We start from the raw sequence: 72,089 nt of genomic DNA on the forward strand, positions 1-72,089 counted from the left end.
CATTTTTAGCCTCCCAAAAGAGACGGTTCCTCGAATCTCTCCCGTTTCCTACTTTTTCTCCTAACTCCTTGGTATCCGAATACCAATTATATCCTAAATAGCAATCCTATTACAATTCAACGTCTTCAGCTCTTGTTTTCCTTTGGAGTGACCACATTGCTTTCCCAGTTTGTAGCCAGCTACTTCACTCAATTTTTGAAACTTTCCACGTGAGAATAATCCTGCGAATCCGACTTTGAGGGTTGGAGTTAGGCGTGGGCACGCCTAACTGTCAGCAATGTTTTAAAACCCGGACCGTCAATTGAACTGGTGAAATGAAAAGGTCGAGATTCAATCGGTCGGATCGATTCGACCCCGATTCAATTAATTTAAAAAAAAATAATTTATATAAATATATATATGCACAAAATAAGACATGCAATGGACTAATTTAAAACTTTATATAATGAAAAGTTTACTATTTTTGAATAACTTTGATTTTCAAAAATAAATTTTTTAAATTATAAGTTGAAACAAATAAATTTTATCTCAATTAAAATTAATATGTCTACCAAAAAATCCTAACTCCAACCCAAAAATATCACAATATTTTGAAATTTTACAAAATTCATGTCTCTGAGAATTTAGACATTGTGAACTTAAATTTTAATTTACGTTTTTGAGATTTAGAGATTGCAATTTATAAAGGAAGTTTGGAGTTTGAAAAAAGTCAAAAGAATCGAAAATAGAAATGCAAACTTGATAAAAAATAAAAAATGAGATAAAAGTGAGTGGTTGTGGCATTAAATAATTTGGGTTAAAGAAAAATAATTCTTTTTTTACTTTTTTCAATTTAATGGACAAAAATAAAATTAAAAAATGGAAGAAAATACCAATACATTAAAACTAAAGAGATTTGATTAAAAAGGGAGTGACAAAAGAAAAGATGAGAGAGAGATAGAGAGAGAGTGTGTGTGTTGAAAATTAAAAAGAAAGAGTTATGAGAGAATGAGATTTTGTAAAAAAAAATGAAAAAAAGAAATATGAGTGTTTGTTTTATATAAATAAGTTATCAAAAAAAACTAATAAGATATGATGATGCAATGGTTACTACATTGGTCTTCTATTACAAAGGTCTTGAGTTTGAATCTTGACAGCTGCATTTTGCAAAACTTTAAAATAAAAAAAAGGAAACTTGAAAATCAGAAACCACCGCTTCAATCCCATTCAACAATTTTTCACGGGTTGACCGGTTTTCTGACAAAGTCAACTCTAGCATAGAATCGGACCGGTGCCATATCCGGTTCGCAGTTCAACCAGTTGAACCGGCCGGTCCGGTCCAGTTTTCAAAACACTGACTATCAGGAAGTCTTCTGGAATGCTGATTTTCAGCACTTTTTCAAACCACTTCCTGCAATTAATATTAAACACCAAACCTGAGTAGAATCCCCCAAATAGTGCAATATTTAGTCAAAATAATTATGCAATATTAGCAAAATATCTCACTAAAATGTACCCGTGCTGTCCTTCAACTTCTCTTAGATTCAAGGCATATGATACAATAACCATTTCTTGACCCAGCAACAGCTTATCCTTGATATTAGGATATTCATCGATCGTTAATCAATAATTTAGTAAAGAAAATTTTTTAAATTGGGGTATTTTTTTTTCAAGACTAATATCCGATTACCATCCAAACTTTAGTTTGGTAAATTAAATATTCATAATTGAATTTTGACTAGAACTAGTAATTTAATAATATCCGAAATGCAAAATTTCTTTGTAGTAAAGCAAAAAAAATTAATTTTTTCTAGAAAATTATTACACCAAAACTAGATCCCATATGCTTTCCCTACCAAATTCAATAAATTTAGCTTAAAAAAGCATGATATACTAAAAAAAAGAAAGAAAAATAGCATTAGTACTATAAATCATCTGTCATTATTATTACTCACTAACTTCCATTATAAGTGAACTAATCAATAATCAGAGCAACAATATGTAAAATACTAAAGAGTTGAAGTACTACAATACTAGTCAATAGTAGTCTCTTGTTATTACGAATTAGTAGATATTGTATAAGGATTTAATACTGTATAATAATAATATGCAAATTATGTAACAGTAAAATACATATAATATTATATTATGAGAATTTCAATAATTAGGCCTATAATCTAGAATTTAAGAATTTAATTTTAATATCTATTTTCGAAATATATTACCAAATATTGTACATTGGATATTCCTTGGTTTTATCGATTTCTATTGGACTGAAATCTAAAATCCAATTTAAATTTGATCAGTTGATTTTTCTATTTTGTTCAAAATTTGAACACTCATAACTCTGATACTATTTGTCTCATGTAGTACTACCAAATTCGAAAACTTAAGTTAGGAGATATATTAGCTCAACATTTTCCTAAAGCAATGCAAAAACATAAAATTGAACGAATACCTACAAGGTTTAGAGGTTAAATAAAGAAAGTTTTAAAGAACTTAGAAGCTTGTATTGCAAATGAATCTAATTGTTACAAATGGAGGGGGCTTCGCCTGTTTGTAAGCATCCCAACAAGTATCTAGAGGATTTCAAAATATTTATACATTTGCTCTATACAATTGAACCTCTAGAAGGTTTTACACTATTCTAGTTCCTAATGCCTCTTATGTTCAAGGTCTAAGCCTCTATACAACCTTTAAAATTGGTCTAGAGGAATCCAAAAAATTCTTGAACCTCTATATACTCTTACTAAAACCTCTATGTGTTCTACCAAAACCTTTATAGCCTTTCTTTCCTAGTTCCCTAGAAACACCAAAAAGCCTATAGGACCTAATTTTTTCTAGCAAGCCTCAGAGGGTAGTACATGTTTAGTACTTCAATAGGGTAGGACTAAGGATGTAATCAAACTGAGCTACTCGAGAGCAGCTCGCGAGTAGCTCGGTGAAAAGCTTGACTTGCACTCGGTCGAGCTTGCTCTCGAGTAGCTCGGTGAAAAGCTTGACTCGCACTCGGTCAAAAGCTCGAGTAGCTCGTTAATATATCAAGCCGAGTTCGAGTATTAATTTGTCAAGCTCGATGGCTCGTTGAGCCTTAACGAGCACAAATTAATTAATTAAAATGATATATTTAGTTATTACAATTTTACTCTTTTAGGCTTGGAATTGTCTAAATTACCAAAATGTTGGCTATAACTTTAAAATATTTAAAGGTCATATAGTCATTTCACAAGGAAAAAAATAATTTAAAAGGTAAAAAACAAAATTGGCTTTTCCTAATTCCTTTTTCCTCCTCAATCGATCCCTAATTTCTTCCTAGACTACTACTGAGATACTCTCTCCTAACTCCTCCTTCTTGTCTGAACTTCTGGGAGTCCAGGTCTTCAACAAGATTGGAAGCTCGATTTTTGCTTGCTGCCACTCATCTGTACGATTGCATCTTACTACACAGTCTATACCAGTACAATTTTACCACACAGCATTGTTGTTGTTATATTTGCTGAGAGGGTTGCTTCATTTCTTTTGATCTACCATGGCCCATCAGCCATTGCTACATTTTCTCTCCATAGCTTTTTTCGTCAATTGGAAACAGGTATTGAGCTAATTATTTGCTATCATTTGCATCCCTTCAAACATTTTCTAAATTTCTTCAAACCGTAAGTTCTGAAATTGGGGCTTTTATTTCATTATTTGTAGAGGTTGGGGGTTTGAATCGTTTGATAGCTTAAGGGGAAGATGAAAAAAGAACATAGGCCAGATGACACTTCGAAAACTGGTTCGGCATCCATCGCAAGAACAGGACTAAGATGTAAGTCATATTCCTCTATTCCTCTGTAGTTGCATAGTAATTTATTTTGAATGTGGTGTTATTGACTGTCACGACTGAGCTTTAGCACATATTTATGCTACGGAGGCTACATCATTATGCAAATTAAACCAACAAATGATGGGTCATTCATTGACCTTGAAGGCAAGAATTGCATTTTTTATTTACTCCAAATAAAATTGCATCTGTTTTGAAGGTGGGGTAGAATCTTTTATAAAGAGTATCACAGATCAGGACGATAGGCCAAATGGAAAAGCTATTAGGATGGTGATTAATAATTTAATTTAAAGATCTGTCTCATTTCTGCCCCTCTTTATTTCATCTTTGACAAAAATTCCATAACCATTATGCACTTTTGACGAAGGTAAAGTGGGGTTCTTAGCCATACTTTTGTTTGTGGTCCTCCTGGTCTCTAAATTTTGTGGGCCAATTCAATTGTTGGATTTAGAACTTATAAAGTCAATCATCGACCTTGTAAATTTTCAATGGAGAAAATCCTATCAGTCGAATTTTGTGCATTCAATCTTGAGATTAATGAAGAAATGCGTGAAGATTGACTAACTGGGATTATAGCCTAAGATATCAATATAACATTGCTGGAATTTGATGATGTTAAACCTTTTCAGATCAATAAAGTTTCATACTTTTGAGTTTCATTTAATAGACAACTTTTAATATATGTACCTCAAGTGCATACTGTTATATAACTGCAATTTGAAAACAACGAAACTAATTGATACTAGGAATTTTATCATGAGTTGAAGTTAGCCACTTAATACTATTTGATAGCAGATATCTAAAGTCCAATAAATCATAATTACCCTTGAGTACCAATGTATTTCTCTCTTTACTAGTGAAAAGTTCTACAAGAGTTTTCTAAAAATTATTGTGTTCTTTCCTGCTACCACAACCACCTTTGTCTACAGTTATTGTTCTCATCATAGTGTAGGTAATAGTTGATCCTGAAGTACTTCTATCTGCTAAAATAACATCCGCTAACTAAGTTTTCTTTACTTATATATTCTGGTTTAGAGACATTGAAGTTTTTTGATGTTCTCTGCCATAATGGCACCGTTTAGCTTCTGATACTTATTTTTGCAATCTGAAATTCTCAATCATGGTTGAGAACATTATTCCCTTTTCTTTATCCTTTAGGCTCACTTGTAATAGAATCTCAAGATTATTTTGTGATCCCATCACTTTCACAATTCTTTTTCTATAATAGCCTTGTCTATCAATCCACCTAAGGTATCTTCATTGCCACGACCATATACGTCAACTGGTGATTCTACCACTCCATTATAATTAGATGACCTTGTTTTTGTGAGGAATGAAGAGACGAATCAGATGATAAATCAAGATGTTCAGGAATCAGATCAAGGTGCTCATGTGAAATCATCTACTCCAGTTCAAGAAGCTGTGGAAGTGACAAATAATCAACAAACAAAGCTGAAACTGCAAGGGGAGAAGAATTTCGAATTCCAAAAAGAAGCAAGACATCCAAGGCTTGGGATGACTACAAGGAATTCAATGAAAATGGAATTTACTGTGCAATTTGCCTTCATTGTAACAAGAAAATATCACGAGATAAAAGTAAACAAACATGTTTGTGAAGGCATTGGAACTCATGTTTGGCTAGAAAAACAAAGATGAGACAAGCTGCCTAACAAACAAAAATCAATTTCCAGTCATTTGATTCAACTTTTCCAAATGTTCTAGCCTTGCATTCGTGTAAATTTGACATGGAAAAAATGCGGGAGATAGCTACTCATTGGATTTTAATACATGAGCATCCGTTTCCCATATTAGAGGAAGAAGGGTTCAATATGATGATGAAACGTGGGATTCCCGAATAGACAAAAATCTCACGAGTGATAGGAAAAAATGATTGCACAGCAGTTTATGAGGTGGAGAAGAAGAAAATCACGAACCTTTTGAGACAAGTCAGCAAATTAAGCCTCACAACTGATTTGTGGAAGGCAAAAAATCAGAAAATAGAGTACATGATTATCACTGGCCACTGGATTGATGCAAGTTAGAAGTTGCAAAAGAGGGTACTTAATTTCATTCACATTCCACCACCACGAAGAGGGGTTGAAATTTCTATAGCAATTTTTGATTGTGTTAAGGAGTGGGGTGTTGACAACAAGATATATTCGATTTCAGTTATTATGTATCAAATAATGATGTAGCTGTGCGACTTTTGAAGAATGACTTAGTAAGATCGAGAAAGTTAGTATGTGGAGGAAAATTGTTTCATGTATGTTGTTGTACTCACATCTTGAACCTCATGGTTCAAGATGGCCTCTGTGAGATTGAAGACATCATAGAAAATATTAGAGATAGTGTGAAATTTGTGGGCAGGTCTGATGTTCAGACTCTCGTATTTGCTGAAATTGCACAGCAACTACAAATATCTGTAAAATCTCTAATCCATGATTATAGGACTAGGTGGAACTCAACATATGAGATGCTCAATTGTGCTATCAAGTTCAAGGAAGTTTTTCCACCCTACCAAGATAGAGAGCCACGCTATGATTGTTGTCCATCTGATGAGAAAGGGGAGAAAGTTGAAAAAGTCTATGGTATATTGGAGACTTTCTGGACTATCATTCATATAATCTCCGACAGTGAATATCCGACAAGCAATTTATTTCTTTGGGAGATTGTTAAGGTGAAGAGACTTCTAGATTCAAAAGTGAATGATGATGATGACTTCATACGAGCAATGATGCGAAGAATGAAAAATAAATTTGACAAATATTGAGGTTAATGCAACCTATTGATGGCAGTTGCTGCAATTTCGGATCCAAGGCAGAAAATGCGCGTTTTTGAGTTTGCCTTCCCAAAAATATATTCAGCTCTTGAGTGTCAAGAAAATATCACCAAAGTCCAAAAAGCTCTATTTGAAATGTATGAAAATATGTCTCAGCGGCTGCTAGTTCAAGTGGATCTGCAATTGAGTCCCAGCCTGGTGCATCTCAAGGGAATCAAACTCTTGATTGGGATGATGACTTTGATGAATATTGTGAAAAAGTAACCTCGTCAAACAATCGCAGCCGGCTCAAAATCATTTGATTGCTTAGAGTAGTGGAAAGTCAACAGTATCTCATACCCGATATTGTCTCAAATAACCTGTGATACCTTGGCCATTCCTATAACTATAGTAGCATCCGAGGCAACCTTTAGTGCTGGCACGAGAGTCATTAATCCCTATCGAGCTGCGCTGGCTCCGGAAACAGTTCAAGTCCTTATGTGTGGTGGCGATTGGTGTAGATGTTTTCATGGGATCAAGAAGAAATCAAAAGTGAGTTTTATATGCTTAAATTTCACTATTCATTACTATGATATTGATTTTCTATTTTTTTGATCTTTTAAGTTATGTCTATTCTTTTTTGGTATATGCAGCAGCCAAAGAGTACCAAAATAATTGAGCTGTCGCAAGTTTGATATCCAGCTTTGGGTGTAGTTAGGTGATTCAGGTCTATCATTTCTAAATTTCTACTTGTTTATTCATTCAATTTTGTTTTAATGTGTGCCTTTAGTTGAAAAAATATTTAAATGTCTTGGTGATAGGAGTTGATCATGGTTAGATGGCTGGATTGGATGGCTGCTTTACGGGTGCATTTCTTGCTGCTGCCTTTGTTTTTGCTCATTTGCTGCTTTATCTATGTAGTTGTTTTAGTGTTAGCTTGGTGCTAAGATATTGTCTTGTGTAGACTTGCAAGTTGTAGGTTGCTATAGTAGTAAATTACTCTTGTTTTAGGCAGTTTGTTGCCACTTCCGTTCTTGAAATTGTTTTGATGGTGGCTTGCTGCTAAGATATTGTCTTGTGTAAAATTTGCAAGTTGTAGGCAATTGTAGTAGTAAATTACTCTTGTTTTTTGCAATTATTTTGATGCTAGCTATTTGGCTGTTAAATGTTAATGTAATCATCAGTGATCATTGATCAAACATGCTCAATTTATAACTTCAACTTTCTAGTTTCTACAACTGTTTTCCTAATTTCTTTTTTGCATAATAGGATATGGACCTTTCTTGTGATGAATTGCAAATGTTCCAAGTTCCAACTTATTTCAATTACTAATAGCTTGTTCTAAATCAACAAATTGGGCTTGCATCAATCTACTTTGCATGAAGAGTTATATTCTGCAATTCTGGAAGTGGACAAGGACTTCTAGTTCAAGTCAAGTACTCGAGCTCGAGTCAGACTCACAACAAATCGAGTCGATCTCGAGTTTCGAACAATTTTTGAGTTTCGAGTGTGAACCCCATTTCTACGACTCACTCGAGCTCGAGCTCGAGTTCGAGCAATATATCTCTACTGTCGAATCGAGCTCGAGTATAGCAATACTCGCACTCGACTCGACTCGATTACATCCCTAGGTAGGACACATGTGGATCGTGTTACAAGGATATATTGGCACTTGGTCTTGAGTTAGATCTACATCCGACAACAACGTGACTCTTTAGTAGTTTTATGTTCTCTAATTAGTTTCTCTATTTTATTATTTCTATTTTCTTTTATGTTTATACTAACTATTTGCATATAAATAGGTCTTAGTTAGGGTTACTCTAATACATTCTTATTAGGCATTGACAAATTTTAACAATATTTATTGTTATTTTAGTTTAGATATCTTAAGTGCACTCAAGGTGTACCTTGATTTTTTTGAATTATTTTATCGAAAGTTGATCTAGTGTTGCTTTTTTATAATCATTTTCATATTTATCAATCCAAGAGCAGGTTTCTCTTGGTATGATAGCTACTTTTCCTGTGGGTAATTCTTACCCTATTGATAGATTTAAGGATTTTCTTATGAAAATTGAATTGCACGTCGAATCATAAGAACCAAATTGTGTGCAGCCAATGAATTTTTCGAGGTTCGTATGGAACATAGGTATAAAATTTTTAACGAGATTTTGTGATAGTTAGTCTCCAAAGACTATGAGAGATGTGTATGTGATAGATATGTAGTTAGAAGATTTATTCTTGATGAAACTATTGCTTGTGCTATCTTTCTATGCTCTCATAGTTATCAAATCTATGAGTATAGATCCCTGATTTTTTAAAACAAATAGCAAATCCAAGCAAATGCACTACCAATTTATGTTATAAAACTAAACCTTGTAGAAAAAAAGCATGAGCTGAAGAAGGAAGAATTCATCTATGAGACTAATGGTAATAAGGCCAAAATTGATCTGGATTCTTCAAACATTGTTGTCAGACTTAGACCGAACTGGTCGATTGGACCAATCGAATAGATAACCGGCCAAGCAATCAGTTCAAGTTTGACCAAATACTTGAGATATAATAAACTCAGTCTAACCCGGTCAAAATCGGGTTGGACTGGTGAACTCGTAGAACCATAGTTATTAAACCTGACTTGGAACTCAACTCAGAAGAGGGACCGAGTCATCGGGTTAGTGGTTCAACCGGAGATCAACTGGTTGAACTGTCGGGTCCTAAAAATAATCTAATTAAATATTTATATTACTAATAATTAAAATTATATAAAAAAGTAAAAATATAAATTATTTTTGTGAAATTTAGACAACAACTCTACTGAACTTCAATTGTTCAAACTTCAAAGTTGCATTACATCATCTTAAAACATTATAGCACATAATTACATATGCCAAAAGTTCCAAATGGTTTCATCCATTAACAAAAAAACCAGTGTTCCAAATGGTTTAATCCATTTTTCCCCTTGTTACAGGTTGAGATTCTGAATTTGAAGTATTTTGTGTTGCACTTGTAGGCGTTTCTCCAACAGAATCCATCTAAAAAATGCAAATACAAGCAAGTATTCAATGGATAAAAAAGATGCACCAAATGTAGCAAGAAAATTTGGCCCAAGAATTGCATAAGGTAATCATTTAATAAGCTCAACTTTTTCTAAAAAGTAATCATACCAGCAAAAATTAGCATAAGGTAATCATCTAAAAAACATTCATCCACTATTACCAGCAAAAACTACTTGCAAAATTGTCTTCATCTATTTTGCAACACTTGTAAGAGGGAGGTATTAAAACCATTTTTTTGGTTAAATATACCTCTCATATATATAGCTTTCCTTCGGTTTTCTTGTGAAGCATTTCTCATTTTGTTTACATGAATTAAGGCAGCCTAGAACGGGAAACTACAACCATCATTCCAAAATTTACCTAAATTGAAATTTTGGTATAAAGGAATGAAAGATAAAAAAAAAAAATTTAAAGCCTATAAAATTTGATGAATCTAGCATTCAGGTATCATCTTTTAGATTAGTACCCAATACAAAAATTGCAAATCTTGATTTGAGTAAATGAAAGATGGTTATAGCTTGACTAATTCTCAGAATTTAGCTTTCTTATACTAGAAATGCTCGTGTTTCTAAAGAAACCTTATCCACAAGCATGTTTCAACTATTGTTACTAAAAATGTTCCTGACAGACATTTTCACAAACACCTAATTGGTTCAAAAGAATAATCCAGTTGAGTAGAAACATCTAAAGTTATGAACTCAGGAATAATTCAACAACCAACAAAAAAAAAGAATCACATAAATATAAGCTGAAATTAAATAGAGAAAATTATAACTTATGCATAAAAGATGTGAGAACAAAAGCTGCAAAATTAATTCTTGCCAAAGTTGATAAGACTTAAGAGAATGAGAAAGGCAAAAGATTAAGAAAGAATTTTGAAGTCTATGTTTGCAAACTTGAAAATGGTGAAAAAATTAAGCATTAGATGGAGAAGAGAAGTTAGAGCAATTTTATTTGAGTCTCTGCGGCTCTGCGTTCACAAGAGAGGAATTTGCGTCTTGTGTCTGCGGCTCTATCCTAATTTTGCTTGAGATCAATGGTCAAGACAAGATAAATTGCTTAAATTTAAAGAGTCAATTTGACTCATTTGACTTATTTTTTCCTAACTCACCGAGTTTTATTCCTCTGGGTCTTCAGTTTTGCTATTCAACCGTGGGTTTTAACGGTTCCTAGCGGGTTACTTCATTGTCTGGTCAGATTACAAATCCGGCCCGGTCTAATGGCCAAGTCACCGGTTCGATTGCCGGGTCGGGTCGGATTTATAACTATGGGTAGAACCATTTAAACTCTGAGGCCCTGTTTGGCATTTGAGTTTTTTGCCAAATTTGTCTACTACAAGTTTTTAAAAAGTTTTAATTACAGTAATCTCAAAAAATTTTTTAAAGTTTTTAAACTATACACCTCAATATATTCAAAAAGTCACACACTTCAAAAATTTTTAAAAAAACTTCTACAATAAACTACAGTAAAATTTTAGACAAACACCCAAAAAACTCACTTGCCATACGGGGCCTCAGTTTATTTCCCATCCCTTTTTTATAAATTGACTAGTTGACCTAGAAAAATCAGTTCCTAATCCTATTTCATTCCCGTTTTGCTCACTGCCGAACAAAACAACTTCTCCTCTTTCGTTGCTATTTCATAACCCCAAGTCTTCTACCACTGCTGCTCTCTAACATTCAATTGCTTGCTGCCACTTCTCAACAGGGCTACCGCTACTCCTCTGGTGCATTTTCAAACTTCAAGCTCCTTCATACTCCAGTAGCTACTAGTTCCATCAGGTTTCAAGATTAAGTCTTCAAGCTCAAACCTCAAGGCTCAAGCAAATTTTTCCAATTGGTAATTCATATCCTAATCTTGGAAGCACCTTACTGTTCTCCTTTTTTATTGGACATATAAAAGAAAAAGCTCACTATATATTATGCTTGTAACCATTCCTAACTTTCAATGGCCGAATAGTTTTATATTGAAGATTGTTTAAAATTTTCCCACCCACTCCCTCTACTAGTAGTTGTGGACCGATTGAATGGTAAGTGTATGGGTGGGCATGGTTATAGCTTTGAATGTAAATTTCTCCACTTCTGGTCTGGTTGGTTGTGTGTGACTACTAGTAGTTGTGGACCGATTGAATGGTAAGTGTATGGGTGGGCATGGTTATAGCTTTGAATGTAAATTTCTCCACTTCTGGTCTGGTTGGTTGTGTGTGACTGTGTGTGACCGGTGATTGGAACCATAGTAGTAGTAGATGGCTTTCACCTCATTATAAAAGTAGTGAAATTACAGTAGTACACTACCTGAGGAACTGGTACTTTGTGTGTTAAAATAAGAACAATCTTAAGAAAATAAGAGCAAATGATACTGGTTAGTAAAATCACTACTGATGTGAATATAGTTGAAGCATTGGTTGGTAAAATCACCAATAGTTGGAGCATTTGTTGCAGTTGTTTATTTTGGACTGAAAGATTTTTGTTTGATAGAAAAATAAATAGTCAATAGTCAATAAGAAATTTAGAATTTTAGTTACGGTTTTTGATATACTTAGCTGCTGTAGAATCTTTTCATGTTCATCTTTTAAGTTTCTCAAAGTTTTTTGAAAGATTGTGTCCCATAATGTTGAAGTTATTTGATGCGTTTGATGGGCTTACCTTCTATTAATTGTGATGCTTGGTGTGGAATTTCCATGGCTTCTGAATTGGATGCACGTTTGTACCTATAGTGAATTTGCAAATTGGATGTTTTTTTTAACAAAATCAAGCATTGATGTTGATTGGCTATAGAAGCAGTGTAGTAAGCTCAGGTCTTGGAGCACTATATTAGACTTTATATTTGGATGCTCTCGAGTACTTTATCCTTGTTGCCATTTGGTATATCCTTTAGGAGCACTATGTTAAACTTTATATTTGTTGCCGTTTGGTATATTTGGAGCACTATTGTTAGACTTGATAAATTATGAAATTAGAGATAATGATGATGAAAATGACGATAAAGCATGGTTTAGATAGTTCTAAAATATGTCATTTCAAAGTATTATGAATGAACTTGTTACTTTATTTGGATTGATATTTATCAAGGATTGAATATGTACGAAATTTTTATTTTGGAAATTTTGTGAGTTTGGATGAATTTGGTGAATTGGATATGGATTTGGATCATTGGATTCTTTGTAATATTTTGTAAATTTCATTTTGCAGAAAAAAAATTGTATGTATATGACGTATTTATGACGTCATCCGGTTCGACTTCCAATTGAACCCGATCGACCTCATTGATCCCTGACCCCTGAATTCGGCTGAATAGATGCTCGGTTTGAGTCTAAAAGCATAATTTTCAAATATAGAATTAGATTATCCGACGGTGCAATTTGATTATATGAATGGAGTATTGCTAGTGTACCTACTCATAAACCAATATTGTGCAAGAATGTCTTTAGGCTAGATATTTTCTAAGTAGTTTTCCTATTATATTGTGTCTTTTTTCTTATACATTTTTACTAAAATGTATGCCTTAAATAAGCCTTTATTTGAATTTTTCTAATGCATTCTTAACAAACTTTGACATATTTTAACAACATTAAAGTTTAGAAAATGAATTTTTCTTCATGAATTTATCTATGCTATTACTTTCAGTGATGATGATTGGTGGGAAAATCGATTTCTTTGTCAATAGGAATTTGAAATCAATAATGTCAAAGAAAAAGATAATTTTCTCCCTGAAATATATATATATATATATGTCTTTTGAAATGAGTCAAAGCAATAACCAGATAAAGGCTCTTGCAACTATATTTGACTTAACACATCCAATTATATAAGGTTCTATTTGGATGACTTGTTTTAGAAAAACAGTTTGTTTAAAATACTATCTACTATCTACAATCATACTCTAAATGCCCATAAATGTTATAATAACAAAAAAAAGTACATTAAATAAGATACTAATGGCAGAGGTACTGGTAGTTAGTGGCGGAGATTGTCGATGGTGGGTGGTAGGTGATGAGGGATTGGGAAGGTGAGATTTTGAAAAAAGTAAAGATATTTTGAGTGTTTCAGACAAACACTAGCATGTTTTCTATAAACTACTATTGCAAACTACTGTAAAGTTTTAGACAAATATTTAGAAAATACACCATCCAAATCGACCCTAAATCTTTTACAAGATAACCTAAAAAACTTTCTTACTCTCTACCTTTTATTACTTTACACTACTTTCTTTATGTAGAAAAATGTTATAATACCAAAAAAAAGTACATTAAATAAGATACTAATAGCAGAGGTACTGGTAGTCAGTGGCAGAGATTGTGATGGTGGGTGGTAGGTGATGAGGGATTGGGAAGGTGAGATTTTGAAAAAAGTAAAGATATTTTGTGTGTTTTAGACAAACACTAGCATCTTTTCTATAAACAACTATTGCAAAATACACCATCCAAATCGACCCAAAATCTTTTACAAGATAACCTAAAAAACTTTCTTACTCTCAACCTTTTATTACTTTACACTACTTTCTTTATGTAGAAAAAGGTTGTTTAATATTTCTCAAAGTCTTTTTGGATTTTCTCAATTTTAACTATATTAAAATGGATGAAGGATAAATTAGTTTAAAAAGAAGGCTAAAATACATGGAGCCCCTATGGTATTGTCAAAAAGCATAGAGCCCCATATGTTTAAAAACTCTTCACATAACCACTTAATAGTTTTAACTAGAATGGAATTTGATCTTTAGTTGGCTGTATGAACTATAAGTGGCATAAAACTTTATGAGATTAAGGAAAAACATAGTCAATTAAGGGATTTAATGCCACTTTTAGAAGGAAAAAAATCTTTGTTGAAGAAACTGTAAATTAAGGGGTCAAACAACAATTTTGAAAGGAGGGGTATCTTCCCTATCCAAAGTAAGAAGAAAAATCTAGGAAAAAAAAAAACCCTCTCTTCCTTCTCACCGCTACCACCCCCACTAGCCATTATCCTTATTCCTCTCCTTTCCTTCCATTCTCCTCCACCGCCATTGCCTAGCCATCCCCTCCTCCTCTTTTTCCTTTCCCAAACTAACTGCTCTCTCTTCCTCTTTTTCCCCTCCTTCTCCCTTTTCTTCTCCCATCTTCCCTCTTTGACCCCTCTCCCGCTTCTCTCTTTTTGGTCTCCTCCCCCTTTCTTCTTGCCAACATGGCATTAGAGACCACTATCCTTATTCCTTTCCTTCCCTTCCATCCTCCTCTACCACCACTAGCTAGCCACCTCCTGCTCTTATTCCCATTCCCTAAACTACCCTCCCCTCTTCCTCCTTTTTCTCTCACTCTCCCTCCTTCTCTCCCCTCTTCCCTCTCTACCCTCTCTCTTACTCCTCCCTTTTCGGCCTCCTTCTCTCTCCTTCTCGTCAGTGACCAAATTTGATCTCGCGGTGGTGAAGACCATATAGTTTAGATGAACTCTTATTTTGATAAATAGCAAACAATGATGTGAAATACTAATGGTTCAATTAAGTAATTTATTAGATGAAGTAAACTCAAACTTGGAACTCATGAAGTACAATATTCTAAATGGTCCAAAGAAAATGTTGTCAAAGTGTAAACATGATTGGAAAAGAAGTTAGCATACAATCAAGTTGAACTAAAGCTTTGGATGCATGTTTAGCCATCCCAAAATCATAGTAAAGCAATACCCAAAAATGTGGTACCAAATGAGTAAGAAATAATATTTGTATCAAGCAAGATGAAGAAAGCTTTTATTCAAGTGTTTTATCCAAGAAGGCAACTTAAAAGGAGATAAACAAAGCCCAATTATCAATGAATCTAATGAAGTAAATTCAAGCATAAATATCATGAAAATTATCAATTAGATGAAATGAAAGGACATTTGAAAGATTCGTGACGATTTGAAGTTGATTCCAAGGAAGATAAAGTCCAAAAAATTGGATTGGCAAAGTGAAATGTAATCAAGAAACAATGAAAAATAGGATGGGTAGAAAAGACGCATTTTAGTAGAGGTGGCAATTTTCAACACAATCTGAAAACACGATACGAACCTAACATGAAATTAATGAGTTTGAATTGAACTTTCATGGGTTTGGATCGAAGTTGGCTCAGACCTAAAAAAATATCAGGTTGAATCCAGGTCAACCATGGGTTGACTCGGTTAACTCATTTATGAATTAAAAATAATTAATAAATATAAAAAAATTTATTAACTATTTTCTATTTTTCTTAAATAAATCCTAATTTCTAAAATATCTAACCTTATCCAATCATTTTCACTTTTCACTTCACTTCTCACTTTCACAACCCTAATTTTTTCTCTTTCTCTTCAGTCTTTGTGTTGCACTTCCAACTTCACTACTCACTATTCACTAGCACTAGCAAAGCTGGCCAGCAAGGAAAAAATCGACTGGTAGCTATTCTTCTCAATGGTTAATGGCATGCTGGTGGCACTTCTTCTCCAAGCTTAGCTTCTACCCTTGAAATCGGACTGACTAGTGAGCCGAAAGACACTTCCAACCCTCTCTTCACTCTAGACGAATTTAGAGAATCAGATTCATAAATATTATTGAACAAACTGAGAAGGTATTCAATTATTTATGTGTTTTTCATCTTTTTTTTTTCAGTGATTATGAGTTGCATAGATGAACTGATGAAGTCATAGCAAACATCATTATACTCTAATTGCTTAAGCTAAACATTCTTGATTTCCTTCACCTACATGCATTTTGTGAAAATCATATAAAATTGGACAGGAAAATGGAAATTTGTTTTGCTAGAGATTTTGAAGAGGCTTTTTGGAATAATAAATAACAAAAGACTCCAGATTTTTGTTCCATGGTTCATGATTGTTTACAGACATACTCACGTACTATGTGATTCAATATTTGCCTTCTTAATTTGTTGGGCTGTACATGGCCTTGTGTGAATAAGATTTGTAAAGATGGATTCTGATTTGCTACTGTAATAAGAGAAATTTTAACTTGAATTGACAATGACATGTATATCTATTTGTTGGTTACCAGGTGGGTGAAAGTAATACAAATCCAAATCCAGTTGAGATGGATGATGATAGTGGTAGTGACAACAACATTGAAGAGACAATGGAAATGAGCCAGTCTCAACGTCCTAACCCTGCTCTTAAAGGGAAAAAAAAGGAAGCTAACTTCTGAAGTTTGGGCTTACTTTATAATCCTGACTCCAAAACCAAATGAGGAATTGAAGTGCGAATGCAAAAAATATAAGCGTATCTACTTTGTAGAGAGTAAAAATGGGATAGGTAACCTCCTTTGACATATAAAAAAAGTCAACAAATGACAACTAAAGACATTGGTCAATATTTACTTACTGCTGATCGAGGAGCTTTGTCCACAAGAAATTCTCAGTTTAGTCAAGAGAAATTTAGAGATTTAATAATGCATGCAATCATCAGACATAAGTTGACATTTTCATTTGTCGAATATGAGGGAGTTAGAAATGTTTGCTCATATTTGGAACCACAAGTTAAACATGTCACTTGAAACACCGCTAAGGCATATATAAAAAAATTTCATGCTAAAGAAGTTGATAGGTTTCGAGCTATACTACAATTATGTTCGAGTCGAATTTCTTTGACTTTTGATGCATGGAGCTCCATGGTTACTGTACTTGAGTTTGATCGTACATTTTGTTGATAATAATTGGATGCTGCAAAAAAAATTTCTAAATTTTTCTTATATGCCTCCTCCTCATAATGGAGTTGCTCTAGCAAAAAAAATTTATAGTTTGGCTAGTGATTATGGCATTGAAAAGAAATTGTTCACCATCACTTTGGATAATGCTTCTACAAATGTTTCTTGTGTCCAAATACTTTAGAATCAGCTTAGGTCGAAAGGTGCTTTGGTGCATGATGGCATTTTATTTCATGTGAGGTGTTGTGCTCATATTCTAAATCTGATTGTGCAAGATGGTTTGAAAGAAATTGATGTCTCAGTGGATAGAATAAGGGAATATGTGAAATATGTGAAGGGTTTCCAAGTGAGAAAAGTAATGTTTACTCAATGCATAGCACAAACATCCCTTGATTGTAAAAAGGCCTAGTTCAAGATGTCCCAACTAGGTGGAATTCCACTTATAAGATGCTTTCAAGTGCTCTTTATTACCTTCTTGCCTTTTGTCACTTACAATTACGTGATTCCAATTTTTAATGCTGTCCATCTTTAGAGGAGTGGGAAAGAGTTGAAAAGATTTGCAGTTTTTTAGACATTTTTTATGATGTATCCACGGCCTTCTCAGGATCTAAGTACCTGACTGCTAACTTGTACTTTCCTCAAGTTTTTGTGATTCAATTAAAGTTGTTTGAGGAGTGTAGCAGTTCTAATGGCTTTATGAAAAAAATTGCTGAACAGATGTTTGTGAAACTTGACAAATATTGGTCTGAGTTCAATATTTTGTTAGCCATTGCTATGGTATTTGATCCTAGATACAAATTTCAGCTTCTTGAGTTTAGTTATATGGTCTAGGGTTTGCAGAACTAACAAAGGTCAGGGATGCACCTTTTAGTCTCTTCAATGAATATGTTAGAGTTAGTAAGACATCTCAGCCATCATCATCCTATTCTCGAGGTAGCAATGACATGAATGAGACCTCTTTTGATGCAGCAGAAGTACAAGGAAAACAATCAGTGAATGTTTTCAAGGTGTGATGATAATATTTTTTAGTTTTATTGACTTATTAATTTATATACTCCCTTGTGATTTTCAAAATGTTCTACCCTCATTTTCATGTCTAATATCTCTCTCTCTTTCAATTTCATGTTCAATAGGAATTGGATGAATTTGATAATTTTGAGTTTATGAGTGATGCACAAAAAACTCAATTGGAAACGTATCTAGAAGAGCCAAGAAGTAAAAAAAAAAAAAAATCTGAGATTCATGTTCTTGACTATTGGAAGGCTCAACTATATCAATTTCCAGATCTAGCAAAATTGGCTAGAGATACCTTATGTATCAAATGTTACATCAGAATCTGCTTTTAGCCTTGGTGGTAGGATTCTAGACCAATTCCGTAGTTCATTGTCACCACCAATAGTTGAAACTTTAGTACATACTAAAAACTGGTTGTTTGGCGAGAAAGGTAAAAGCATTCAATTGATGTTTTATAATATCTACTTTGTTTCTTTAGTATTTATAATCATTTTATTTTTCTTATCTTGTTAATGTGGAGATGACAGATTTGAGGCTGGAGGATATAACTCAAGATATCATGTATTTGAACATATCAAAAGATGATGTCCAATTTGTTGAAGATCCAAACTCTAATGTGGTCAAGCTCTAAGTCATTGACTTTGGTGAGTTAAAAGTTATACCATAATATATTTTATTGTACCTATATGTATTACCATTAATACTTTGATGTCTACATTGCAGGGTACTTAAAAATTGCCTGCATCCCTTGATTTAGTGAAGTTTGGAAGTTAGAACAGGAGTATCAGTTGACTATTTCAGCTTGGAACCTGGACCAATGATTATGTTTCAGTTTTATGTCTATTTTGTTGCTATTTAGTGTTTATGACTTGTAGCCATCGGGATTTGATGATGAATTAATGATATTGGGACTTATTATTATTTAATGTCTTTTTAGTTTTCATGGCTTGTAGCCATTTGGATTTGATGATGATATTGGGAGTTCAGACTTGTGATTACTGATTATCAGCTTATGTTATGTCTTTTTATGTCCTAGTTATTTGGATTTGGATTATGTTTGGTGATTGCCTTTTGCGTATGATTGCTCATTTGCTTGAATGGATTTCTAAATTCCGATGGGCAATTGACATTGCTGATTATTGGAGGTTATTAGTCAGATTAGTAGTATCCGTTCTTACAATCCGCCCTACTTTACAGTAAACCGCAAAAGGATTGGAAGGAGGGAAAATTTTCAACAAAAATCCGTGGATGCATGTACAGGGAATAGACCGGATTATAAGGCTGTATTGTATCAAACAACTGTGTCTCAAAATCCGGTCAATATATTTGGTCTAATGACCATAATTTGGCTATGGATTGTGGTTGGGCTACTGCTTCAATAAGGAAACCACGAACGTATTCGATATTCTCACTTTCTTCCTTGAAAATATGATAGGCAGTCATGAAACATAAGCGTCCTCAATTATATATACTTAAATTGAAACTTAGAATATAGGTAATATCTATTGCACGAAGTCAATTTTTAAGAATTCGAATAATTGATTAACTCTTACCATTATTTACTAATTCAAAATACAACAAAATATAAAATATTAAGGATTAAGGACAAATGATTTTTTGTTAGAAAAACATGAAGTTGCAAATTAGTAGTCTCCTTTAATGGATAAACCAACAGAAGTTTCGAATCCAACTTATCATTAATTTGGTAGGTTGAAACAGGTCAAGTTCGGGTAACCCACGAACATTGTGATTCGTGTTAAAGTCAAGAGACCTAACCTGATAAAATAAACGGGTCATGTTCGGGTTGGCGAGTTGTCTGGAATACTCGTGTCTCAACCCGATCCGCCAACCTGTGACCCGACTTGATTTCCACCCTTACATTTTAGTATTTTACCTATAACATGAGCTACAGATGGTCAATTGAGATGGTTCTTGAAACGTTATAAAGTTAAGAGGAAGGGCTACAATTATTATACATATATCAAAGTTTAGTTCTCATGTTTGCCTACCTACAAATCTAAATTACGGAAGTACTTTTTGTGGCTACAATTTGAACTAGTCATTTGACCAGTCATGGGTAATTTGGTCATAACGCATTCTCCAGATTACCAAACAACTTGATTCTTGATTCATGGGAAAATTAACATATTTGACTATAGCTTTTGTGTTTTGCATAAAAGTTGATTCAATGTTCTCAATTGGGATATTCAAGTTGCAACTTGGCAAACCTGATTGTAGTAAGTACAATAGCAGTAGACTTGTATTAGCGTTAGGATGTCCGAACCAAAGGAAGCTACATCCGAGTCACCGTCCAAACCCCCTAATGGCTAGTTTGTAACAACTATTTTTTTGATACTTGTCATATGCTTATACTATAATTTGTTTGAAATAATTTTTGATTTGGGTGATATTAGTTTTGAATTTGAAAAAATTGTGAACAACCTAATTCATCCCCCCGCCCCAAATCAAGTTGTTTTTGGACATAACAGGTGGTATTGGAGAGAAAGAATGTGGAGGAAGAAAAGGGGGAAAAGGGGTGGCAGTGGAGTAGTAGAATTGTTGGAGATGGAAGGGAGTGGTGATTGGCATTGGTGAAGAAAAAAAGGCATTAGTGGAAGAAATAAAATTGAAAAAATAAAAAGGAAATAAAATGGTTTTTTGAATAAACAAAATGAAGAAATGATTTTTTAATAAAAAAGAGAAAACAAGAAAAAAAATATAATGCATAAAATAAAATATAATCTTGTTGATAACGGTGGATATGATCTTTTCGTGTTAATTTGAACTATGAGATGGTTATGTAGCAGTTTTTTAAATAATAAGGGAGTTTTGTGTATATCATTAGGTTTCATGTATTTTATCCAAAAAGGATTAATTCAAAACACACACATACATATACATACACACATGCATGCATATATGTGTGTGTGTGTGTTTGAATTTCATATTGGTGCAAATTTGTAACTTTGGGAGTGCTAAACTGACATGTTAACATTTTGAGCCTAGATAGATCACTTAAATTCCACAGTGATAAGCTCAAGATTCCAAGACATGGAAAAGGCACGTTTGACATGATTCTCCCTAATTTCACATGTGTATTAAGTAGCCGCGACACTGCTCCGTGTGCCATACATATGTTCCTCTCTCACTTAATCCCCAAGCAAACCAAACTCGTACCCCTCCTGTATACAAATTGACATCATGTACAAGTAAAGAAACATGAAATCTGCATAAAGATTAGAGCATAAAAGCAGGAAAAGAGTCCACACTATCATTTTCACATTTGTTAGCAATACTTTCATTTACATTTTTAATCATTTAAGACGCGAAATGCATCTCTAATTCCATTTAACTTACAATATAAAGAAATAAATAGCTTTAATTGTGATAAAAAGTAACAATATGTACATCTTCTAAAATTGTTAGAATTGTTAAAAGATCAATATATAATTGTTAGAACTTAATAAAATTGTTATTCAACACATATGAAAATTTCATAAAAAAAATTTCATTGAGCATGTTGTTAACTGATCTGTGATGTTTATTTCAGAACTCAAAACATAATGCCATAGTAATTTTTTTTTTTGTCAAAATTGCTGTTTGAATTGTGAGTTTTTCACAAAATTTTTTGAGATATTCACATATTTTTAATTATTTTTACACCTCACAAAATTTACTTTACTATCTTATATTTTTCTACAAAAAAAATCCCAAAAACTCTAATCCAAATGGGTCTTACTTCTCTCAAGTCACGTCAATTATCATCACATTGACTTGAGAGGAGTAATCGCGTTTGATGCGGCATTAAAATTTTAGTAGCAAATTTTCAAAAGAATTCAACTACACTAAACTAGTTCTCTATTGATTATTTTAATTGATAAGAGATTTTGATTTTGATTATTTATTTTTTGTGACATTCTCGTTTCCTTTTATATTTAGATTATAGATTTTTTTATCAATCATCAATAAAGTTAAAATTTATAATCAACCAAAAATTAGTTTTTGCTAATCATACGATAATTAGATTATATAAAATCTAAAATTTTAATTTTGAATAATCAATTTTTTCATTTGCTTTTATATTTAGATTACAGATTTTTTTGCCAATCATAAAAAAAAACTAAAATTTATAATCAATCAAAAAATAACTTTTGCTGATTATATATAATCTAAAGCAAAATTGAGAGAGGTTAAAATTCGGGAGTTGGGCCATTTTTTAATTTGTATGTTGGTAAGAGACTTTTAGGGTAATAAGATACTCCTTTCCAAAAAAAGTACAACAACAAAAGTGAAGGAAAATAAAAAAGAAAAAGAAAAGAATTCAAAAGAAGAGAGAAAGAGAGAAAAAAAGGCTGAGGAAAGGTCCGTGAGGACAAAAGAATCAAAGAGTCGGCGCCCTTTGTCTACGCCGACCAATTATCACATCGTTTCCCCTACCTCTCAAATCTCCTCCTTTTTCAACCCTTTTCTTTCCATCTATACTACTTTCTCTTTTCAATTTCTTTTCTTTTCCTTACTTATTAAGCTTTTTATTTATTTATAGTTAGCCCTTTAGTTTGATGGTTAACCTCTTTGATTCTTTGGTTTTTGCCTAATCGGTCTAATTTTCTTCCGTTTTAATATATTTTTTCCACTAATCGGAAGAAGATACCCGATTTTGCTTGTTTTTAGTTCTAGGGTTTTTCTTTCAACCCAGAAAATTTCTTTTTTTTTTAACTGGTTTTTTCGAGTTGGGGAAAAGAAATGGGAGGAGGGGCAATTGCTGAGCCGAGTCAGTCTCAAAGTGACAGAACTGCTGCGAATTATAATAGTAGTAATGCTGTGGATGTCAAAGATGGTAAAAAGAAAAAGCGTCGATCCAGAAGAACCAAGCAGAATTCTTCGATTCCAGGTTATTTTCTTTTTTTTTTCTTTTTATAATTTTTGTTTATGGTTTTGTTGTAATTATGCATAATTTTTACTTTGCTGTTCTTGGGAATTTTGAATGCTTTAGATAATTCTATTATGGGGTTTTTTTAAGTGGTTGCTTTACTGTTCTTTTCTTTTAAGGGCTTTAATTTTTCCTTTTTCGATAGGGCTATGAGTATTAGAAAGTTGTTCTTTGAGTACTCGTAGATTCTTAAAGTTTGAATCTTTCTGAAAAATTTTATGCTCTGCTGTATTAAACATAGGAAATCGATAGTCTTGGTAAAAAATTATTTTCAAAACTGCCAAGTTTTGAATTTTGGTTAATGTCTTCAAATCAGTTTTTTTTTCCCTTTTTATATTGGCTCTTTTTGTTAGTAAATGTTGTTCTGTTTAGTGAAGTAATGCTGCTTCTGTTTTTTCCTTCTTTGGGAAAGTCAGTGAAGGGTGAAAAGGGCATGCTAAAATGGTTAATTGATGAAGAGTGTGCAATTGTTAGTTATTTGTTGTGTAGGGAATAATTAAAGGTATTCATGCTCAGTTTTGTACAAATTCTATTACTCAATGTACAGAGAATAGTGTTTTTATTGTACATAGTTCAGTGACAATTGACAATCCTGGCACGCTTTTTCACAAATTTGTGGTTTCTCTTTTTGTATTATATATTAGGAATGTTTTGTTCAGAAAAGTGACTTTTTGCAAAATTTCTTATCTTGAAGCAGCCAGTAGTGGTTCAGTGAACAATGAGATACATGTTGGGGAAACGGAACTTTTGGATAATGTGGGATCTAATGAGAATCAAGTTCTGCGAGCATCTGATGTGGCTTTCAGTTCATTGCCGGTTATGCATGTAACTGATCAGAAGTCAGAATGTGAAAAAGGAAGCCTTCAAAATCAGCATAGTTTGGAAGCTGATGATGAAAATGGAAGCGTAATTTCCAACTGCTGTCCTGAGGCAATTGTTGGTTGCCAAGTGTTAAAAGACTCAGATGTGGATGTGGATGTGGACCCGTTGCCATCCCACAGGGGCAATGGTAGAGCACAGAGAAAGTATTTTGCCTCGCACTGGCCTGAAGAAGCTGTTTCAAAGGCACTAGAGGTGTGTTTAGCAATGATATTTGATCACTGTGGATGTTTAATGTGAGTTTTAGATATGAAGGTGGCTCTTTTCTCTTTACATTTTGCAGAATGGAGAAGTTTTCAAGGCACTATTTCGTGTCAATGCTCACAATAGACTTGAGGTTTGTTCAAACTATTATCCTTTTAAGCCAATTTGGATTCCGCCATCATGATGTCTTGTATGCCATATACAGAATGAATGATGGTCTTTTACCTATTCCCTTGCAGGCCTACTGCAAAATTGATGGACTGCCAACAGATGTTCTTATTAATGGGTTTTTGGCTCAAAATAGAGCTGTAAGTGCCCCGTGTCTTTCAGATATTATGTTACTTTTAGTATTTTTTTTGCAAAATGTCGTCCTGTATATCAAGTTAGATTTGGTCCGAAATAAGTAGTTCTAAGACACTCTAGTTGAGTATGTCTACAGATGCCCTAATACAAGCCTTTGAATCTATGTCAAATCTTTGCAGTAGTTGAGGAATTTAAATCTAAAAATGATCGTCTCGTCAGGGCTTTATATGTTTCTTGGATGCTAAATTATTGGTTTTAGGTTCATGGGGTGGAGTTCTTGTGGATCTTTCTAACTAGAAAAAAAATTGAATTTACAAGATTTTTCCAGAAAGACTTTTCCAAAAAGCCCTGGAACCAGTTGCAATGTAAGACCAGTTATAAATTCAGGTTTTCATTTGTAGGTTTTTTTGTTAAAAATCTTTTCCCATACAACAAAACATGAAGGTTTGCTCATTTTCTTTGGTCACAAATGACTTTGACTTACAACTGAACCAGATAAAAAAAGTTAGTTTCAGTTCTCAGCATGTGTTGGTTTATGTTCATGGCAATATATGTTTTGTTGTCTCCCTAAACAAAATTGATCTGGAGCCTTTTTGTAGTTAGTTTCAGTTCTCAGCATGTGTTGGTTTATGTTCATGGCAATATATGTTTTGTTGTCTCCCTAAACAAAATTGATCTGGAGCCTTTTTGGTATTAGTTCATATTGCTCGTTTCTTTTAATTTAGATGCTGGTTGATAGTAAAGTGTGCTTATATAGGTTGAGGGGGACATTGTTGCTATCAGAGTTGATCCTCCATCTTTATGGACTAAAATGAAAGGATTCACTGCCACAGTGGAGAATCCTGCTGCCGTTAATGATTGTAATTTGCATGCAGAAGCTGCCACTGTCATGCAAGATTGCCTTAAAGGGAAAAACAAGGTAGATATGGATAGCGATTGTTCTGATTGTGGGCATTTTTCGACTCCTAAAAATAGGTTGTGCTACAAAAATGGCTATTGCTCTGAAGAAATTGTTTGTCCGGAATTTGTAGGAGCATCAGATAAAGGTTATTTGAATGGACCATGTTCTCTTATGTCAGATGATTTGGGAGCTGGCTGTTTTATCAGGAGTGATGAAGCTGTATATTCAGTGGCAAAACTCTGTGGCATTGTGAATTCATTTCCATCAAAACGCCCAACTGGTAGAGTTGTCAGCATAATTGAGCGGTCCCCTCGGCGGAACACTATTCTTGGATTTCTTGGTGTTAAGCAGTTGATTCGCAGTAGAGAGGTTAGCAGCAAAGACTCCAAAAAGAACAAATTCTCGTCATTTTCTGTGAATCATGAATTTATCATGTTAACACCGACAGATCCAAAATTTCCAAAAATGATGTTATCTTTGAAAAGTCTACCGCCACACATCGAGAACAGGTTGATGGTCGGTGATGCAACAGTTGAGATGGACCTTGTAGCTGCAAGCATTGTTGACTGGGTAGAAGAAAGTAATGTTCCAGAAGCACGAGTGACTCACAGTTTTGGAAGAGGTGGAGAAATAGAAGCACATATTGCTGCTATTTTGTATGAAAATCTAATTGATGCTTCTGAATTTGCTCCAGAAACTCTTTCCTGTCTTCCACATGGTCCTTGGGAGGTACCACAAAAGGAATTTGAGAGTAGAAGGGATTTAAGAAAGTTGTGCATTTTTACAATTGATCCTTCTACTGCTACTGATCTTGATGATGCATTGTCAGTTGAAACCTTGGCAAATGGCATTTCCCGAGTGGGGGTTCACATAGCTGATGTATCTTACTTTGTTCTACCAGACACTGCTTTAGACATTGATGCCCAAATTCGATCTACAAGTGTGTATATGTTGCAGCAAAAATTGCCAATGTTGCCTCCAATACTTTCAGATAATTTTGGTTCACTAAATCCTGGAGTGGACAGACTTGCTTTTTCAATGTTTTGGGACATAAATCCTACTGGGGAGGTTTTAGATCGGTGGATTGGTCGTACTATAATATGCTCTTGCTGCAAGCTTTCATATGAGCAAGCTGAGGACATAATTGATGATCGATTTGATGTTCGGCGTTCTAATTTTCTACTAAATAATTGGCCAGATTTACATGGCTGCTTTGAGTGGTCAGATGTAATTACATCTGTTAAAATTCTTAATGAAATCTCTAGGATTTTGAAAAAGAGGAGGTTGAATGATGGGGCTCTATCATTAGAAAGCCCTAAAATAGTTTTCTTATTTGATGAAGATGGGATTCCTTATGACAGCGTAATTCGTCGGAGGAAGGGATCAGAGTTTCTCGTCGAGGAGTTTATGCTTTTGGCTAATAGGACAGCTGCAGAAGTGATTACTAGAGCCTATCCTTCTAGTGCTTTATTGCGTAGGCACCCTGGACCAAATTTGAGGAAGCTAAGAGAGTTTGAAGCCTTCTGTAACAGAAATGGTTTGATGTTAGATACCTCTTCTTCTGCCCAGCTTCATCATTCATTTGAGCGCATTAGGGGCGAACTAAAGAACGATTCAGTGATGTTTGATATTCTCATGTCCTATGCTTCAAGACCAATGCAATTGGCTGCATACTTCTGTAGTGGAGATACAAAGGATGGTGAGAGTGATAAGAGTCATTATGCCCTCGCTGTTCCCCTTTACACCCACTTCACTTCCCCACTTCGTAGGTATCCTGATATTGTTGTACACCGGACATTAGCTGCAACTTTGGAAGCTGAGGAAACATGTATGAAGCATAGGGAGTCATTGCAAAAACTGGATGCGAATGAATTAATGGGTCTTAAATGCTTTACTGGTGTGCAGTATCTTAAAGATATTGTAGAATCGGTTGAAGCTCAGGAATCATTGTCTGCTGCCGCATCTAAGCATGGCATTCCATCTGCAGATATAATTGCTGATGTCGCTGCTCATTGCAATGATAGAAAATTAGCTACGCGACACGTGAGTGATGCTACTAATAAGCTCTACACATGGGCACTGCTCAGAAAGAAAGAGGTATCTACAATTATCTGCTCTAATTGCTTTCCAAAGTTAGTCCTGTGACGTAATTCCAATTTTTGAACTTTGTATCTTGATAAGCATTTAGTTGTGTTGTAGGCATTCCATATCAATGACTTAGGTGGTGCTTGACAACCTTGAAATGAAACAAATAACTGAAATCCGATATGCGATAACTGAATATCATTTTATTGAAGACTGATGCGTATCCAGTGAACCAGAAGTGTGGTTTTCTAGATTTACGTGATGATTTTGGTTGACCTATTTGATGAATGCAGCTTAAAAACCATTATGTCCATGATATTGCTCTGTCTTTGTTATTGATATTTTGTATGAATAAATACTATTCCAGAACATCAGCCTTTAAGTTTCTTATCTTTTCCTCCTCCTCCTTATTCTTCTTCTCCTCCTCCTCCTCTCTCTCTCTCTCTCTCTTTTTGTCCCTTTTTTTCCTTTTTCCTGGGGTAGCAGTGGAATGCATCAACACTACAATTAGGCATGGAAAAGTACGAAGGTTTTAGGAAGAATGGTGATATACATAAAAGAGGAACTAATAATCTATTAGTGAAGGGGACAAAATAGTTGTGTATGTTCTTTATTTTTTTACACATGGGGAATGGATTTTTTTTTTTGTTTGAATAGTCAAAATTTCTGATTTTTATTGTTCCTCGTTTTCAAATCTCCTATTTGTTTCTGCATGGAGGTGTGGAGATTGCAATACACAATCATTTTCCTTGACATTCTCTGGAGTGGATAATGAAAGAGCTGGCCAAGGGTCGTGTATTTTTAGAGGGGAATGATAGAATAAATGTGTGGTTAAGTAAGAGGAAATGGTAATCTCTGTATGGTAGAAAGTCTTTACAAAAGAGTGTTACTTTTAGATTTAATGTACTCATGCTTGATGTGCAAGCCTTCAGTCTAGTGTATGTTGCTGAAAATTTGAAGCCCTTTCTTTTGAAGCCTAAGATTATCAGTAGAAGTCACTTGGCACAATGTATTGTCCTAAAATGTTCATTTTGACAGTTGAAATAAGTTGGTGAGGCAGCACCATTTATTTGGTTTTTCTCTTGATTGTTTTTCACTAAATTTTATTTCAGAATTCTCTAATTTTCCCCTCTGATAGTTTCTTGATTTTCTGGTGCAATTGGAATTCACAGAGTATCTAGCTGATTGTGGGCTGAATCACTTACTTTTTCCTAGCTGTCGTTTCCCTATGCAATTCCAAGTACTTAATGCATAACAAGGCGATATTGCATTTTGTATGGTCCCCTTTTTAGGTGGTGTTTGTAGTATTCTTTAATTTCTCCATGATGAGATCAATTTGATGAAGTATTATGGTTCTTAGGAAAGGCAGAAACTTGCATGACTAAGACAAGTATAACTTTAGTTAAGAGAACATTTTGGTTCAAAGACAAATATCATTGGTGATGTAATACTGCCTTTCTTACTGATATAAAACATTCTGTCTTCTCTTTTTGTTCCTCTTGTCCTGCTATTGAGACTCGAATTGGGCTCATTGGCCATTTGGAAATAGTGGGACATGAATTGGAGTTGTGCTTGCCCCTTCCATAACCAACACTCCTGCCTCCTCGGCCTTCTTTTTTTTTTTTTTTTCTTAAGATAATTATTTTTGGTAATTAAGAACGAGTGGGTGTATACTTTGAGATTAAACTTCATCAGCGCTGACAATGATTCCTGTTCTAAAATTTCCTGTGCCTGTTATGCTGTCACAATATGTTAAGGGGGCATGATTTTGGTTAGGTTCATTTATATGCATAGTTGTAAGCTGAGATAATTATTCTCCTTGTACCAAGATTAAGCGCCCCATTCTATCCTGTTTTCTTTTTCCGCCCCCTCCCTCCTCTCTTGATCTTTGATGTAACAAAGCTGCATGAAGTCTACATTTTGTGGTGTAATATTTTGAGATTGTAACTTTATTGATACTGAGAAACTGGTAAATTTCTCTGATGTGACGCCTTCTGTTATCTTTAACTTTTCACTGTGCTGCAGGTACTATGTTTGGAAGCTAGAGTATTGGGGTTAGGACCAAGGTTCATGTCAATATACATTCACAGACTAGCAGTAAGTTCGCTTCTGGTTATGTTTTTTATGTTGGTTTAGACAAGTTTCATGTTTGTGATGTAGCCTGTAGTGTATTTATTCTTATTCCCATCCTTGTAATAGGTTGAGCGGCGCATATACTATGATGATGTGGAAGGTTTGGCTGTGGAATGGCTTGATGAAACCTCCACTTTGGTGCTTAGTCGATACACATATAAGCACCATAACAGGAGGGGTAGCCCAGGTAAATGCAGGAGACTTGAAGAAGTGGCCTGGATAGTTAGTCCAGCTGACATCGGATCAAGGCAGAATTTGTATGGACGTAACGGTAGTGATAAAGATAAAGTTGACTGTCAGATTGATGGAGATGTTATATTATCTGCAACATCTGAAAACCTAGTTGTTGAACCTGCTGTTTTTCCCCTCACTGTGCATCTCCTTTCAACGATACCAGTTGCTCTTCATGCAGTTGGTGGGGATGATGGTCCTATTGATATAGGGGCAAGGCTTTATGTTAGCTCATATTTCAGGTAGGTTAATGATGACATGTATTATGGGTAATATGTTTTCAAGCTAAGCAAGATGATAAGAGGGTTTTGGTTTTTTGATGGCTCTCAGTTTGTGTAGATATGATAGTAATGTATAGGTCAAGTAGGGCGTTTTCAGGGTGACGAAAAAATAAGGATTTGTCCAGACCTCGTGATGACTTGCGAATATGATCGTTGCTGGGTATTATCTGAATGGAGGTGTAGATAAAAGGGTTCCATGTTTGGCTGTTAGGTAGCTGCTATTACGGAAGCTGCTTTTCAGGAACTGGCTGGTTTTTTGTTGGCCAATTCCGACATTTATGACATGGTTTTGACGTGCTTAAATTAGTCTTCCATGCTGATATTGAAAGCAGAAAATATTCTTGCGATTCTTTGTTGGCTCTGCTGCAACCCAATGTTTTTAAATTTGGGTGTTACCTCAAATGCCTCTGGGGATATGATTCTTATTTGTATGATTTTAACACATTCTTTTAAGATATGTCACTTAAAAGGGTTTACGATGAATTTTATTGCTAATAGAATATATTCTCTAAATCTTATCTCTGCAATTTTACTTACTTTTCAAATTAAAAACTGCCTTCCTCAGTTGCAACTGCAGAAGTGTTACAGTTTGTATTAAAGGGAAAAGTGATGGCAATAAATGTTTAGGACATCATGTGGTGTTCTTCTGGCATTTTGTGTACATTACTAGTAACTATTCAACAAGTAACAGTTCATTGAAGGACTTGACTAGTGACATTTTGGCATAGTCTAAGGGTATAAATCGAGAATTTTGATCAAAGATTTTGAAGTCCACGCTATTCGTCAAATTTAAACTAGAAAAATGAATTGGTTACATGCCAAACGCTTTGTACACATAATATCCATATGTACATACATGTATATATATATATATATATATACGTATTTATGTGTGTGCGCGCGCGCAGAGTAAATTGCATGAAATGATTGAGTAGTTCGTATTTAATTGTATTCGTAAATATATCATCTTAACTAACAAGTATGGGCATTTGAAAATGGTACACTAAATTTTTTTTCGAAACAAAAAATGGTAAACTAAAGTTAACGGGTAATTGACTAAAATTTAAAATTAGAAGATACAAAGGGTCAGCATACTATTGACATTTTGTTTAGAGCATAGGTATCATGTGTTTCGTGCTCTTAAATCAAGATATCAAATAATACAATATTGATTATTATGTTTTTATCTTCGCAGTTTAGTGAATAGTGACCATGATTTTCAGTTATGTGACTGAATTCGGAGGTAGTTTGAAATAGTTTTTTAAAAAAAAAGTGAGCCACGAAGGAATAAAATAAAATTATGGTCAAACTAAGACCAATGAAACTCAAATATGTTGTATAATATCTGGAATTTCGGGCTATAAGGACTCATTAGGATCCAAAATGTCAATTATCATCTTGGTCAATTCTAGTGTTGTTGTTGAACAACCGGATGCCACAAAATTGCGTACCAGGAATTTTCTCTGACCCAAACGTTTCTTACCAAACCTTTTCGTTTTAATGGTTCACTAGCTGGAAAGTCTAATTTTTTCGGTTTGCATTAAGAGAGTAACTAATTTTTAATATTTAAAGGTTTGAGGGCTGGATCAGCTTAAAAATTAGCCTAATCAATGTTTTTTTTTTTTTAATTTTATTTGACTAGGCGGTTGGAGTTGAATATCAAAAACATTGCTTTGTATCACTTGAAAGTATTAAATTGTGATTTTTAAAATTTGAATGACCAAATTGAAATTTAGTGGATTAAAATCAAATCAATACTATGTAATTTGTTTGTATGCGTGTTTTTTTTTTTTTTTTTCTAATCTAACGTCAATAATCTATTCTACTATTATATTATAAGGGGACGAGGAGCCCAACGGGTTTTTATGTATGGAACTGAAAATGAGCCTCTAGACAAACTAAGTGTATTATTATACTCTCTAAATTTTTGTTATGAAAAAAGGAATATACTTTTCCTTAATGCCCCGACTTGGTGCACCAGACAGTTCTAGGAGACTCTTGCAGGCATAATTTGTATGTATTTGTTGGATGACAAGCCGTGAAAACCTGGTGAATGTGATTTGCTTTGAGCTCCAAACCGACCCATATTGGATCAAGATGGATGGTGCCACTATGTCAAAGCCGGATAAGAGGTTTGTGATTTTTTGATTCTTGAAAATCTTTTACTTCTTCTGGCAGAATAACTATTCAAGATGTTGATTAATTTAATCCGCTGCGTCTTCGCGTCTCTGTACGGAATGAGAGGAGAGGATATGGAGAAATTTATAGGATGACTATTGAATAGAATGGTAAAATGCAGTAAACCCCTTGTACTTATTTTTTTTCCCCTCGAAAACAATAGAAATTTCAATCAAAGTATAAAACTGTATAGTTAATAAACGAAGTAGGGATGGCAATTGGAGCGAGTACCCGCAGGAAGTTAATGGGACGGAATTAGAGCGGGGTGGGAGAATTGTTTTCTTTTCGTTTAGAAACGGGGCGAGAACGGAGAAGTATACCCCGTCCCACTATCTGTTAAAAAAAGTAATAAATATATATATGTATATAATTATATATAATATTTAATTTAATTAATTACAAACTTATATATATTTAGAAAACTGGCTACAACTTGCATTCTAATTCTGTGATGAATCAGAATGAAAAAGCAGTTAACTAAACAAGAGGAAACTCTGGCTACAACTAGCCTGGATAGTTCTTGATACTGAACAAACTCAAATTTAATGAGTTCTTGCATGACCGAAGTGATTAAATCTTTAATGAGGCAAATGCATATCCTCGGTTCTGTGCACAAACTGGGGCATTAAAGGCCTCACAAATTGACAAAGACAAATGAATGAGCTGCAACAGTAATAGGCTTAGAAGCTTCGACTATTTGCGGTTTTAGAGTTGGGGTATCAGATGCCGCTGTGAGCTTCAGTGGAGTCCCATTTAACAGCAATACATCACTCTAGATGTATCCATCTTCTGGAGTCAAGTGGTACTCTTCTCTTTGTTGTCCAACTTCAAATTTGCCGCCCATATTGTAGTCATTCACAATTGAAACTTCAAAACTGGTCGAATTTGACACGTTGATTATCAGGACTGCAATGCCAGAGCTAGTCTTTGAGCAATGAGAATCCACATGCAAATTTTTATTAGCCCGTGGATGCCCCTGCAGGAGAAGCGGGGTGGGGCGGGGGGAATTAGTGGGCAGCCTCTCTCGCTCCAACTCTGTCCCGTTGCCATCCCTAAAGCAAAGGCTCAAGCACTTCCATACAAAAAGTGTACTATGGCATTGAGGGATAATCCACTCCTCATCAATATCTATGCTGAAGGTTTTGTATATAAGTGGTCTGTTCCACCTGAAGTTGGTTATCAACTCATGGACTTTTTTGTTAAACTGCAGTCCTGAGGTTTCCTTATCTTCAGTTTACCTTGAGGACTGTCAGGAATCCACTTGTCTTCCCATAACCTGGTGTTTTTACCATTTGCCTATTCTCCTCATAGTTCCTTCCTCCACTAGTTCTCTAGCTTCCATCATGCTCTACCAAATCCAAGATGCATTCTTTGGAACTTCACACTTGAAGAGGGATTCATTTTGGTAATACTTTGCCTTTAGCATCCTGTTCACCAAAAGATTTCAGCAAGTTAGCAGCCTCCACATTTGCTTTCCCAAGAGAGCTCTATTAAAGTCTTCTAGGTCCTTAAATCCCAGTGCACCCCACTTCTTCTCCTGTGCTATCTTCTTCCAAGAGCACCACTGTATTTTATTCTTCCGTCCTTCCTCTCTCCACCAGTAGTTTGCCGTAATTGAACAAATGTCTTTACACAATTTTTTTGGGAGCTTGAAGCAAAGCAGGACATAAGTGCCATGGTCACTGCTTTAATCATCACTTCCTTTCTAGCGGTGCTTAACGTCTTGTTCTTCCAGCTTTGTATCCTTTTCTGTACTTTGTCTTTGATCAATACAAAAATTTGATCCTTTGTACTAGTCATAACCATAAGAAACCCTAGATATTTCCCTTGAGAACCCATCTGGATATTACCCAAATATTGACAGATCACCTCTATTCTATTTGAGGTCAAGTTTTAACAGAAGAACACTGAGATTTTTTCTATATTTGTAGATCACTTCTTTTTTAAATCTGGCATGTCACTTATAACCAAGTTGCACTTTGCCGTATCAAAAATGATTAATTCCAATTCAATATTGCAAAAAACCATGTGGGTATTACCCAAATGTTGACAAATAACCTCTTTTCTATTTTGGGTCAAGTTTTAACTGAAGAACACTGAGAATTTTTCTAAATTTATAGATCACTTTTTTTTCAAGTCTGGCCTGTCACTTATAATCAAGTTGCACTTTGCCATATCAAATAGGGTTAATATCACTTTGTCCCCCCAAACTTTGGACGATTACCCACTTCAGTCCCTAAACTTCAAAATGGGACACTTAAGTCCCTAAACTTATAAATACCTTCCATTTAAAGAAAATTGTTAACAAATCCTGAATGCCGTTGGTGGTCGAAGTGTCCCATTTTATAAGGGTTTAGGGATTTAAGTGTCCCATTTTATAAGTTTAGGGACTTAAGTGGGAGGTATTTATAAGTTTAGGAATTTAAGTGTCCAATTTTGAAGTTTAAGGATTGAAGTGGGTAATCGTCCAAAGTTTGGGGGGACAAAGTGGAATTAACCCTATCAAATATGATTAATTAACCTTTTTTTTTGTTAGGGGCAAAAAAATAAATATTTTAAAATTGGTAAGATGTTTTGATCAATAGCTAAGAGCATAAAATAAAACAGTTTCATCACAACTTCCAAAAGGTTGTTCTCTTGTTTCGTAACTTATGCTTGTTGGAAAATTAAGATATCATGCACATGATTCACTTACAGCTAGTTTAAAGAAAAGATGGGAAGAAAAAGTTAGGCGTTTCCAATATTTGGAAGTTTTAGTGATATAGAAAAGAAGAGAAGCTGATTGATTTGGGAAGAAGCAGGCCAGCTACAGTTAAAAAAATTTTCTGTCTAAGATCGGTTAGAAAATGAAGGAAAGCTGGGGAAAGCCTACAAAAAATTTTAAATTGTCCATTCTATTTTTAAAAAGTTATTGAATAAAAATTTATTGACCCATATCCAATATCACCTCCTTTCTTTCACAAATTCTCAAACAATATTAAAATCTCTTATTTGCTTTTCTTATTTTTTTTCTCTCATACATTAACATTTCTCTTCTTTTCTTTTCTATCCTCAACTCCCAAACTAACTATTATATAGAGATTTTAGGGCATGTTTGGAAGAAATCAACCTAAAACTCGATGAGAATTCTCAAACTCAAAGAATTCAACACATTGTAAATAATCTACTTCTTTAATGGGAACTACTAGATTTTGTGTAGGAAGAAAATGATTTTGAAGGTAAGATTTGGTAAAAGGGGGAGAAGTAGTAAGATTTTCTTTTTTTTTTTTTTTTGCCTGGAAGCTGCTACGGGGGTGGGTGCCCTTGGAGATGGTCCTGAAGCGAAGAGGGTTTTCTCTGGGCTCTCGCTGTTCTTGTTGCCATGCAGCGGAGGAATCCTTACTACATGTTTTTGTGACTGGTGCGGTAGCGAGGGACGTCTGGGGCTATTTTCGGCAGCGCTTCGGGATTCTGGATGCCCCTTCCTCTTCGATCGCGGCCACACTTCTTTCGTGGTTCCATTCGACCCCTATGATGGCATAGGGTCATATTCGCACGATTATTCCACTACTCATTCTATGGTTCTTATGGAAGAGGCGGAATAAAGTACGCTTTAAAGGAGTGACCTGTCAGGCACGAGAGATTATTTTCCTGATGGAACAGTTTGTCGAGCAACTGGTGAGGGCTAGGAGGTTATCAGGGGCCACCTTTAGGGGTGACTTGGATGACCCCTGGTCCAGGTGGGTGGTGAATGCGATGCGACAGTATAGAGCGGTGCCAGTCTCCTGGAAGAGGCCTCCGTTGCAGTGGGTTACACTCAATACGGATGCAAGTGTCAGCCAGGCCCGTGCTTATGGGCGAGGGTTGTTGCGAGACTCGGATGGCAGGCTTATCTTCGCGTTCTACAAGGAGTTGGGGGAGTTGGACGTTCTAGCGGCAGAAAGCTCCTCACTGTTGTATGGGCTTCAACGGTGTATGCAAGGACTCCAAGGGCGGCTGATGGTGCGGGTGGACTCGGAAAGCCTGGTTAGCTTGCTCAGGTCAACAGCTATCACCAAGTGGCCGCTATGCAACACGATCAGACACATACGTGTGTTGCTCCTTGATCTCTCTGCTTTGGTCCAGCACATCTTTAGGGAGGCGAATTCCGCAGCAGACATGATGTCTAAGCTGCGCCCTTCACCAGATTTCTTTTGCACCTCGCAACAACAGCTTCGGGGGAGGATTCGGGCGGCTCTGAGTCTTGATAGTCGAGAGCTGTGTTATTTACGTATGTAGATAGACAACGGATAGGCTCTCAATGTGGGGGGTTACTCGAATTCTTGTAATGTTTCTGGTTTTTTTAATAAAGGAAGACACTGGTTTTCCTGGAAAAAAAAAAAAAAACAAAGACCTCATAGTCATAGTCATCGTGTCGCTAATATCACCTGACTAATTTTGAATTGATCAACACTAATCTTAGTGGGTGCCAACATTCTTTGTAATATATTTCAGAAAGTTTTAGTTCTACCCATTCCTAACTCCTAAGGCTGTGGAAGGGCACTCGACCTCCATTTTAATTCCCTCAGGCAGCAATAGATAGAATAAAATGGGGTACAGTCGTTAGCGGTAGAAGATATCATGCTTTTGAGCAAATCTCTTGGCATTAATCTTTTTAATTATTTTACCTGAAAGGATGAATGACCTATACGACTTACAAAAATGATTCTCTAATAGTTAGCATCATCTGTAAATACTTTCGTCATTATTTCATACTTTCGAGTACATCTTTGTGGTGTTAATCTTGTTTATTATGCTACGTGGAATGATGAATGACTTGTATGACTTACAAAAGAAACACATAATAATGAGTGTGTTTAGATGGATTAATTTTGTCAAATAATATTTTGTTTGAATCATAAACATATTTTTTAATTCACTAGTTGATATTTTCAACCGCTTTTCTATCTCATACATATCACATTATAAAAAGTACTACAATAATTATTTCAAATAATACTCTATTCAAATGATTTTCACTGTTATTTAAATATAAATATAAAAAATATGTGTGTGTGTGTGATTGGACTGGAAAAATGGGGTGTTGAAAGAAAATGGTACCACTAAATAAAACAAGGAAAATCCTATATTAATGATATACCTCGACTTAAACGACGGAAATAAATTGATTTAGAAAACAAACTGTTTAGAATGGCTTTTTGTGGGACATTATGTGAGGGTTTCTTTGGCAGTGGCTTTCAAAGAGGGCGCCAACATTCTTCCTTACAGGAAACGCGCCAAAACCCGTATAGATTCATAAAATTGAAATGCTCATTCAAGCAAAAGGTCGAACAGTTTCAGTTCAGAATCAAAATCAGCAAAACAATGGCAGCAGTCTTTGGATGGTACGGACCTCTAATCGATCTCTCCAAAGCGCCTTCCCATGTCGGCGACTACGTTCAGCTTCTCGTCTTTGTTCACAAATCCACCCCTGTTCAGGTGCCCAGGAAATACAAAACCCAAAAAGTTTTTTTCTTGTCGGTGCTTTCTGCACTGCTGATGAATTTGTTTCTCAATTGTGTAGTATAAATTGTCAAAAAAGGGAGGGAGTGGGAGCGGAGAGATGGTAAGGATGGACGTACAGGTGGGTGATGACACGCGTCGATATTTTCCTGTATCTATATGGCAAAAACAATTGGGGTCCAAGATTGTTGCTGGTGATATTATTTTTCTACAGAGTATGTAATGTGAAATGTAAATGCTTTTGAAATGCTTTGGTACAACTGATAGTTATGTGCATGCAGAATAAATTTGAGTCACCATTCGCTTTTGAACGCACTTTTGGTTTGTTTGTTTTGAGCATGTAAGCGAATTATGCATGTTTTTGGACATTGTAAACATAGACAAGATGCTTGTGCACAAGATATCGGGCCAGTTTGAAAGTTTAACCCTTTTTTAAGGCAAAGTTTGACTTCTTTCTCTGTCCCTCTGTGAGAAGTCTTTCAGGAAAATGGGGAAAAGGGATGATTGTTGTTGTTGTTGTTGTTGATTGAGCCAACAAGAGGGTCAAGAAAGACTGAAACCAATAGATGATCATATATGTATGTTTTTTAATCATGGATTACTTCATATTTAAAAGAAAATTTCTTAGGTTTTCTTTTCTTTCCTTCCTTTTTTTTGTGGTGGTTTTTGAATGGAATGAAGCCCAGATGCCTCCTTTATCAGATTTTTAATGCAATCTCATTTGGTGGAAGTATTTTAATCGTTACAATAAAATGTAATATCTGTAAATTTATTTGATAAGGGATTTTAGAATAGTCTGTCTATTGTCATGTTTAATTGATGAAGGACAATCAGCATGATTCAAAGACTCTAAGGACACAGCATGAATCCTGTTTTCAATAATGAAATATTGAAGTCCGAATGAGTACTTATGATCACGTCATATAGGGATCGAGAAAATGTATGAGGATCTGTTGTGACTGGATAATAGGATATCTACAGTTTAAGTTCACCTAGTTTTTGTGCCAGTATATTGCTTTCAAATTTTAGCAGACTGCCACTTATACCATTTCTGCTATAAGTTTCATATGCTGTGCTCCCTACTTGGGCAATACAATAACATATAAAATTCTCAAATAAGAGTTTCCTTTAAATCTCTGTCCATTCCAGAAAGTTTATTTTATGCTACTCAAAAACTGTTGGGAGATTTCTTATTGTTTATTTTTTATAATGCTTTGTTGTCTCATCATTTTTGCATTTTCATTGCTTTGCTCATAGATTTTCCGTTTGGAATGTCGAAATTGACTTTAGTTTTCTCAATTTGATATCTTCTATTTTGACTTAATGTAATCAGATGTCAAGGTTGCAAGATTTAGAGATGTTATTGAAGTAAGAACTGATCATTGCTCATTAATTCAAAGCCTGGTTCGCTCAGATGAATTGCTTGTTTCTAAAGGTACACTCCTGTCATGGCAGCTGTAGATCTTATCTGTTAACAAAGAAGAAAAATAGCTGCTGAATAGTCAATAACTTTGGTATTATGTTTCATCATGCTGAGTTGCCATATAAATTGAAGATGGTGTAAATTTGTTCATTGGATTTGATGCAACTGTCCTGTCTGTTAACGACAGACAGAAGATTCTTTGCTATCTTATGGTTTGACTTAAGGTTGTAGTTGCAGCATAGAAGCTCTCAAGAGTCAAACTATTCTGGTATATGTTTTGATAATTTATGCCTCTTGTTAGAGCCCTAATGTCCTCAGGGGACCTTTAAAAATTATGTCTCCTAGTTTTAATTAGAACTTGTTATTATTAACAATGACAGCCTATATGTATCCGCCTCTCTCTATTTGTTTATTTTATTTCCTAAACTCTTTAATATGGTCTACATCAAATTTTCTACTGATGTTTGTTGTTGTATTCATCGTAGATTAGAAATATGGCCAATAAACATTAGGGGAAGTGTGTCAATTCTGTAGTTTTTCTTTTGTAAACTCAGTCTTTTTTCTTTATTTCCCTTTCCCTTTTCTTTTTTACTTTCTCAAGTAAGACATTGGATTGTGATGGTGCATGTGGATCTATTGAGAGAGAGAGAGAGAGAGGAAGTAAGATAGAATGCTTACAGAAGCGGCTATGTTTTTGGTGGCAGAGCATCAAATAAATTAAAGTTCAGAATACATTTTGTACCTAATGGAGAAAGATTTTGAGATTTGGCTGGGAGACCAAGATATGTGTTTGTTTTTATGAAACATCTGCTTCCATTAAAATGTTGATTGGGATTGGATTCAAAGAAATTCACATTTAGAAACCAATTTAGGTGGTCAAGGAGTCATTTGTGTAGCATTTTTGTGGAGTTTGCCTTAGGTTTAGACTGCAGGTGGTGGCCAACAGTAAGCATGGTGATTGGACTATCTTCTGTAAGATTTTGTTCGTTTTGATGGACAATTTGTATTGTATAACAACAAGAGCAAACATTTACTGGCCGCTGCCCCATCTCACAGCACTGTATTTGGGTTGGGGGAAGAGGGAAGAGGACGGGGAAATACAAAAAGGGAAATTGAAAAACAAAAGGACAAGGAAAAGGAAGCAAAGAAACTAGAAAGTGAAAGAAAGTAAAGGAAAAAAATAATATTGACAAAAGATAAAAATAAAAAATAATGAAAATGCAAACACATTCTGATGTGAAGCATGAGCATTACGCATGTGTAAATGGAAGTAATATTTTGAAACATTACACAAATCTGAACAGTCAGAATGGGCAATAACTTGGTCAAATGAGCAAAAGTAGGCATAGTACCCACTTCAATAACTGATGTGAAGCATGAGCATTACGCATGTGTAAATGGAAGCAATATTTTGAAACATTACACAAGTTTGAACAGTCTGAATGGGCAATAACTTAGTCAAATGAGCAAAAGTAGGCATAGTACTTACTTTAATGGGTATTGATTAATTCCCTCTTATGATTATTACTTTTGATGTATACTTGTAGTATAGAAAGTTAGTGGCCAACATGTTACTGCATTTTCTCTTTATTTAACTGATATAAGGGCTTTTGTGTTTCTTGCTTTCTTTCAAACTAGTATTTCCCTTTTGTCATCTTTAGTAGTCATGCCAAACTAAAACAGTATATGTATTCCCATTCAAATGGTATCTTAATTCAGTTTTTGAATGTACTTTTGAGTCAGGTACACTAAGTAAATTTTTGAAGTTTCTGAAATTTTCAAGAACTGGGAATCAGTTGATAATTGGTAACTAATCTAAAATTCAAGTGAAGTGAGGTAGTTTTAGGAATTCTTTTAAGTTCTCTATTAGATGTGGACTAAATAGGATTGCCTAGTATTTTGCATCTCATTTTGACAAAATTCTGTGATAAACTAGCACTTATGTGCATAATGTTTGTTTCTCCTCTTATCTTTTGCTTAGAAGATTGAACAGAATTCCGAAATTAATTAGATTTCTTGTTGCTATCTAATCACCATATTGCTGTGTCCTTGAACATTACACTTAAGGGTAGTGCACACTAAATCGGCATCAGAGTTTGTTATTTGTTAGCAACCATAAACTTGAAAAATAGTTTGTTAGCTGATGGGTACACTAAGAATTCTGAAATCAATTAGATTTCTTGTTGCTATCTAATCACCATATTGTTGTATCCTTGAACATTACACTTAAGGGTAGTGAACACTAAATCAACATCAGTGTTTGTTATTTGTTAGCAACCATAAACTTGAAAAATAGTTTGTTAGCTGATGGGTACACTAAGCATAGATCTCTCTCTCTCTCTCGTGCTTCCCCTCTCGGCATGTGTGTGTGGATGGATAACTATTGGTTTTTTGAAGTCGTTGCTCAAATACTCATAGGTTGTGCTCCATTACATGTATTTTATTTTCTTGATCTAATACGTGCTGTTGAACTAAATCTATGATTCAAAGGAGCACATTTGCTGCACAAGTGACAAGACTGTAAAAACAATTTAGCTTTACTTTGGGACTCCTACTTTTGTTTTGAAATCATTTCCCTTGAGTTTCACTTGCAAAAGGAGTTCCCTCATATTTGTTGCCATAAATCCTAGGAATTTTTAAAATTGTCTTTTCCTCATGCAGATCTAACATATAGTGTAAAATCTGATTGTTTTGCTGGAAGAACAGGGTAAAAGGTCCATGTTTATTTATTCTGGGTGATTACTACAGCACTTATTTGCTTTTCCAAAGAGAAACTTTGAGCTGCTAGAGCTTGATAAATGCTATAGCAGTTGCTGCTGTTAGTTTTAGCCATTCCCTTGGTTCAAAGCTCTTTGATTAAACATGGTTCCTGGAAAATGTCTAAAGTGTCAATTTAAATTTATCGAGTGACATATGCAATTTTGGTAAGTGGCATGTGTCTGATATATGCATGTCACCTATTAAGATCTGTCTGTGCTTCTTAGATAAAAGAATGCAATGTGAAGTTGCTATCCTGATTTTTCGATTTACTTCATCCATTGTTTCGTTCTGAATGATATCAAGCACTATATGGAAATGCATGATGGTAATTGCCATACAGAAATATAATTTTGTGCTGAAATATTATCATCAATATATGCCTGATGATTTATTTAGTCTTTTTTCATGGCTTCTGTCTTACCACCAGTGGCATGGCGCTTAATGTTCTCTTTCCATCAATCCTAATATTAGCTTCATTTCACTTACCCTCAGGTATAGATGAGGCAATGAAAGATTGTCGAATTGGAATAACAGCTAAGAACAAGCTTCACAAGGTTATAGAATGGTTGCAGCGAGCTGGACTTGCAAGTCATGATGTAGAATTGAACAGCGACCAAGTATTTTTACAGTTTTTTTACTGTACTATTGCATTTGGACTTTGGTGGAAGTAGCTGCTACTTGTGTAGTACAGACGTTAGGTTAGTCAATTCCTTATAAAACTAGGATACAGCGAAACACTGAAGCAGTACATCAGTGTGGCAGAAAGCATATTCATGAGAAGTAATATGGGATAACAGGGTAACAGGGTGTTGAATAAGGAAAGTATAGATCAAAATATTACTCATAATGAAGAAAAAACCTTAGCAAACATGGATTTTAAAAGCTTTGGTCACCTTTTGCACACGAGATTAATGGATATCATACCTCAATTAAGAAGTACACTAAAATCTTAGTATCTCTTTCACAATCTCTCTCTCTCTCTTTCGCTAAAAGCTTAACTATGTATGTTTTCTTTGCTCTTTACAATTTCTCTTCTACCTCTTTCTGTTTGTTTATCTTGCTTTTTCTTGACTTCTTTTTTTTTTTCTGGTTTTCAACAGGTTTAGACCTGTTTTCTTTCCTCTGGTTTAGAAGTTAAAGTATTGGAGATGTATTTTGAGACATCTCTTTTGCTCTCTCTCTCTCTCTCTCTCTCTCTCTCTCTCTCTCTGTCTTCCTCCCTTTCTACTCCCTGTACCACAACCTTATTCTTTTTAATATTTTCATCTTGACCTTTTTTTTTTCTGGTTGCTGACAGATGTAGACCTTCTTCCTTTTCTACTCCATAGAAAATCATACTATATCTCTGATATCTACACACCCACATTTTTGGTCTGCATAGTACAGAAGGAAAACTGAAAGTTCATATGACGTAGGGCCTTATATTGTAACACACTTGGGCTAAAATGTCTGTTCTTATAAGCTGTTGTCAGGCATCAAGTATAACATGCTGTACAATCGACCATAAATCTTCTTTGTATGTTTCTAATTGAATACAATTTGAATGCTCTTGCTGCATCCATACTCTTGTGTGGTGGTGGTAATATAATATACTCCTTAGGTGAATTAGAGCCACTTCCCTTGCACTTATCATATACAATTTAGTGCACTAGTGCTCCTTCTCCCCCTCTCTCTTCCCACCATTATCTGCATCAGTCCATTTGTTATTTTATCCCTGCTAACTGTTTAAGTTTTTGGCTATTTACTTTCTCCATGGTATAGTTCCCATTTGCCTTTCTTCTTGAATGGCATCAAGCATGCTTCATTTTGCATATTGCAAGGTGAATAAAAGCCATCTTTTCTGCACTTGTGTTTATAGATTCTGGAGTTCATATTTTAACCCAATGAACTGCTTAAGTTGTTGGTAGTTTTCTTCCACCACTGCAATTTTTGTTTTCCTTTCTTCTTATAGAGCATCAAGCTTGCTTCATTTCGTACATTGCAAGCTGAATAGAGGACATCTTCTCTGCACTTGTATTTGTTGCAAGTCTCATATTTTTTCTATCCGCTCAGTTTCTTTCCATTGCCAGCAACTCATTCACCCACTTACTTTGCAAATTTACTTTGACTGATTGGTACTGCATACATCCCCTTCCCTGAAATTGATATGTATTCTCCAGTGATTTACTTACCATCTCTGTTTCTGTTGTCTGTACCAATTGTCATTTTGTTCTTGCACACTTGCACCTGCACAGGCACAGGCACAGATACCTACCAGTCTGATTGACTAAATGTTCAGTTTTACCCTTCCCTGATCCGTATCCATAGCCATGCATCTCTGAAGCTAATATATTGTCTTGTGGTTGTATTCCCTTTCCATTTTTCTCTTTTCATTCTGTAGCCTTTGAGCATGCTTTTTGGTGCATATGCTAATTGTGAGGAGACACATAAGGCATGCTCAGCACATGTTGTGTCAAAGTCTCACGATCCAAGCAACTAATCTGGCTAATACATGTTAAAATATGCAGTTCTTAATGCTATATTTTACAAGCTTTCTATCCTGTAACTTTTCATTTTCTTTACCAAAAGCAACTCCATGCAAAATAAGATTGAAGCCTGGCATCCATTCTTGCAGACTGCACATTGATGAGTTTTTATCTTTGAGATAAATGTAGAAAGACCCATAGGTATTTTTGGTCAATTTACGGGCATGTGTTGTTGATCATCTTTCCAGCCAGTACTAATGTCAAGTGAATTAGTAATTCAATTTTTATCTTCATGTCCAATGCTGATGTTGGTTATGGTCATTTCTGATTACCAGAGTAATAAGCAAATGTTTATAAATTGGAAAATGCATGAAGAGGTACAGCACAAGGACTGTTTTTCTCTTATGCAATTAGAACATCTACCTGATGCTTCCAAGGCAACCTTCCATGCTTCAGTTGGAGAAATCTTTTTGCCGATCACCTGGAGACATATCCCAGAATCTGAAGTTGAAAAGATGTTTATCAGCAGGAGAATGTATATGTTGGGAGATAGAGATTTCATAGAGGATCTTATTTGTAATGGCTGCCAGCTATGTGGTACCCCTTTGTCTTCTGAATTTGGGTATGGAGAAGGATGAATGGTTCTTTCTTCTGCTTCTTTCTTTTGAGCTTTGATGTAATGTGCATAAAAATGATATCCCATGTTTCACAATGGCAGGCCACCCATGAAGCAAAACAGCTTCCCACTTTATTGCCGGAAAAGCCAAAATGGTCTCCATGCTTTGAGCATGATATACAGACCTTTCTTGGTATGTACCTCCTTCAACTGTCACAACCCCCAACCCTGCCCCGCCAAAAAGAAGGAAAAATTGACACAAGTGACTATTGAGACTGAAATGAATGCATAAACATGAATTGCGAGGTTTGATGCACTGAAGTTGTCCTTTTACCCATTTTAGCTTTTTACCAAAACTGATTAAGACTTACTTCCTAGGTAGATAAAATCTAAAAGATTGTTTTAAAAAATTTCCTTAATCCATTTTTTGACTCCTCGAAGTAATAGTCTGAATTACTTGATACAAAATTGGATGTTTTTCTGTTTCTAATAGAGAAATGCTGTAAGGAGGACCGAATGCAGCCCTTTTGTTTTTTTTTCAGTTGGGAAAGAGTAGCCAGAACAAGATTGTACACTGCCAACCTTCCATGCTGTGAGGAGGACCAATGGTTATTTTATTGTTATATGTGTTGCATGGCAATTGGTGACCCTCTTTCCAGCGATGCAGTCTATTGATTATTTAAAATAGAAAAGAATAAAATACATAGGAATTTTCGTTATTCTCAAATTGTATTATTTTGTAGTGAAATTTTTTATCTCTTTCCTTCTGCTCGCTTAGTCAAATTTGCCTCAAAATGTTACTGGGTTGATTTTAGTGCACCTCTCTCAGCTGCGCACACAGACAAACTCATAGGCAGAGATAGAGATTATTAGTTTGTTTTGTGTACATAGTCATTGAAGTGGGCTGAAAATACGAATTGGAATTGACTAGATGATGATAGTGTTGTCTTTTGTTTTCTCAACTCTCGCCAATAACATAACCAGTATATATTTGTGAACCCTGTAGAATAGCACTTGAAAACCAATGCTCGTTCTGAGGGTTGGAAGAACGGATTTGAAGGTTTTGAATGCCCATACCCTTTGCTTGGGCTTAACTAAATTTAACATTCTGGGAACAGAATAATTAGTAATTATGGTTATCATAAATCAATTACTTGGAACTTAATTTAGGTGATTATATTTGCACTCCACATTTTTCTTTTAATCAACTTGACAGAATTTCCATAGACCAAATTCTAGCACCGATGAAGCCCTCTAATACATAATTGCAATACTTAGAAATTTCATATATATTTTTTGGTTGCTTACTTCATTCTATCTTTTGCTATTTGTTTACACCTTTTGTCTTGATATGTGTATCTTCCTTTCATGCACGAATTGTATTTTTGTTAGGGAAAAATCTTGCACTCTGTCAAGCTGGTTTGACCTCTTCATTTGCTTGGCTAGTAAGATTGAATTTCTAATAGTTTCAAAATTCTTGACTTAGTGCATTCTTTCAGATAAGTTGGCTGTACCTGCATGTTTAAAAATGCCTTATATTTTGAGGGGCTGGTGTGATACACGATTTGGAAATGATGATGTCCCAATAGATTTATTTGTGTATTTGCTGACTTGTGCCATATCATGCAGTTATATGTGTGGGACGACTCGCAATGCCTCCCACTTCTTGTGGCAAATAAGGCTGCTGAAATGTTGTTTGGGAAGATCCCAGCTGAGAAAGTTTATTGTGGTTATATAAGGGAAAAGCATAGACGAGATACCAGTGCAAATTTTGTTTATGGCCAGAATCTTTCCTGCGAAAGAACCGCCAATAATCTAAATGTAGCCAAGTCTGCTATTGGTAATCCTTCCTCTTCAAGCATAGACGGGAAAAGAAGACTGAAGATGAAGCAAGTTTTTTCAAATGCAAACCAATATTTGATTTGGTTACTGTTGCTAAAATTATTATTTAAACAAGGGAAAAACAGCCCTTTAAAATTTCATGTGAAAGTCAATTCAAGCAGAGACCCTGAGACTGAGAGGTACGAAGTGCTCTCTATATCCATGCCTTCCCGCAGCCAAAAACTCTTCCCTGCATAGCTTGTTCAGCTATGCTGTTTGGTTTTTACATAAAATCGGATAACGTTGTTTAGGACCTTGACGTTCGGATTCAACTGCTTATATCTCTTTCTTCAATTAAATGCCTACTGTAAAAAAGCGAATTGTTTTATTAAATGTTTTGCAAGGCATTGATAATTGGAGGAAGTAAATTGATAGTGTATTTGGATAGGAATTTTTTTAAATATTATTTTGCTTGGTTAGGATATCCTTCTTTTTGAAGAGGAAAATTGGCTCATTCTTTGTAAAAATTTGCTTTTCATTTGTAAATTTCTGGAGTCACGTTTTGTGCTCCCTTCTGTCATTTTTCTTTTGAAGATTATTAACAAAATTTAGGGTTGGCATTTCTCCCCATGAATAAGATTTGTCAGTTAAAATATATTATTTTGCTTGCATCAAAAGAAGTGTTTTTCAGCTATTTTTTATATTCTCTATTATTTTTTTTATATCTCATATATATTACATTATAAAAATTGTTATAGTAATTATTTCAAATAATGTTATATCTAAAAACATTGTCGGGTTTCTGGGTCAAATACAATATTATTTTCAATTTGTAAAGAAATTTTGATGTCTGTATTCTAGGTAAGATACACTATCATTTTCAATTTGTAAAGAAATTTGGATAATATACAAGTATTTGTATATAGTTTACAAGAATGTGAGATGCGCCAAACATATTAAGAATGTAGCAACTTATTTGGGGCTAGAAGGAAAGAACCATGTAGATCAGATGGCTGCGTTGACAACCCTCTTTATTTTTTTTTTAAAATGCAGGATGTGAGGATTTGGACTCTCGATCTACATCACAAACTGAATATATATCCCTCCTGTAGCCAACTTGCATTTGATAAGTCGGTTCAATGTCACAACTTACTGGAAAATGTAGGGAGGATAATCTAAATTCTAGGAACTTTTCTTTATTATTTTTATTATTTTTGGTGTATGTTTGTAGTGTAAATTTATTTGCACGTACTTTTGTTAGTCTAAATAATAGAGAATTTAAATAAACATTATTAAGTTGGTTAATTTTGGCTTTGAGATCAACACTTACATACTTCTTGCACTTGTGTACGACTTGTGCAATTATAGACAAAGAATTTGAGTATTAAAAACCAAAACTTTACATCAGTGTACTTCTTTAAGTATCCTTCTTGTTAAAGATGAGCAAGTTATACCATATCATTGTGATGGATAGGAAGAAGAGAATCACACAAATCATGATAGCTTGTTCCTGCAAATGGTCTTTCTTGAACAATTGATTGAATGAGGATGGTTCGGGGAGGCATTTGAATGAAAAAAAAGGAGAGATTGAGTCATTGGTATGGCTTATGAATGGGTGGGGGAAGGGGCGCGCGTGCGCCGACCGATGAAATAGATGGATAAGCATTGCTAGAGTTCCACCATCCGAAGGTTATCCCGCCTCCTTGAGTGCCTTTAAAGCAGGTACTGACTCAGATATGACCTTGTGAGCCCCAATCGAATTCCTTCTCTGCCTAACATGCGCATGGAAAAATTTTTCCCCGACCCGAGAGTTCAATTACTAAATATAGGACTAGTCACTAACTTTTTACTTAAGGCATTCCTTTTTTCATCTACCATTAGACATTCCATGCCCTCGAAGAGTGCTTTGTTCTAGGTTGGCGCTTTCTTCTTCTTTAGAAAGAGTCTTAGTTTTTCAACAACTTAAGTTCTTAGTAAACATAATGTTTTTCAATGTTCATAATCAGTGGATAGTTCAGCCTTCTCACTCGGCGTTCCATGTGGAATCAAAGTTCCTATCCAAAAGACAGAAAAACTAGTTTATTCTAATTGATCATATACATTTTATATACGAGCTACTGAATACTAAATATACCAGTTTTTGTTTGTCTGGTATGGTTATTCTCTTGTAAAATGATGGATAGCCAATATTCTGAACAAAATCATTTGGGAATTCATATTTAACTTCTTGGTGGATATAGTTGGACTTGTTGAGAGATATACTTCTAAATAGATGTTGTTTAGGTTTATTTGTCAATTTTGTTTCCAATCATGTGAGTATCCTTTATCAACCAACTAGTTCCTTACTCTTCTTGCTCATTATTTTCCTAGTTTATGAACTAACCACTTGTCCTGTCTGGTATCATAGCTAGGTTTCTTAAACAAAATCCCCCTATGGTTTTTATATACTTTACACATTTTGTTTATATACTTTATTCATGGCCTGTTATGCCGCATGATCTACTAGTGACAGTCTGACTGCGACTCACTTTCTTACCCTTCTTGCTCATTATTTTCTTGATTTAGGGGCTAACCTCTCTTGCCGTCTGGTATTAGAGCCAGAGAGGGAAGTGGGGTGATGGCTATCTTTCTTTGCTTATTATGATATGACTAGTGTAGATCTACAAGTTTAAATTTTTCCGATGGACTAGTTAGTTTGTAATTAATATCCTTCTAAACATATTATAATAGTGCTAGTTTTGATCTATAAACCTAGATCTGTTTGATGAATATGAAACCTGTAATTGCCAACTGTTGGTCCAGGCAGTGAGAGTTGGGGCCCAATAAGACCTATAGGACTGTTGAGATCCCTATAGTCCGAGATCCAGGGCTGTGAAGGGTTCAAAAGATCAAATCTAGCTTTCTAGATCTATACTACTATTATTATAATTTGCTTAGAAATATAATCGTCACTCCTAGATAACTTGTTTTAGAAGTTCAGATCTAACCTCTCAAGATCTATATTGTCTTTAATATAATCAGTTTAGAAACATGGTTATTCTTCATGGATTATAATTTGTTTGAAAATATAGTTGTCACTCATAGATAACTTGTTTTAGGAGTTCAGATCTAACCCCTCAAGATCTTTACTATCTTTATTATAATCAGTTTAAAAACATGGTTATTCTTCATGGATCCCGAAGGATTCTATGCAAAAGGGAAGAGAATGATAAAATTGCCTGTTTATCAGTTCCATCTATTTCTCATGGCTTCCTTTTTCAGAACAAATTCTCGTTCTTCTAGTTCTTCTAGTTCTTCCTCAAACACCAAACTAAAAGAAGAAATTAATATATCAGATATTAATCAAGACATCAACAATTGGAAAATCCCTAAATATACTCAAAGCAATATTTGTGAAAAAGATAAAAAAAAGTGGATGTTCTCTACTACAAACTATACAATCAAAGTAGTAAACAAAAAATATCCTTAGATGCAGACCATGAGGAAATCAAACTATTATCCAAAAGAACAATAGAAAAATATAAAGAAAAATATAATTCATGTAACAGCGCACAAATGATTGGGTTTGTAATATTCAGTATACTGACCAATTTTTGGTTCTTTGCAAATCTGATTGTAAAGTAGTAAGGTTAGGTTGAGTGAAGTGGAGGGGAGGTGTGAGAAAATACAAGTTTTCGGCAAAATCGTTTGAAACGAAGTTAATAGCATATATTTTTGTATACTGTTACTGTATATAAGAAACAAAATTTTGGTTCTTGGTTACCTAGAAATTGTAGTGGAAAGAATTCTAGAGTATGTTCCAACCATAAGAGTATTGACATTAATATTTTGAAGGTTATGCATATCAATATCTTCAATCAAATTAGGACATTAATCTATGAATTGTTAGTCAAGTCTTGGAACGTAATGTTTCAAGTCTTTTTGTAACACTATTCCAACAAGTTATGTTGATTTATGTTAGTGATGAAACAAATTTTGTATATATAATTTTTATTTTGTTGGTTCATGGCAATTGTTACAGTTCATAAGGCAAATGGATTTGGCTCTACAGTAGACTGGAATGAAAATGTGGGAATTGGTAAGAGCATAATCATATTATTATTAGAAAAATAAAAGTGTAAGATTAGAATATGAATGGACATAACATGAGTCTAATAGCAAATAAAGTCACAAAGAATATTTGGATTAAGTATACATAAGAAACTTTTATGCTTTTAAATACGAAGAAACAATTATATAATATTTATATTGCATTACATAAGGAATTTATGTTTTTGGTTTCTGCTAAAAAGTGTAGATAGGTTATGTTGTTTAGTCAGCGGTAGTATATTATAAATTTTGTGGAATATATAAAGCCTTTAATTATCCATATAATTTTAACAATTTTATATAGTTTAAGTTTTCTGTGTATATTTTACAATTTTTTATATATATATGCACTGATAGTTGTTTTGTTATTTGATTATTAGTATGTTTTTAATCATTGTTTATTTATGATATTTTGAAAGTAGTTTTGTTAACAAGTAATTTTGTATGATCGTATTTTATTATTCATTTGGTAATACTAAGTTTTTTTTGTTAGGCTATTTTGAGGATTTTATGTGTAACAAAATAGATTTTTATTTAGTTATACATGTGAAAAATAAATACTCCCTCTGTTCCATTTTGATAGTCTTGTTTTTCTTTTTCGTTTGTCCCAAATTGTAGTCCACTTTCCCATTAAAAAATGTAGTAATCTTTCAAATTGTCTAAAATACCCTTATTAAATATCTTGTTATTAATATATTATTATTAAATACTAACCCACTACATTGAATACATTGAGCTTTTCCAATACTAACCCATTAGCTGTAACTGATATTAATTGGCACTCTTCGTAATTAGCATAAGGGTATTTTAGGAAATTATTAATCTAAATTTATGTTTCCAACCAAATTAATTACACTTTCTTAATCTGTGTGAAAAAAAAAATCAAAACTAACAAAACGGGACGGAGGGAGTAGAAAATTAGTATGAAAAGTATAAGTTTTTTTTAATTTTCAAAAGGAAAGATAAATAGGATGGTAAAGGATTAAAAGTATGAAGATAGATAAATAGTATCAATTGTTAAATATGCCAGAAATTTATTACATGATTATATTTATTTTTTTATTTTTTGTATGGAATAGAGCATTTATTCATTTTGGAATTTCATCTTTGTAGGGTCAATATGTAGATGCACATTTCTGTGATCTATTTTGAATTCTTTGAATAACAAATTTAAGTATATTGCTTGAGGAAGATTTTGTTTTTATCTATCATATGCAGTAAAAAATTTATATTGAATGGTCTAGAATGCAAAGTTAAATATGTAGATGGTCTTTTTCGTTTGTAATTGATGGTGTAGGTAGGTAATCTGAGTAAAAAGAGAGGTGGAAAGCTTGCCTTGTCTTCAATTATAAGCTTATAGGTAAAAATACTTTAATGGCAGTGCAGTGGAGTTTGTCAATAACATTTGTTTTCTTATTTTGTCTGTCAACTTTATTTTATTATGCTTTATGTTAATGGACTATCTTGTAGGAAAGCAAAAGTAGGAATTGAGTGGATACTCTTTTGGGTTAATTAGCTAATTTTGGTATTATTATTATTTGTGTTGGTAACAGTTTGTATGTTATCTTTTTTTAATATTTGTTACACAATGGATAAGTGATTGGATAGGCAAATTAACTTGATATTATTTATTACTTATAGTTGGTGATACTTGCAAATTGGTATTAATGATATGTAATGTAATTGCTATTTGATATGAAATAATTATTTATTAGTTTATATGAGCATGATGATTTTATCATTTGTTTTTATGTATTTTATAGCATGCATGTTAGTTTAATTTAATTATATTTTATTCTAATAATTTAGTATGTGCACATCTTGGATGCTCTTGGATAAACTAATTATTAAATATTCTAATGTTATAGGTATACATTAATACGTGAGTAAAGATAATAAAGGTTCTTATTTGCAAACATTGGCTTTTGCAAATTCTTTCCACCTGAACCTACTGTAATTATTTATTTATTTGAAACACTAATTTGTGGACTTGTACCTACATGTTTATTATATTAAATTTATTAATTGAATATTTGTTTGCTTAATTTCCTTGCAAAACTTACAAAAATAATTTTAAATTAGAATAGTTATGATATAGAAAAAAAAAAGGTTGTTAGTAATACTGGATGACCAAGGGTTTAGAAATTTTTTTTTTTTTAATAATGTTGAGAAGGAATCCACTAATGGTGTCAGCCTTTTGTTTTGGGTTGAGGCTCAGCTTTTCACTAGAATTGAACTTAAATAGTTCTACCTCAGTTGCTAGTTCTAGAAACCTAACTTCTAATTAGAAAGACTAGCTATCTCCTTCACTGGTAAAACCTTGCTTGCAAGCTCTAGCTCTGCTAACTCTTATTTACTTGCAATAAAAGCTCCTTGGGATAGGAATAAAGTTCCTATCCGAAGAAGCTTGTGACTAGATTGTCCAGATACGTCGGTAAGAGTCTTTGAATGCACAAGACATGTAATAAGAGTAGAGTATTGTCCTTCTTTCTCTTACAACTTCTTAAAGAAGTTTTTATTGTCCCTGCGAGACAGCATTTCCCTTATGCATCCACCCACTTCACTAATGTGAATAGGTTATGCAAAAGGGTGGATTGATTATATACTCTTATATGGGTTTCTTGTTCAAACTTTTTGGTAACATCACATGCCAGCAAAGTGGTCAATATCATAGGTACTCAAGATATTGTGTTTTGAGAGGTGGATAAATAGGACTACATCTTGCTTGATCATGCTTGATCAGGACCCCAGCTTTATTGCGAGCCAAAAACCTTGATAGATTCCTCTAATCTTTACAGGAATGAATCACATATGTTGGTTGAAGGGTATTCAATGAAGTCGATTTGTGAAAGTAGATATGTAGCTAACAAGCAATTAGCAACTTCCCTATCTTTCTTCAGTTTACAAAGGTCTACTGCTTTCTTTTTTGAAAAGAGTATAGGCTTCCAAGCTTGACTAAAAGAATAGGGGTATGTGCAAGAAACTCGTGAGTGAAAATAATAAAAAGTCTCAATTTTCAAAAAGGTGTAGTCGGAGTCGAAGTTGATCATAATTAAGAGATAGAATCTTAGTAATTGGAAGGAAAATGGGGCTTCAATCCATTATGATTCAATCTCTTGGTGTGGAGAGATCTCTGCCATAAAAGAGAGAATTCCTAGCCCTTATTCTGTAAATCAAAGAGCAATGTAATTCCCCATTCATTCAAAATAGTTTAGTATAAAACAGAGACAGTCTGGGCCAGCTACTATAACTACACACCCATCTAGTGTAGTGGCTTGGAAGCAACCTACCTTGACCATCTTTCAAAATTATAAATAATCTATTGATCAAAAGCTGTAAGGATAGACTGTTTTTATTTAGCCACACCACCGTGACCCTCGAAGCGATCTTCTTCTAGTTGTAGGATGAAATCCAACAACTTTTTGATAGCTTTGAATAACTACCAGCCCAGCAATAAGCTTAATTCTTCCATAAGATAATGAGGCAGGTTTGCACGTGAGCTGAATGACATAGTGCACAAGAGTACTTCGTGCCACAACCATCTCCTTTTTAAGAAACGAGGTCCAAGAATGAAGAAGGGGTAGAAATACTAAATGAATACGAGCTGTGGCTAATATTAGAGACACAAAAGAAGCATTTTCTATAGGATCCCAAAACCACTAGCCACTTCAACCTAATTCATGATAAGCCCACCGAATTCTTAGCAAAATGCCTATGGTTAAAAACCACTGAAATGTCAAATCAAAATTCAAATTGGTTTCTAGTCCTGATAAAAAACCATTGTGTTTGGGCTGACAGTCCAACAAAGAAGCAAAGTAGTGGTATCTTTCTTTTCATTACAAATCATACGCTTTACCTGCTCTTTCTCGTGCTTACTAGCACTCCTATCCAGAGCAAAGAGAAGGCGAAAAGGCATCGCCAAAACAGCATAAGCAAGCTTCTATTGCTATGTAACAAAGTAGGATAGCATTTTACACCCGCATGTTTAAATTTGAGGGTAAAGAACTCACTTATTGTATGGGATCCAAGGTATCCAACAGTGCAAAACAGTATTCCATTCTTTTCGGTAGCATCCTTTTGCATTACAGGTGAGTGAAGTGCCACAATCCTATTTATCATTTTTTATCTATATAAGCCAAAGCTAATAGCATTGGCGATGTCTTCATATAAATGCAAGGAGGATGTATAGCTAATATAGGATCTTATGGAATAGGATTTGATTCTGCATGTGATTCGGTACTCCTAACAAATGGTTTTGCAATAACGTTTTGAACATAGAAAAACTGAAGTCAATCCTCTTTTCTATTACTGTTGGTGGGATTCAATTTTCTTTTATGTCCTTTTGGAGTTCTAGAAAGTACATTAAGTCAATGCAAAACTTATTGTAAACCTTAACTAAGAGGTGAAACCAATTCATGAGAATGTTAAGTACATCTCTGTAATGTTTAAGATTCAATCTAATATAGTAATTGAGAACCAAAAAGGCAAAATTTTAGCATTGCCCATTAAAGAGAATGTAAAAGTCAAGGTTAAAGAGTAAGTATCAATTGAATTAGCATCGAAAGAGATAGTAAAGAAGGATATTAAGGGGGTTGAGAATATTTGAGGGGGGAGGGAGGAGATTGAATAGTTCTTTAGAGATTTCATGTATCATTATGCTGAAGAAATGAGCTGGTGTCATGGATTGGACACCCACATTATTATATATGAATGATGCAACTACAGACTATATGTAACTACAAACTCCTACGTTATTAGATATGAATAATGCAACTATAGATGCATATGGATGTTGATGCTGATATGGATGCTACTGACATTGTTATTAATACCACTATGCCTTTCTATTTTTAGTTTCCTTAGAGTTGATGATATAGCTACAAATATGGATGTTGATGTTGATATGAATTCTATTAATGATGATGTTGATACCATTATGTCTATCCATTTTTACTTTTCTTAGAGTTGTTCATGAGATTGTATGAATTTTTTGGTACTATGATTATGCCCAATATGTTTGCATGGGTTTTTCATTTTACTAGTACTTTGATACTTTAATACTATGTTAGATTGTATTTGAATTTTTTGTATAAAAAAATTAATATTTTTCAAAAAATCTATCATAATTCCCAATGACAATCAAGAATTCATTGCAAATAGTTAGTTAAAGAACAATATTTTCAAACTTGGGCCGAAGATTAAACTGTTGGAGTGCTTGAGTCGTAGATAAAAGCAATTCAATTGGTTCAACATGGTTCACTGTATTTTTTTCATTTAAATATCTGCACCTAGAGATTTATATGAAAAAATTCAAAAAATTCTTAAAAGTATTTTATGTAAAATTTGAAAACTATGAACTTAATCACTCAACAATATAAAGTTATCATAATACATCCTAACATTATCAAATTTGTGATAAATTTAAAAAAGAAGCCTTATACAACACAACTGACATAGTAGCAAGCACAACTGACATAGTAGCAACTCCAAATATTATAATTAATATAAGAACTATATCACATAATATTTAGAATAGTCCTAGAAAAATTTTTAACAATCCAAACAACTATAGGAAGGTCCATTATCATCTTTAATATCAGTTAATAGTCGATCGAAAAAAGTCCTCGAAAGAATAGTAGTTATCAAATTTAGTAAATTGATTAAAAAACTACGGGCAAAAACAAAGATAGATCAATCTCGCTTAACTACACCATTTATTACTGTGTTCTTCTTGCAATAAGTTGTTCTATTAGTTAAAAGAATATGAATGAAAGTATATATGAAAATGAGTTGGAGAAAATTTAGGGAAGAGTAGAGAAGAGAGACAAGAGGCTTAGAGAAGAGGCGATCCTAACGGCCTTTGAAAGAAAAAATAAGGAGAGGTTGAGGGTTTTTTATTTTTAAGTTAATTTGGATATTTAATATTTTAGTTTAGCACATAAAGTTTGTTTTAACCCATTAAGTAGTAGATCAATAGTAAAAGTCAAGTTGTTACCTTCAAAATTTATAGGTTTGGGTGCCCAAATGTTCAAAAACTTGAGGAGCCAAAAAAAAAAAAACCTGCTACCCCAAGTAAATTTAAAAGTTGGTCTTAATCAATTGAGCAGATTTGTTTGTTTAACAGGTTTTAGAGACTTTCTCCAATTTTTTACCATTTCAATTTTTACCTAGAATCAGATTGGTGTTATGGCCAGTTCACAATTGAATTGGCATGACCAGTAGTTCCAGTTCGGGTTTAAAAAACACTACTAAAGAAAAAGAGAGGCGAATGCCACAGCGAAGAAGTTGGCAAGGATGACTCTCCAGGTTGACTTTTACAGCACGACGGTCCAGCAGCTACCGAGGGAGGTTAGAGCTGTTATGCTTTTGGATAGTAGGGGAACCCCTTCTGTTCATCCCTATTGTGGGAGGGTATAGCCCTCTTGGAGACAGATGTAGCTTGTAACTCTGCCTTCTAGCTTTGCAATAAAAGAATAGTTTAAAAAAAAAGAATAAAAAGAGTTTATCAAAATTCTCAATGACATGACATCTAAATTTTCTCAAAAGCCATTGCAAATTAACCACTTATGAACATATTCCTAATCTATAAAGCTCCTTCGATTTAAAACCAAGTTGTAAGGCTCTATTGATGTCATGCATTTCAATAGTGAACTCTAAAAATTTTTAGAATGTACGGTTTCGACCAATATATGCCAAATGATTAGAGACAAGATACTCTTCACGAAGTATTTACTAATTTCATAATTATCTAATTTCCTCAATTCGTTGATGATGGCCATATAAATTGCATATCCTGTGGAGATTGTTTAATCTCCTCTAAGCACTCAAATTAGATTCTTTGCTTAATCTTCTCTAAGCACTCAAATTGGGTTGGTAAATGGATTAAAATTGTAATAATCACATATTATAATTACATTCATTGCTTCAGTTGGTCATATGATAGTGGCTTTGTTTGGATTTCTCAATTTTTGAAAACAAGTTTTTCATATATAATGCTACAGTAATATACAAACAAAAATAACTCCAAACACCACATCTATACAATATATCAAAAATAAATCCAAATATACAAAAAAAATCACACCACCACCATCAACCACCAAAAACACACTACCACCCAGCACCTCTTCCCCCTCTCTCCTCCCTTCTCTTTCCCCTCCTCCATTCATCTCCCCTTCCCACCCATCTCCTACTCCTTCCTCCACACGTCTCTCCCACTGCCCCCTCTCTATTCGCAGGCCATTGCGACCAGAGCGCGGGGAAGGATGGCATAGTGGAAGATGGTTGAAAGATTTTATAAAATTTTAAAAATATTTTATTAAACTTTTAAAATTTAAAAATATCCTAAAATATATTTTCAAAAACACCATTAAAAAATCTACAGAAAAAGTTTTTAACCTACATTACCATAGTAAAATATTTCAAAAATACACCCCAAAAACAGTTAATTCAAACGGATTAATATTCATATTTGTAAGTACAAACACATATTAAGTGACTAACATATATACAACTATATGGTTGTATTCATGTAATAGCACAAAAAAAATTTACCATCTACAAAAAGAACTAGTTGTATAAAAGAACTAGTGACAGCTTTACACTTGACTTTGTGCCCGCTAAGTGCTAGTATTTTGGGACTTGTACATGTTTTGCATGCTTATAGAGAAGGGGGAAAAATCTCTAGCATTCAACACTTTCTGCATAATGCACGTTTTCGAACACATAACCTAAAAAAATTCTAAGGTTGCGTGCATTTTCAACAAAATGAAACAAATTGATTTCAGGAGCAAGTGGTATCAAGAAATCTCTTACCAAGATTAAACTTCATTTAAAGTGTGTCCAAAACGAAAATATGCAACATGAAAAAGAAAAAAAAAAGGTGGCAATTATTAATTATCCTCCGATATGTGCTTTAGAAAACCAATTACATAACTTTTTCTCACTCTTCCCCCACCCCACCCCAAAGAAATATTATCTCCTTTTTTCCCTTTTCCATTCTTAGTTCATGAAGGCTTCCAGCGAGGTTTGGCTTGCCCGGGGCTCTTAGAGTCTTTCTCTGCTCTTAGGTTGACGCATAGTTATAAAAATTAGTCCCGCTCCATTGTTCAATCGATCAACTGATAAACCAATCACTTAGTCAGACTAGGTCAATAGTTAGGCGAAATATATTATTTCTAATCCATGAATTGACAATTCAATTGATAAAAAAATTATCAATTGAACCACTCCTTGCAATGCTAACTTAAAATTATATTTCTATAATTCAAAATATATTATTATATTATATTATATAATTATTGGTTTCACCGACCAACCTGAGATTGGACCGACAACCCATTGAATTAGTCACCTCTCAGGGTCAAGATCCAAGCTGAATTTTATGACTATGGTTCAGAGTTCAAATCTTGGCGTGGAAAGGGATGAGAGGGTAAAAAAATGAAAAATAAAAAAGAGTAAAACATGAAAAGTAAGAAAATGAAAATGGGTGAGAGGGTAAATATTGAAAAATAAAAAAAGAGTATACATATAGATATATACATCGATAAATTCCGCCACATAAACCTAAGAAAAAAAAAAGAAAAAGAAAAGAAAACCCAAAAACCTAGCCAATACTTAGTGTTATGCTAAGAAAGGTAAAAATTGCAATACTGTTCATATATTCATCAAAGGTTCGAGCAACAGCAACATTTACAATAAGTGACAAGAAGTGATAAAGTAAAATTTACAATACTGTTCATACATTCATCAAAGGTTCGAGCAGCAGCAACATTTACAATAAGTGAGGTTTGAGCAGCTGCAACATTTACAATAAGTGAGATAAAGTGCTCCCTATCTAATCTACTTATACCCAAAATTATGGAAGTATTCCTCAAGACCTAACCAATAATGCCAATAATTATATCAAAATCAAATTTAGACCTGACCCCACAATAACATTAAAATCCAAAAACACGATAAAAACTCAAATGATCAACAATTTATATGTATCATTTCTGTTTCATGCAAAAACTTTTTAAAGATGAATCAAAATGTTTTGAAACAAAAAGACGATTTTTCGACATTTTACTTGGCAATATATTTCGCTTTAAAAATTCAATATTCCAAGCAGTTGTCTTCATTTTCTCGTACACGCTGATCCCTCTCAAAACCTTCACAGCTATATTTGTGAGAAAATCTGGAATCTTGTTCAGTTCCCTATATTCATGATTAAACACATAACCTTTAGTATCCTTCAACTCTAAATAGATCTAAGCAAATGAACTATGCAAAAATGGAAAGATCTCCTTAATGCCATTCTCAACCTTTGCTAACCTAAGGTTACCACAAATCAAATCGGTGACATTAGTCTCTCTCCCCATATTAAGCTGCATGAATCCTAATAAACCTTTATCATTTCAAGATTTCTTCACTCTCTAATAACTTGAAGAAGGGCCTTAGCCTCTTGAAGACAAACAAAATTTGTCCAAGTCAATTTTGGCTTTGTATTTCCATCCCAAGTCAGCTTCTTATTTCCAGTAAATGCAAAGAAAATTTGTCCAATTTCGTTGAAGTAAGCTCCCCCTCTACCAATATAGGATTCATTTATTGGACTTGTAAAGAATTGTCCTTAGCAGCCACAGATGCATCAGATCGAATTCCCCCATAATTTCTGAAAATTGGATCCGGAGGAATCCTTATAAAATGAACTTTCTCACAATTCACCCGATCTACAACACACATCTTCTTTTCTGCCATACGACAAAGAAAGTTCTTCATTTTTGAGTTTGTTGTTTGCATGCATTCAATCGTGCACTCATTAGAGCTTATAGGAAATTGAACACATGAGGAAGGAACAGTTATTCAACATCTTGTTTGTGATACTTCTCAAAAGTGCTCTACAGAGAGGCATCATTATATAATAGTATCAAATGTACAATCAATATCAATTTCATAATTAATATGAATAAAATTGCAAGTATGGTAAAAAAGAAAAATAATCTTACCATTGCAATGCCCTTTGTAACAAGGCCTCTAAGCTTACTACTAAATTTCCTAGCAACTTCAAGGAAGTTAGGAGACAAAATTCGTCCATATTTTGACATTTTCTACCTCGCCCATGAAAACAAATATATATATATATATATATATATATATATATATATATATATATATATGTAAGCAACTTTAATGGTTCCACAATTATTTATTGGAAACTCGATTAAATTGAAATGATAAATCATATCAGAAAAAACTATCAAACAACACAAAAGTTTTCAGCTGATTAAGTGTAACTATTAAAAAATTGTGGTAATCAAGTTTTGGCATTTGGCTTCTCTAGCAGCATCTGAAATAGCATCAATTGTGCGAAAATGATACAAACTGGTTTTAACCGTAATGTAGTCTTCCTAACTTCTGTTCAAGATGGCTTCCACTTTACTTTAAGAGTTGTACCAATCGCAGTAACAAATTGTGGAAGAAAAGTTTTTGATTTTTTTTAAATGATGAGTGACTAACCAAGCTTTTGAAAAGGTAGTAAGAGTTGAGATTAGGTAGCAGAATATTGAATACATGGTAGGCAGAAAATCATGCTTTAGGGAAGGATGGCATAGTGGTAAGTGGTTTAAGCTTTTATAAAATTTTCAAAATATTTCATTAAAATTTTAAAATTTACAAATGTCACAAAATATATTTTCAAAAACACCATTAAAAATCTATAGAAAAAGTTTTTGACCTACATTATTATAGTAAATTATTTCAAAAATACCCTAAAAAACAGTTAATTCAAATGGACTGATATTCATGTTTGTAAGTACAAACACATACTAAGTGACTAACATATATACAACTAAATAGATGTATACATGCAATAGCACAAAAAAAATTTACGATCTACGACCTCAAACTAGAAACAAAATATAAAAGAACTAGTGATAGCTTTACACTTGACTTTCTGCCTGCTAAGCGCTAGTATTTCGTGCCTTGTACACGTTTTGCATGCTTATAGAGAAGGGGAAAAATATCTCTAGCATTCAACACTTTGTGTATAATGCACATTTTCAAACACACAACCTAGAAAAATTCTAAGGTTGCATGCATTTTCAACAAAATGAAACAAATTGATTTTCAGGAGCAAGTGGTATCAAGAAATCTCTTACTAAGATTAAACTTCATTTAAAGTGTGTCCAGAACAACAATATGCAACATGAAAAAGAAAAAAGGTGGCAATTATTAATTATCATCCGACATGTGCTTCAGAAAACAAGTTACATATCTTTCCCTCTCTCTCCCCCTACCCCGCCCCAAAAAATTATTATCACCATTTTTTCATTTTTCATTCTTAGTTCATGAAGGCTTCCAGCGAGGTTTGGCTTGCCCAAGACTCTTAGAGTCTTTCCCTGATCTTAGGTTGAAGCATAGTTATAAAAATTAGTCCCGCTCCATTGTTCAATCCATCAATCTGATAAATCAATCACTTAGTCAGACTATGTCAATAGTTAGGCGAAATATATTATTTCAAATCCATGAATTGACGATTCAATTGATAAAAAAATTGTCAATTGAACCACTCCTTTCAATGCTAACTTAAAAATTATATTTCTATAATTCAAAACATAATATTATATTATATTATATATTTATTGGTTTCACCGACCAACTCGAGATTGGACCGACAACCCATTGAATTAATCACCTCTCAGGGTCAAGATCCAAGCTGAATTTTATGACTATGGTTCAGAGTTCGAATCTTGGCGTGGAAAGGGATGAGAGGGTAAAAAATGAAAAATAAAAAAAAGAGTAAAAAATGAAAAGTAAGAAAATGGAAATGGGTGAGAAGGTAAATATTGAGAAATAAAAAAAAGAGTATACATATGGATATATACAACGAGCAACGCTTTATAAGTTCTGCCACATAAACCTAAGAAAAAAAAAAGAAAAAAAACCCAAAAACCTAGCCAATACTTAATGTTATGCTAAGAAAGGTAAAAAGTGCAATACTGTTCATACATTCATCAAAGGTTCGAGCAACAACAACATTTACAATAAGCGAGGTTTGAGCAGCTGCAACATTTACAATATGTGAGATAAAGTGCTCCCTATCTAATCTATTTATACCCAAAATTATAGAAGTATTCCACAAGACTTAACCAATAATGCCAATAACTATATCAAAATCAAATTTAGACCTGACCCCACAATAACATTAAAATCCAAAAACATAATAAAAACACAAATGATCAACAATTTATATGTATCATTTCTGTTTCATGGAAAAACTTTTTAAAGATGAATCAAAATGTTTTGAAACAAAAAGATGATTTTTCAATATTTTCCTTGGCAATATATTTCTCTTTAAAAATCAAATATTCCAAGCAGTTGTCTTCATTTTCTCGTACAAGCTGATCCCTCTCAAAACCTTCATAGCTATATTTGTGAGAAAATCTGGAATCTTGTTCTGTTCCCTATATTCATGATTAAACACATAGTCTTTAGTATCCTTCAACTCTAAATAAATCTGAGCAAATGAACTATGCAAAAATGGAAAGATCTTCTCAGCACCATTCTCTACCTTTGCTAACCTAAAGTTACCATAAATCAAATCGATGACATTAGGCTGCATGAATCCTGATAAACCTTTATCATTTCAAGATTTCTTCTCTCTCTAATAACTTGAAGAATGACCTTAGCCTCTTGAAGACAAAAAAATTTGGCCAAGTCATCTTTGGTTTTGCATTTCCATCCCAAGTCGGCTTCTTATTTCTAGTAAATGCAAAGAAAATTTGTCTACCTTCATTGTAGTAAACACCCCCTCTACCAATATAGGATTCATTTATTGGACTTGCAAAAAATTGTCCTTTGTAGCCACAAATGCATCAAATCGAATTCCCCCATAATTTCTGAAAATTGGATCTGGAGGAATCCTTATAAAATGAACTTTCTCACAATTCACCCGATCTACAACACACATTTTCTTTTCTGCCATACAACAAAGAAAGTTCTTCATTTTTGAGTTTGTTGTTTGCATGCATTCAATCGTGTACTCATTAGAGTTTATAGGAAATTGAACACATGAGGAAGGAACAGTTATCCAGCATCTTGTTTGTGATACTTCTCGAAAGTGCTCTACGGAGAGGCCTCATTATATAATAGTAGTAAATTTACAATCAATATCAATTTCATAATTAATAGGAATAAAATTTCAAGTAAGGCAAACAAGAAAAATAATCTTACAATTGCAATACCCTTTGTAACAAGGCCTCTAAGCTTACTACTAAATTTCCTAGCAACTTCAAGGAAGTTAGGAGACAAAATTCGTCCATATTTTAACATTTTCTGCCTCGCCTACGAGAACCAAATATATATATATGTAAGCAACTTTAATGGTTGATGTAAAATTATTCATTGAAAACTGATTAAATTGAAATGATAAATCATATCAGAAAAGAACTATCAAACAACACAAAAGTTTTCAACCGATTAAGTGTAACAATTAAAAAATTGTGGAAATCAAGTTTTAGCATTCTGTTTCTCAAGGAGCAACTGAAATAGCGTCAATTGTGAGAAAATGATGCAAACTGGTTTTAACCATAATGTAGTCTTCCTAACTTCTGTTCAAGATGGCTTCCACTTTACTTTAAGAGTTGTACCAACCGCCGTAACAAATTGTGGAAGAAAAGTTTTTGATTTTTTTTAAATGATGAGTGACTAACCAAGCTTTTGGAAAGGTAGTAAGAGTTGAGATTAGATAGCAAAATATTGAATACATGGTAGGCAGAAAATCATGCTTTAGGGAAGGATGGCATAGTGGTAGGTGGTTCTAAGATTTTATTAAATTTTAAAAATATTTCATTAAAATTTTAGAATTTACAAATATCACAAAATATATTTTCAAAAACACCATTAAAAATCTACAGAAAAAGTTTTTGACCTGCATTATTATAGTAAAATATTTCAAAAATACCCTAAAAAATAGTTAATTCAAATGGACTTATTTTCCTGTTTGTAAGTACAAACACATACTAAGTGACTAACATATAGACAACTAAATAGATGTATACATGCAATAGCACAAAAAAAAATTTACCATCTACAACCTCAAACTCGAAAAAAATATAAAATAACTAGTGACAGCTTTACACTTGACTTTGTGCCTGCTAAGCGCTAGTATTTTGTGTCTTGTACACGTTTTGCATGCTTATAGAGAAGGGGAAGAATATCTCTAGCATTCAACACTTTGTGTATAATGCACATTTTCAAACACACAACCTAGAAAAATTCTAAGGTTGCATTCATTTTCAACAAAATGAAACAAATTGATTTTTAGGAGCAAGTGGTATCAAGAAATCTCTTACTAAGATTAAACTTCATTTAAAGTGTGTCCAGAACGAAAATATGCAACATGAAAAACAAAAAAAGGTGGCAATTATTAATTATCATCCGACATGTGTTTCAGAAAACAAGTTACATATCTTTCTCTCTCTCTCCCCCCACCCCGCCCCAAAGAAATATTATCTCCATTTTTCCATTTTCCATTCTTAGTTCATGAAGGCTTCCAGCAAGGTTTGGCTTGCCCAAGGCTCTTAGAGTCTTTCCCTGCTCTTAGGTTGAAGCATAGTTATAAAAATTAGTCCCGCTCCATTGTTCAATCCATCAATCTGATAAATCAATCACTTAGTCAGACTAGGTCAATTGTTAGGCGAAATATATTATTTCTAATCCATGAATTGACGATTCAATTGATAAAAAAAATTGTCAATTGAACCACTCCTTGCAATGCTAACTTAAAAATTATATTTCTATAATTCAAAACATATTATTATATTATATTATATATCGACCAACTCGAGATTGGACCGACAACCCATTGAATTAATCACCTCTCAGGGTCAAGATCCAAGCTGAATTTTATGACTGTGGTTCAGAGTTCAAATCTTGGCGTGGAAAGGGATGAGAGGGTAAAAAATGAAAAATAAAAAAAGATTAAAAAATGAAAAGTAAGAAAATGGAAATGAGTGAGAAGGTAAATATTGAGAAATTAAAAAAAAAAGAGTATACATATGGATATATACAACGAGCAACGCTTTATAAATTCCGCCACATAAACCTAAGAAAAAAAACCCAAAAACCCAAAAACCTAGCCAATACTTAATGTTATGCTATGAAAAGTAAAAAGTGCAATACTGTTCATACATTCATCAAAGGTTCGAGCAACAGCAACATTTACAATAAGCGAGGTTTGAGCCGCTGCAACATTTATAATAAGTGAGATAAAGTGCTCCCTGTCTAATCTACTTATACCCAAAATTATAGAGGTATTCCTCAAGACCTAACCAATAATGCCAATAACTATATCAAAATCAAATTTAGACCTGACCCCACAATAATATTAAAATCCAAAAACATGATAAAAACTCAAATGATCAACAATTTATATGTATCATTTCTGTTTCATGCAAAAACTTTTTAAAGATGAATCAAAATGGTTTGAAACAAAAAGACGATTTTTAGATATTTTCCTTGGCAATATATTTCTCTTTAGAAATCAAATATTCCAAGCAGTTGTCTTCATTTTCTCGTACAAGCTGATCCCTCTCAAAAACTTCATAGCTATATTTGTGAGAAAATCTGGAATCTTGTTCTGTTCCCTATATTCATGATTAAACACATAGCCTTTAGTATCCTTCAACTCTAAATAAATCTGAGCAAATAAACTATGCAAAAATGGAAAGATCTTCTCAGCACCATTCTCTACCTTTGCTAACCTAAGGTTTCCATAAATCAAATCGATGACATTAGGTTGCAAGAATCATGATAAACCTTTATCATTTCAAGATTTCTCCTCTCTCTAATAACTTGAAGAATGGCCTTAGCCTCTTGAAGACAAAAAAGATTTCCCCAAGTCATCTTTGGTTTTGCATTTCCATCCCAAGTCGGCTTCTTATTTCCAGTAACTGCAAAGAAAATTTGTCCACCTTCGTTGCAGTAATCTCCCCCTCTACCAATATAGGATTCATTTATTGGACTTGTAAAGAATTGTCCTTAGTAGCCACAAATGCATCAGATCGAATTCCCCCATAATTTCTGAAAATTGGATCTGGGGGAATCCTTATAAAATGAACTTTCTCACAATTCACCCGATATACAACACACATCTTCTTTTCTGCCATACAACAAAGAAAGTTCTTCATTTTTGAGTTTGTTGTTTGCATGCATTCAATCGTGTACTCATTAGAGCTTATAGGAAATTGAACACATGAGGAAGGAACAGATATTCAGCATCTTGTTTGTGATACTTCTCAAAAGTGCTCTACGGGGAGGCCTCATTATATAATAGTAGTAAATTTACAATCAATATCAATTTCATAATTAATATGAATAAAATTTCAAGTAAGGTAAACAAGAAAAATAATCTTACAATTGCAATACCCTTTGTAACGAGGCCTCTAAGCTTACTACTAAATTTCCTAGCAACTTCAAGGAAGTTAGGAGACAAAATTCGTCCATATTTTAACATTTTCTGCCTCGCCTACGAGAACCAAATATATATATATGTAAGCAACTTTAATGGTTGATGTAGAATTATTCATTGGAAACTGATTAAATTGAAATGATAAATCATATCGGAAAAGAACTATCAAACAACACAAAAGTTTTCAACCGATTAAGTGTAACAATTAAAAATTTGTGGAAATCAAGTTTTAGCATTCTGTTTCTCAAGGAGCAACTGAAATAGCGTCAATTGTGAGAAAATGATGCAAACTGGTTTTAACCATAATGTAGTCTTCCTAACTTCTGTTCAAGATGGCTTCCACTTTACTTTAAGAGTTGTACCAACCGCCGTAACAAATTGTGGAAGAAAAGTTTTTGATTTTTTTTAAATGATGAGTGACTAACCAAGCTTTTGGAAAGGTAGTAAGAGTTGAGATTAGATAGCAAAATATTGAATACATGGTAGGCAGAAAATCATGCTTTAGGGAACGATGGCATAGTGGTAGGTGGTTCTAAGATTTTATTAAATTTTAAAAATATTTCATTAAAATTTTAGAATTTACAAATATTACAAAATATATTTTCAAAAACACCATTAAAAATCTACAGAAAAAGTTTTTGACCTGCATTATTATAGTAAAATATTTCAAAAATACCCTAAAAAATAGTAAATTCAAATGGACTTATTTTCCTGTTTGTAAGTACAAACACATACTAAGTGACTAACATATAGACAACTAAATAGATGTATACATGCAATAGCACAAAAAAAAATTTACCATCTACAACCTCAAACTCGAAAAAAATATAAAATAACTAGTGACAGCTTTACACTTGACTTTGTGCCTGCTAAGCGCTAGTATTTTGTGCCTTGTACACGTTTTGCATGCTTATAGAGAAGGGGAAGAATATCTCTAGCATTCAACACTTTGTGTATAATGCACATTTTCAAACACACAACCTAGAAAAATTCTAAGGCTGCATGCATTTTCAACAAAATGAAACAAATTGATTTTTAGGAGCAAGTGGTATCAAGAAATCTCTTACTAAGATTAAACTTCATTTAAAGTGTGTCCAGAACGAAAATATGCAACCTGAAAAAGAAAAAAAAGGTGGCAATTATTAATTATCATCCGACATGTGTTTCAGAAAACAAGTTACATATCTTTCTCTCTCTCTCCCCCCACCTCGCCCCAAAGAAATATTATCTCCATTTTTCCATTTTCCATTCTTAGTTCATGAAGGCTTCCAGCAAGGTTTGGCTTGCCCAAGGCTCTTAGAGTCTTTCCCTGCTCTTAGGTTGAAGCATAGTTATAAAAATTAGTCCCGCTCCATTGTTCAATCCATCAATCTGATAAATCAATCACTTAGTCAGACTAGGTCAATTGTTAGGCGAAATATATTATTTCTAATCCATGAATTGACGATTCAATTGATAAAAAAAATTGTCAATTGAACCACTCCTTGCAATGCTAACTTAAAAATTATATTTCTATAATTCAAAACATATTATTATATTATATTATATATCGACCAACTCGAGATTGGACCGACAACCCATTGAATTAATCACCTCTCAGGGTCAAGATCCAAGCTGAATTTTATGACTGTGGTTCAGAGTTCAAATCTTGGCGTGGAAAGGGATGAGAGGGTAAAAAATGAAAAATAAAAAAAGAGTAAAAAATGAAAAGTAAGATAATGGAAATGGGTGAGAAGGTAAATATTGAGAAATTAAAAAAAAAAGAGTATACATATGGATATATACAACGAGCAACGCTTTATAAATTCCGCCACATAAACCTAAGAAAAAAAACCCAAAAACCTAGCCAATACTTAATGTTATGCTAAGAAAAGTAAAAAGTGCAATACTATTCATACATTCATCAAAGGTTCGAGCAACAGCAACATTTACAATAAGCGAGGTTTGAGCCGCTGCAACATTTATAATAAGTGAGATAAAGTGCTCCCTGTCTAATCTACTTATACCCAAAATTATAGAGGTATTCCTCAAGACCTAACCAATAATGCCAATAACTATATCAAAATCAAATTTAGACCTGACCCCACAATAATATTAAAATCCAAAAACATGATAAAAACTCAAATGATCAACAATTTATATGTATCATTTCTGTTTCATGCAAAAACTTTTTAAAGATGAATCAAAATGGTTTGAAACAAAAAGACGATTTTTAGATATTTTCCTTGGCAATATATTTCTCTTTAGAAATCAAATATTCCAAGCAGTTGTCTTCATTTTCTCGTACAAGCTGATCCCTCTCAAAAACTTCATAGCTATATTTGTGAGAAAATCTGGAATCTTGTTCTGTTCCCTATATTCATGATTAAACACATAGCCTTTAGTATCCTTCAACTCTAAATAAATCTGAGCAAATAAACTATGCAAAAATGGAAAGATCTTCTCAGCACCATTCTCTACCTTTGCTAACCTAAGGTTTCCATAAATCAAATCGATGACATTAGGTTGCAAGAATCATGATAAACCTTTATCATTTCAAGATTTCTCCTCTCTCTAATAACTTGAAGAATGGCCTTAGCCTCTTGAAGACAAAAAAGATTTCCCCAAGTCATCTTTGGTTTTGCATTTCCATCCCAAGTCGGCTTCTTATTTCCAGTAACTGCAAAGAAAATTTGTCCACCTTCGTTGCAGTAATCTCCCCCTCTACCAATATAGGATTCATTTATTGGACTTGTAAAGAATTGTCCTTAGTAGCCACAAATGCATCAGATCGAATTCCCCCATAATTTCTGAAAATTGGATCTGGGGGAATCCTTATAAAATGAACTTTCTCACAATTCACCCGATATACAACACACATCTTCTTTTCTGCCATACAACAAAGAAAGTTCTTCATTTTTGAGTTTGTTGTTTGCATGCATTCAATCGTGTACTCATTAGAGCTTATAGGAAATTGAACACATGAGGAAGGAACAGTTATCCAGCTTCTTGTTTGTGATACTTCTCGAAAGTGCTCTACGGAGAGGCCTCATTATATAATAGTAGTAAATTTACAATCAATATCAATTTCATAATTAATAGGAATAAAATTTCAAGTAAGGCAAACAAGAAAAATAATCTTACAATTGCAATACCCTTTGTAACAAGGCCTCTAAGCTTACTACTAAATTTCCTAGCAACTTCAAGGAAGTTAGGAGACAAAATTCGTCCATATTTTAACATTTTCTGCCTCGCCTACGAGAACCAAATATATATATATGTAAGCAACTTTAATGGTTGATGTAGAATTATTCATTGGAAACTGATTAAATTGAAATGATAAATCATATCGGAAAAGAACTATCAAACAACACAATAGTTTTCAACCGATTAAGTGTAACAATTAAAAATTTGTGGAAATCAAGTTTTAGCATTCTGTTTCTCAAGGAGCAACTGAAATAGCGTCAATTGTGAGAAAATGATGCAAACTGGTTTTAACCATAATGTAGTCTTCCTAACTTCTGTTCAAGATGGCTTCCACTTTACTTTAAGAGTTGTACCAACCGCCGTAACAAATTGTGGAAGAAAAGTTTTTGATTTTTTTTAAATGATGAGTGACTAACCAAGCTTTTGGAAAGGTAGTAAGAGTTGAGATTAGATAGCAAAATATTGAATACATGGTAGGCAGAAAATCATGCTTTAGGGAAGGATGGCATAGTGGTAGGTGGTTCTAAGATTTTATTAAATTTTAAAAATATTTCATTAAAATTTTAGAATTTACAAATATCACAAAATATATTTTCAAAAACACCATTAAAAATCTACAGAAAAAGTTTTTGACCTGCATTATTATAGTAAAATATTTCAAAAATACCCTAAAAAACAGTTAATTCAAATGGACTTATTTTCCTGTTTGTAAGTACAAACACATACTAAGTGACTAACATATAGACAACTAAATAGATGTATACATGCAATAGCACAAAAAAATATTTACCATCTACAACCTCAAACTCGAAAAAAATATAAAATAACTAGTGACAGCTTTACACTTGACTTTGTGCCTGCTAAGCGCTAGTATTTTGTGCCTTGTACACGTTTTGCATGCTTATAGAGAAGGGGAAGAATATCTCTAGCATTCAACACTTTGTGTATAATGCACATTTTCAAACACACAACCTAGAAAAATTCTAAGGCTGCATGCATTTTCAACAAAATGAAACAAATTGATTTTTAGGAGCAAGTGGTATCAAGAAATCTCTTACTAAGATTAAACTTCATTTAAAGTGTGTCCTGAACGAAAATATGCAACCTGAAAAAGAAAAAAAAGGTGGCAATTATTAATTATCATCCGATATGTGCTTCAGGAAACCAGTTACATATCTTTCTCTCTCTCTCCCCCCACCTCGCGCCAAAGAAATATTATCTCCTTTTTTCCCTTTTTCATTCTCAGTTCATGAATGCTTCTAGCGAGGTTTGGCTTGCTCGGGGCTCTTAAAGTCTTTCCTTGCTCTTATGTTGGAGCATAGTTATAAAAATTAGTCCCGCTCCTTTGTTCAATCGATCAATCTGATAAACCAATCTCTTAGTCAGACTAGGTCAATAGTTAGGCGAAATA

General features: G+C 33.8%; 4 protein-coding genes and 1 long non-coding RNA gene across 12 annotated transcripts; all 5 read left to right on the forward strand.

Moving 5' to 3' along the window:
* Positions 1–6,092: 6,092 nt before the first annotated feature.
* LOC140015955 (zinc finger BED domain-containing protein RICESLEEPER 2-like) lies at positions 6,093–6,569 on the forward strand. The gene has a single exon (XM_072068790.1). It carries the CDS (start codon positions 6,093–6,095, stop codon positions 6,567–6,569), a length of 477 nt encoding a protein of 158 aa, XP_071924891.1.
* A 4,522-nt stretch (positions 6,570–11,091) lies between these two features.
* LOC113715025 (uncharacterized) lies at positions 11,092–19,183 on the forward strand. 4 transcript variants are annotated; one of them, XR_003453831.2, is made up of 6 exons: positions 11,092–11,449; positions 12,802–12,914; positions 15,911–16,163; positions 16,604–18,255; positions 18,790–18,906; positions 18,986–19,183. It is a non-coding gene; the product is annotated as an uncharacterized lncRNA (long non-coding RNA). The 4 variants fall into 4 exon arrangements; XR_003453830.2 differs by lacking the exon at positions 12,802–12,914 and having other exon boundaries at positions 11,099–11,449; XR_011822491.1 differs by lacking the exon at positions 15,911–16,163 and having other exon boundaries at positions 11,104–11,449.
* Positions 19,184–22,583: 3,400 nt separating this feature from the next.
* On the forward strand, positions 22,584–30,692 carry LOC113714839 (DIS3-like exonuclease 2). Of its 2 annotated transcripts, none has more exons than XM_027238948.2 (7): positions 22,584–23,153; positions 23,887–24,266; positions 24,355–24,408; positions 24,515–24,583; positions 25,336–27,576; positions 29,590–29,661; positions 29,764–30,692. In XM_027238948.2, the coding sequence occupies exons 1-7, from the start codon at positions 23,006–23,008 to the stop codon at positions 30,172–30,174; spliced, it is 3,375 nt and encodes a 1,124-aa protein (XP_027094749.1). In that variant the 5' UTR covers positions 22,584–23,005; the 3' UTR covers positions 30,175–30,692. The 2 variants fall into 2 exon arrangements, with proteins under 2 accessions (XP_027094749.1, XP_027094750.1); XM_027238949.2 differs by having other exon boundaries at positions 23,890–24,266.
* Positions 30,693–36,020: 5,328 nt separating this feature from the next.
* LOC140015956 (uncharacterized) lies at positions 36,021–36,644 on the forward strand. Its single transcript, XM_072068791.1, has one exon. The coding sequence runs from the start codon at positions 36,021–36,023 to the stop codon at positions 36,642–36,644; it is 624 nt and encodes a 207-aa protein (XP_071924892.1).
* Positions 36,645–37,510: 866 nt separating this feature from the next.
* LOC113713533 (uncharacterized) lies at positions 37,511–47,533 on the forward strand. 4 transcript variants are annotated; one of them, XM_072069679.1, is made up of 8 exons: positions 37,711–37,844; positions 37,930–38,083; positions 39,202–39,303; positions 42,544–42,668; positions 44,852–45,138; positions 45,235–45,325; positions 45,675–45,724; positions 46,762–47,036. In XM_072069679.1, the coding sequence occupies exons 1-8, from the start codon at positions 37,731–37,733 to the stop codon at positions 46,868–46,870; spliced, it is 1,032 nt and encodes a 343-aa protein (XP_071925780.1). In that variant the 5' UTR covers positions 37,711–37,730; the 3' UTR covers positions 46,871–47,036. The 4 variants fall into 4 exon arrangements, with proteins under 4 accessions (XP_027093073.1, XP_027093072.1, XP_071925780.1 ...); XM_072069680.1 differs by lacking the exon at positions 45,675–45,724 and adding an exon at positions 46,525–46,577 and having other exon boundaries at positions 46,762–46,899; XM_027237271.2 differs by lacking the exon at positions 45,675–45,724 and having other exon boundaries at positions 37,512–37,844; positions 46,762–47,533.
* Positions 47,534–72,089: the final 24,556 nt, after the last annotated feature.

The sequence above is a fragment of the Coffea arabica genome, chromosome 10c (genome assembly GCF_036785885.1).
Source record: "Coffea arabica cultivar ET-39 chromosome 10c, Coffea Arabica ET-39 HiFi, whole genome shotgun sequence".
NCBI classification, from domain to species: domain Eukaryota; kingdom Viridiplantae; phylum Streptophyta; class Magnoliopsida; order Gentianales; family Rubiaceae; genus Coffea; species Coffea arabica.

Excerpts from the sequence above, each read along its gene's own strand:
- LOC140015955 (XM_072068790.1), top strand. The coding sequence starts at position 6,093 with ATGGTTCAAGATGGCCTCTGTGAGATTGAAGACATCATAGAAAATATT.
- LOC113714839 (XM_027238948.2), top strand. The coding sequence starts at position 23,006 with ATGGGAGGAGGGGCAATTGCTGAGCCGAGTCAGTCTCAAAGTGACAGA. Across the intron at positions 24,409-24,514 it reads ATGCTCACAATAGACTTGAG|GCCTACTGCAAAATTGATGG; the intron begins GTTTGTTCAAAC and ends ATTCCCTTGCAG. Across the intron at positions 27,577-29,589 it reads CACTGCTCAGAAAGAAAGAG|GTACTATGTTTGGAAGCTAG; the intron begins GTATCTACAATT and ends ACTGTGCTGCAG.
- LOC140015956 (XM_072068791.1), top strand. The coding sequence starts at position 36,021 with ATGGAACAGTTTGTCGAGCAACTGGTGAGGGCTAGGAGGTTATCAGGG.
- LOC113713533 (XM_027237271.2), top strand. The coding sequence starts at position 37,557 with ATGGCTTTTTGTGGGACATTATGTGAGGGTTTCTTTGGCAGTGGCTTT. Across the intron at positions 38,084-39,201 it reads TGATATTATTTTTCTACAGA|ATGTCAAGGTTGCAAGATTT; the intron begins GTATGTAATGTG and ends TAATGTAATCAG. Across the intron at positions 45,139-45,234 it reads CCTTTGTCTTCTGAATTTGG|GCCACCCATGAAGCAAAACA; the intron begins GTATGGAGAAGG and ends TCACAATGGCAG.